At 36.5% G+C, this 60,948-nt stretch overlaps 1 protein-coding gene across 1 annotated transcript; it reads left to right on the forward strand.

Moving 5' to 3' along the window:
* The first annotated feature begins 21,471 nt into the window (after positions 1-21,471).
* On the forward strand, positions 21,472-60,575 carry LOC148940596 (uncharacterized). The gene is made up of 4 exons (XM_089104974.1): positions 21,472-21,615; positions 42,062-42,323; positions 52,535-52,738; positions 58,602-60,575. The coding sequence occupies exons 1-4, from the start codon at positions 21,613-21,615 to the stop codon at positions 59,261-59,263; spliced, it is 1,131 nt and encodes a 376-aa protein (XP_088961100.1). The 5' UTR covers positions 21,472-21,612; the 3' UTR covers positions 59,264-60,575.
* Positions 60,576-60,948: the final 373 nt, after the last annotated feature.

A 60,948-nucleotide genomic window follows, 5' to 3' on the forward strand; every position in this document is an offset into this window, starting at 1 on the left:
TTTTTATTTTTCTATGTTTCGTATAAGTACTTTTGAAATTATTGAAGGTATTATCGATATTTTTTGAAAAGATCCTCATAAGCCTGCTTTTATTCGATACTATTGACGTCTTAGCTCAATAGTTTTTTTTATTTCTGTTTATATTTTCTAGTTTTTGTATAAGGACATTTAAAATTATTGGAGGTATTATCGATATTTATTAAAAAGATCCTCATAAGGTGGGTTTTATTCGATACTATTTGACGTCTTAGTTAAATAGTTTGTTTCGTTTTTTTATGTTTTGTATAAGAACTGTTGAAATTATTGAAGGTATTATCAATGTCTCTTGAAAATATCCTCATAAGAATGATTTTATTCGGAATTATTGACGTTTTAGTTCATTATTTTGTATTATTTCTGTTTTTATTTTTCTATGTTTTGTATAAGGACTTTTGAAATTATTGAAGGCATAATTAATATTTTTTTAAAAGATCCTCACAAGCTTGCTTGTATTCGATACTATTGACGTCTTAGTTCAGTAGTTTATTTATATCTGTTTTTTATTTTTCTGTGTTTTTTATAAGGACTTCAGTTCAATGTAGGTCAATGAGAAAAATAGCGAGCAGTAAAGGTATTCGTCATGATTAGATACCGAATAATTGGCTTTAGTGGCCCAGAAACTGAAACATGAAAAGTTTTATTGAAAAAGTGAAATATTAAACTACTACTACTACTACGAACAACTCACCGCAGCATCAAGCCGCCTGAGACCAACACCGCTACGGACGTTCCGCCTCCACACCAATCTCTGCACAGCCTCTCTTTTTAAACCCTCCCAGAAAGTTGCAATTTCCTTTAATGGGAACTTTAATCTTTCTTTATGACGTCCTCCCACCCCAGACGAGGACGACCTGCTTTCTGTTTAGCCCTAGACGGTTTGCCGAAAAGAATAATTTCTGGCAATCTCTCATCTTTCATCCCCACAACGTGCCCTAGCCACCTCAATCTTTTTCTTATTCTAGCCCTAGATACCGGTATTGTACCACATTTTTCGTACAGCCTATTGTTTGAAATACGGTCAGTAAACCGGGTACCCAGAACAATCCTTAAGCAATTTCTCTGGAAAACATCTAGCAAATCTTCATCCGCTTTTCGGAGCGTCCATGCTTCAGAGCCATATTTGACTACTGTCATCGCTGTAGCTTCTAATATTCTAATCTTGGTTTGCAGACTTATCTTCCTATTCTTCCATACTATTTTTAATTGGTGAAAAAACACCCTGAGCCTTGGCTAGTCTATTTTTAACATCTTCACTGTTAAACATCGTCACTACATATATAGTAATATGTAATATGTAGTGCCTTAATATTTTTTTTATTCCAATATTCACGGCGCCAGGTATTTCAAAGTATCTGATATGCCGCTATTCATTTACCTCTTTCAATGGCCTCGAGGTTTTAAATGTCTATTGAATCTTCTTTTGAAGGTGTCAACAGAGGGATTTGTAGGGATAATATCCCCAGGAAGATCGTTCCAGATAGAAGTGCAACGCCGGATGAAGCTGTTCCTCAAGTACTCGGTTTTCGGCGTATCCTCTTTTAGATAATTGGACCGAACTGTGCGCCTTCGTGTCTGCCTTTTCAGCTGGACAAAGGGGGGGGGGCACAATTCGAAAGAGCTCGTCTGAGGGAGGAATATATAATATTTAGCGTATGTAGTGCTATGTAGTGCCGGAAATTTACCAGAATCAAGGCCTGTTCAATCCGAAATACCAATAGTATGCTCTGTTATTTGTTATTGCCGCAATGGGTGCTTGTAGAGGTGATGCGTTTAACGGTTCAATTTTAACAAATGTTTTGCTTTTCACTCTTTATCAAAAAGCAGTCTTATAAAGAGGTAACTTACTTTCTCATACTGGCCCTCCTCTGTACAGCTAAATTTATCTAAGAAGAGAAAAAATTTCTTTTTTTTCTGAATTTTACCGTAGAAGATGGAAAAAGCTATACTTCAATTCTGAATTTTTCCCCAAGAATAGAAACCGTTCCACTTTTAATTCTGAGTTTTCTCGAAGAAGTGAAGAAAAGTTCAAGTTTTCTTCTGAATGTTCTAAAAGAAACGAAAAAAAGTTACACTTCAATTCTAAATTTTTTCCAAAGAAGAGAAAAGTTTTACTTCAGTTCGGAATTTTCTCAGAGAAGAGAAAAATAATTTTCAAGTTTTGTTCTGAATCTTTCCGTAGAAGAGAGAAAAATTTATACATAGATCCTGAATTTTTCCTCAAGACGATAAAAGATCCCACATTAATTCTGAGTTTTCTTCTGATTTTTTCCCAAAGAAGAGAAAAAGTTCCACTTTAATTCCAAGTTTTCTCAAATATGTGAAGAAAAGTTCAAGTTGTTTACTTTATTTTTTCAAAAAAGAGGAAAAAGTTACAATTCGATTCTTGTTTTCAACGGTTTCGAAGCAAAAGCCAGAAGCTGACCTTAAAACGACTATGCTCAGTGTCCTTTCGACACGGATGGGTGTTACCTGGTGAATTATCAAGTGTTTTCCGGTTTAGAATGAATGGGCCTCATACCACCAGTGACAAAGTTGCCCCAGTTTTAGTGCGATTTGTTAGTAAAGAAGTTGCTCGAAAAGTGTTCTTACAGAAGTCTAAACTAGCTGGGTCTGGAATCTTTGTGTCAGAATCCCTTACAAAGCGACGTCGCGACCTGCTAAATGCCGCAAGGGATCGCTTTGGTGTTAAAAATGTATGGACCGACCGGGGCAACATACTAGTGAAGCTACCTGAGGAACCGTCTGCCCGGAAAATAAGATCCCTTGCTGAATGTGTTTAAATTAATATTTGTGTTGTTTTCTGTCATTTTTTCGTCTCTGTACAGCTTTGTTGCCCTTTTTCTTTCTCTTTCTTTTTCGCGATTTTTTCATTCTTATTATTATTCGCATAAACTGTTTTGGTCTCCCGTTTATTTTATTCTTGCTTTTCCTTTTCTTTTGAGGGATCCGTTTTGTTTCGTTTTTGGTTTTAGTCTTTCTATTATTATTTGCAGAAAAATGTCTTGGTCTCCTATTTTTTATTCCTTACTTTTTTTTTCTTTTTTTCATTTAGAGAGATATGTTATATGTTTGTTTATTTACTTTCGTTGGTTCTTCACTTGATGATTTAATGAGCCGACCTTTTCGTCTAGAAGAGGTTTTATCGACACCAATAGCAAGAGATGTGGAACCGTGTATGAACCAAGTTCGATTTCAACCGTTAAAAAATAGTGCTTATGTCCAAAGATTGAAGTTATACCCCGGGGAAGCCAGTTCGTTGCGTTTATGTGCCTGGAATTGTCACCTCACTACTGGCTATGAAGATGTGTTGCAATTTCTTTCTGATTCTCAAGGAAAAATTAGTTTTATTGGTATATCTGAAAGTTTTTTTAGTCAGGAACACTCTTTCTCGCTGTATTCTTTTCCAGATTATAATTTGGAGGCTAAAAACCGGACGTCACTTCACAGAGGGGAATTGCATGTTTGATTTCAAAGTCATTGACATACCATGTAAGAAATTATATTGATGTTCGGATAGAGGGTAAGTTTCAAAGTTTTAGCATAGATTTAAATTTGGTTAGTAGCAAATTATTGATTAGTATTGTGTATAAGCCACCGAGCACAAGCTGGGAAGATTTTGAGCATGGATTTGACCAACTTACGCGTGCGGTGTCTCGGACAGGTTTAGATTTTATTTGTATGGGTGATTTTAACTTTGATCTGTTATCGCTGAATGGAGTGAATCTTGATTTTTTAATTTGATGGTTGCTAATGATCTTTTTCCCCTAGCTAATATTCCAACACGGGTTATGAGTCATTCAGCTACTCTCATTGACAATATTTTTGTTGGTTCAAAGTGCCTAGGCCACAGCTATGCTGATGTGGTTCTGTACCTTTGTTCTGAACATTTTACAATTCTCGGAACGGTACCTTGTGTCCGCATAAAAAGAAATGAAAGAAAAAAAAAGTGAAGACTCGATCGTTAAAAAAAGAGAACTTACAGAGGTTTGGTGATGAGTTAAGCAGCACTGATCTTAGCGAGATTATGGAGATAAAAGATGACGCTTCTGGGGCATTTGATTGCATGATGGGGATCATACAGCCAATTTATGACAAGACTTGCCCAGTTAAATTTGTGAAACCGCATAATGATCAACCCAGGAAGCCTTGGATAACTACAGAAATTCTTGAAGCGTCAGATTTAAGAAATCAAGTGTATGCAGATTATTTAAATAGTAAGTGTGTCAAGAAATTGGAAGAGTTTAAAATAATACGCAATAAAGTGAACTCAATGAGAAGAAAAGCTAGAAAAGAATATTTTGCTAACCAACTGAGTTTAGATAAGGATAATGCGAGAGGAGCTTGGAAGGTTATAAATGACCTATTGGGAAAGAGGAAAGAAGCTCCACCCAATTCGCTGCTGATTCAAGGAGAAGCAGTGAGTGATGAAACGATTATTACTAATAAATTTGCTGAGTTCTTTTCAAGTATTGGTCAAAATGTGCAGGAGTAAGGGTTAGTGAATTTTTATAATGATTCCTTGGAGGACGAATTTTTGGAGGGAAGAGGAATTGGAAATAAAATTGAATTTCAACCGTGTAGTGGAGATGAAATTCTGAAGGTTGTGAAAACAATCAAATCTAATTCAGCAGGCACAGATGGAATTAATTTGAAGGCTTTTAAATCAGTGATGTGTTATTTAATACAATGTCTCGTCCACATAATCAATATTTCCCTGGAAACTGGGGTATTCCCCGATGCGCTTAAAAGGGCAAAAGTCATCCCTCTCCATAAAGGTGGGTCTAAACTAGATATCAAAAATTATAGACCTATATCAATCCTTCCCCTGTTTTCAAAAATATTTGAAAAAATTGTGCATAAAAGGCTATATGATTACCTTACGAAAACAGGGATGTTAAGTGAAACTCAGTTCGGCTTTAGGAAAGGTCACTCGACGTCGGACGCCATGCATTCTCTCTGTGATATTGTAAATAGATGCTTCGAACGTGGTAAAATCCCTTTGACTGTTTTTATCGATTTTAGAAAGGCGTTTGATACAGTAGATTTTAAAATTTTATTCAAACGTCTACAGTCACTTGGAGTTCGTGGTAATTATCTGAAATGGTTTGATAGTTTTTTAAGCGGAAGATCTATTCAAGTTGTTTTAAATGATGCATTTTCTTCTCCCTATCAAGTTAAGTGTGGTGTACCTCAGGGATTTGTCTTGGGACCACTTCTGTACCTTGTGTATGTTGATTCAACGCGTTTTTACTTACCGGAGTGTTTTATCACGACTTTCGTGGATGATACTGCTTTAACTATGTCTAGTCGAATGATTGATGATCTATTTTTGAAAGTAAATAGGGTTTTAAAGTCATTTTATGTATTTACAAGTTTCAACCTTTTGTCAGTGAATGTTAAAAAAACTAATTTTATGATTTTTAGGAGAGTTGGTAAGCCTCCGAGTGTTGATGGATAGATATTTTTTTAATGGTAAGCCTTTGTCACAGGTGCATGAGGTGCGTTATTTGGGCTTCCAGCTTGATTGTAATTTGTCTTGGAAGCACCATAGTGATCTTGTTGCAGCTAAAGTTGCTAGAGGTCTGGGAATTTTGCGTAGTTTGAAGCATTTTTTACCATTATCGGTTCTTTTATTATTGTATCATAGTATTGTTGCGCCTTATATTTCTTATGGTTGTGTCATTTGGTCTAACAATTTTCATGCAAATTTCAAAAGAGTGCAGGATTTACAAAATAAAACAGTACGTCTTCTTGGGAATTATATAGAAAATGTGAATGATACCGCGTCATGTTTTAAAAAATTAAGAGTGCTTAACATTGGTCAGATTCGCGATTAACAAGCTGCTATTTTTGCCTATAGATGTTGGAATGATGTATGTCCTCCAGTTTTTACAAATTTTTTTCGCGTAAATAGTTCACTCCACAGGTATGCGACTAGAGAGGCGGAAAATTTTACGGTTGAGTATCGAGTCACCACACGTGCAGGTTTTGGAATTCGGTATTTGGCTCCGGCTATTTGGGATGATATCCCAGTTGGCGTTCGGGAAGCTGAACACATTGGGTCGTTTAAAGTAAAAATAAAAAAAACATTTATTGGGAGAGGGGAGGTAATTTATTATTATTGTCATTATTAATGTCTTAGTTTTTTTTTTTTTTCCCCATAGTTTTTGGTATTAATGTTTAATTGAGAGTGTTCAGGTCTTTTTTTTTTTTTTTTTTTTTTTTTTTTTTTTTTTTTAAATGAATTTTGTAAAAGGTTGAGAATTAGAGGATTGCAGCCGTCCTTCATCAGGGTTTTTGAGCCTTCCCCGGGCGGTTGCTCGTATATAGTTTATTTTGTAATTAGTAGTAAATAAAGCAAGTCAAGTCAAGCCAGGGTTGATTCTTAGAATCTTGTTCTACAGCCTAGTTCAGTCTTATGTTTCATATTGTTCTGTTATTTGGATGTCAACTTTTCCCTCGTCTCTGATGCCACTTTCAAAACTTTATGATAAAGTAAGGACTTTTATTGAGGAACTTAACCAATCTTCACTTAAATCCTTGCTTGATTTGAAATCTCTCTAATTTTTTTCTTGTTCCTCTTTCATTTTTTTACAGTTGCACGGCCATCTTCCTGCTGCTCTATGTAATAACATATCTTTTGTTTCTGATCAATCGACTTATCATTTCCGCACTTCCAGCAATTAACAGATTCTTCTTATTTCGTCAGTGAGGTCTGACTTCAATCCTCTGACAACTTGCAACAGGATTTGGAACACGCTCCCTGTGTCTGCACGTAACTCGTCTGGTATATTCAAAACTATGCTAGAGAATTTCTAGCTAGTAATTAAGTTTTTTTCCGGTTTCTCTTGGAGTTGATGTCTCTGGATTGAGTTGGATATGTGTTTGAGTTGATGAAATCATGCGCTACCCCTGCCTAGCTTATCATTTTGGGGATTATTAAGGTGGGTGACTGGATTTTTTTGAATTTTGTTTATATTTATTTGTGTTGGTATTTTTTCCCCCTGTTTTTTCCCGGCCATGGAGCCTTATGGGGGAGATTTTGTTGAAGTAATTTTTTGTTTATGATTTTTATCGTTAGATAAAGAAGTCAGAATTCAGAACTCAAAACTAAATTCCAGAGAGTAATTCAGACTAATTTTTTTTTGTTTTAAATCAATTTTGAAGTTTTTGCCGTAATGTCAGCAATAAGCGTTTTCCGCTATGGGTTCCAATCCCGTGCTTTGGCTCCAAAACCTAAGGCTTAATTCACTACTTGAATCCAAGCTCTACTTGAGCTTGAAAACGAAGCTAAAACCGATTTTGCCTCCCAAAATTTCGCAACGAAATTCCATTTTGTTTTTTCCCCAAAAATTCCTCGAATCTTGAAGACTTGTCCCCGAAAACTCCCCGAATTCTTAAGACTTGTCCCCGATTTTTAAGATTCAAAAGTTGAAACCCTGGTAGCTGCACTGTCGAGCTGGGTTGCCAACTGGACATATTTTATGTCCAAAGGACATATTTCTGTGTGTCGGGACAAGATGACATACTAGGGTAAAAAAGGGACATATTTTAGAAAGTTAGGACATAAAAGGGAAATATTTTGCAAATTTATGACATAAAATAGAATATTTCCTCACTGGATACATATTTTTGTAAAAAAAATGTAATTTTTCACCAAATCAGTATTAAAACTACTTGTCTAGCACTAAATTTACTTAACTACTTATTTTCGACTAATTTTTACAAACGCTAATTTTTTTTACAAACGTTAGTATTTTTCGGAGTTGCTTGCTCTTTCCCGCAGACAACTATCTGCAAATACTCTTGAAATTCTTTACAAGTTTGTATTCTTTCATCTGTAAACGATTTTATTTCTTCTTGCTTTTAAGCTACATCAAGATAATAGGCAAGCAGGCACCTTTTTAGATAATTAAATACAAAAAAAAAACAAGTTATCTGAACTGAAAGTAAAGAGCGATATTAAAACTCAAAATGAAAAGATATTATTTCGTATATGAAAGGGGCTGTCCCCTCCTCAACGCCTCACTCTTTACTCTAAAGGTTTTTATTGTTTTAAAAAATAAAGTTGTGTGACAGAGTCAAACTTTAGCGTAAAGAGCGAGGCGTTGTGGAGGGGACAGCGTAAAGAGCGAGGCGTTGTGGCGTATCAGAGAACCCCACTGTAGAGGCTCCAAGCGCCTATCTATAAAAATGAAATTTTAAAGTGTTTGCCAGAAGAAGCATCACGGATTCGTGTTTATCTGTTGTTGTTGCTTTTTCCAGGGGTGATCATATCGAACCAATAATACTAGAATTTTGCAAGAGGGCTCGTTCAAACGAAAATTAAAAGATCTAGTGTCCTTTTTAGGTGATTAATTAAAAAAACTTTCCGAAAAGTAATTTTTTAAAAGAAAAGTAAAGGCAATTTTAAACTTGGGCTCTGGATATGCAAATAACTTTTTAAATAACAATACAAAATCACCATAAATTATTGGTAACTAATAAAAGAAACCCAAAACGAACAGAAATTAAACAAAGAGTCATAGCAAAAAACATACAGAACGTATTAACGCATATTGAATGACGGATATTAAATCAACCAATAATCAGATTTAATATGAGAGTAAAGTTTTAACCGAAAACACTTGTTTTGATATCGAAGTATAAATTAAATTTTAAACGAACAGAATTTAAATAAAAAAGAAATGAGAACAAAACATACAATATATATTAATTTAAATGAAAAAATAAATGTTAAAACGAGTGAAACTTAAATTGAATATGCAAATCAAGTTTGAATCGAATAAAAATAACTACAAACAAGAGTTTGGGTATCGTCTCACTGCAGAAGCCTAAAACCTACTCCGTCATTGGCGCTTTACTGAAAACAATTCTTTGAAATATTTTCACTTTTGTACCTTTAAGAAATCAAAAATTAACTAAGATTTTAGTGAATAAACATCAGAATATGTATATTAAATTGGAAATGCATCTTTTCTTTCGGTAAACTTATTTGAATTTTTTTTTCAGTAAAGCACAAATTATATTCTGGCTTTTAGAAAGCATAGGGATTTTGAACCCTACTCACATTAATTTATGCTCGTTACTCTAATATTTATTTTAATTTTTGTTCGTTTTGAGTTTCATTTATTTATTGATACTGATTTGGGGTAGTTGTATGCTTGGTAAATTAAATGATAGTCCGGAGGCCGGGTGTTGAAAATGTGAACCATACCACGACGGAATGGGGCTGCTACGAGAATTAGCCTAACCTCCACCCCCTAAATTGACCATGCGGATTCAAAAATACCAATGGCACTTGCTTGCGAGTGGTGGAACACTCCGAAACTTGACATTTTATTATATTTTGGTGTTTCATGCAAGAAAATACATGTTCAACAAAGTTTGAGGTGCAGTTTTCCGCTCAAATAGAAATGCCTAGAAGCCATAGAATGTTTTCATAAAAAACTAACACGACTAGTTAAAAAAAAATGGCACAGTTAAAAAAAAAAATGGCAAAACATTTTGAGTCTTGAACAGTCTTGAAAAGTATAAATAAAATCAAATCGAATATTAGATATATAATGATATTAATTGTTGAAAGATCAATCAGTTCAATTTTTTCTTTTTTTACTGTAATTTTTCTTTTCATTTTCAATGCTGTAAGAACTGGAAAATAATAAATTTGTAATATACGAGTAATTCGTTTTCAGTGAAGCACCAATGACGCAGAAGGCTTTAGGTTTTTACAGTTAAAGAAGGGGGCAGTATCCAAATTTTGCTTGTAGTGAAACTATATTTGTCTTGACCAATCTTGAAAAGAACTAATAAATTAAACTGAATATTTGATGCATAATGATATTAATTGCTAAAAGCTCATCAGTTCAAAATTTTTCTGTAATTTTAATATTTATTTTCAATATTAAGTACAAAAGAAAACATTTGTAATATAATTCGTTTTCAGTAAAGCGCCAATGACGCAGTAGGTTTTAGGCTTCTGCAGTGAGAAGATACCCAAACTCTTCTTTGTTGTTATTTTTATTCGATTCAAACTGTATTTGAATATTAATGTTAAATTTCACTTGTTTTAAGATTTATTTATTAATTTAAATTGACATCTATTGTATGCTTTTTTCTCATTGATTGTTTATTTAATATATTTTTGTTTTAAGTTTCATTTATAATTTGATAGAAAAATATTTGTTTTCGTTTTAAGCTAGATTTTCACATTCAATCTAAGCATTACTCACTTTAAGATCTATTTATTTAAAATGGCCTTTACTTTTCTTTGAAAAACTTATTTTTCGGAAAGTTTTTTTTAATTAATTTTTGTTCGTTTTTGATTGCAAAAAGTTTCAAGTTTTTTTTGTATGGGGGGGGGAGGTGCTTACTGTCCGATTATTCTTGACTTTAAAAAACGGATCTAGAACTTTCAATTTAAATCGAATGAGGCTTTTGTCAAAGTCTATACGATTACCTCTTTGATAAAAACCTTATATATGAACAATAGACAGCTTGCATAACTTGTGGACAGCGATTGACAACAATAAATGGATTGAAAAAATAGCTCTAATAAGGGGGTTTAGACCATTTCACTTGCTGACACAAAGGGATCACGGCTGTTTGGAATTGACCTTAATAGGAATTTGTGTGCCAAAGCAATTTTGCATCTATCACAGAGTATGTATTTTAACCTTATAATTGGATAATTATAATAGATTTCATATGTGTTCTTCCCAAACAAAACCCCTTCCCATAAGTTATAAACCACCCTTAATAAGTTATGCCCCAGGGTATAACTTACAACGCCTACCCCTGGGCCCTGGTGGGCTGTGTCGACACCGGAGTTTTTGTTATCAGAACTTTGAACTATTTTAACAAAATGACTATCTCAAAATTTTTATCTGATGCATTGAGGGCGTGGAGGAGGGAGAGGGGCTAGTTGCCCTTCAATCTCTTTTGACTCTTAAAAATTGAACAAGAACTTTCAATTTCCAATCAAACGAGCCCTCTCTAAAGTTTATACGAGCATCCTTCCATAAGAAATAATATGAAGGATTTGAAGAATCCTTAAATAACAACCCTTGCCCTGAGGGCTTTGGGGGAGTTGTAATCCTCAAAGATCTAATTTCCAGAACTTAAAACTACTTTTAATAAAATGGTTGTCTTAAAATTTTGATTGGATGTGTTTGGGGAAAAGGTGGGCGTAAGAAGGGGGTTAGTTGCCTTCAAATCACTTTCGACTATTACAAAGGGCAGTAGCCCTCAGAAATTCGAATCGAATGAGCCTTTTTTGAAGTTTCTACGACACCGCCTTCTATAAAAACCTTATATGCCCAAAGGGCATAACTTAAAACCCTTGCTCTGAGGGTTGTGGGGAATTGTCCTCCTCAAAAACATATTTTCCATCCGGAAGTCAACTACGCTGAACAAAATGGCTATCTCAAAAGTTTGATTGGATGAGTTTGGAGAAATAATGGGCGTAGGGGTGGGGGGGCTAGTTGCCCTCCAATCACTTTTGACTATTAAAAAGGGCACAATCCCTTTGAATTTCCAATTGAATGAACCTTTTTTGAAGTTTCTACGACAACGCCGACTATAAAAACCTTATATACCCCCAGGGCATACCTTAAAACCCTTGCCCTGAACGTTTTGGGGGAGTGTCGTCCTCAAAAACATATTTTCTATCTTGAAATCAGCGACACTGAACAAAATGGCTATCTCAAAAGTTTGATTGGATGTGTTTTGGGAAATGATGGGCGTAGGGCGGGGAGGGGGGGGCTAGCTGCCCTCCAATCACTTTCGACTATTAAAAATGGAACTAGCCCTTTAATTTCCAATCGAATGAGCCTGTTTTGAAGTTTCTACGACAACGCCTTTTATAAAAACCTTACATGCTCCAAGGGTATAACATAAAACCTTTGCCCTGGGGATTGTGGGGGAGTGTCCTCCTCAAAAATATATTGTCAATCTGGAAATCAACTACGCTGAACAAAAATGGCTATCTAAAAATTTTGATTGGATGTGCTTAGGGGAATGATGGGCGTAGGGAGGGGGGGCTAGTTGTCCTCCAGTCACTTTTGACTATTAAAAAGGGCACTATCCCTTTGAATTTCCGATAGAATGAGCCTTTTTTGAAGTTTCTACGACAACGCCTTCTATAAAAACCTTATATGCCCCCAGGGGGTAACTTAAACCCCTTGTCCTGAAGGTTCTGGGGGAGTGTCCTCCTCAAAAACATATTTTCTATCGGGAAATCAACTACGCAGAACAAAATGGCTATCTGAAAATTGTGATTGGATGTGTTTGGGGAACTGATGGGCGTCGGGGGGGAAGGGGGCCAATCACTTTCGACTATTAAAAAGGGCACTAGCCCTTTAATTTTCAGTCGAATGATTATGTTTTGAAGTTTCTATGACAACGCCTTCTATAATAAACCTTATATGTCCCCAGGGGAAAACTTAAAACCTTACCCTAAGTGTTATGGGGGAGTATCCTCCTCAAAAATATGTTTTCTATCAGGGAATCAACTACGCTGAACAAAATGGCTATCTCAAAATTTTTATTGGATATGTTTGGGGGAATTATGGGCGTGGGGAGGGGCTAGTTGCCCTCCAATCATTTTGGACAATTAAAAAGGGCAATAACCCTCTAATTTCCAATCGAATGAGCCTGTTTTGAAGTTTCTACGACAACGCCTTCTTTAAAAAGCTTATATGCCCCCAGGGCATAACTTAAAACCCTTGCCCTGAGGGTTGTGGGGGAGTGTCCACCTCAAAAATATATTTTCCATCTAGAAATCAACTACGCTGAACAAAATGGCTATCTGAAAACTTTGATTGGATGTGTTTGGGGAAATGATGGGCGTGGGGGGGGGGAGGGGAGGAGGGCTAGTTACACTCCAATCACTTTTCTACTATTAAATAGGGCACTAGCTCTTTAATTTCCAATTGAATGAGCCTGTTTTGAAGTTTCTACGACAACTCCTTCTATAAAAACCTTATATGCCCCCAGGGCATAACTTAAAACCCTTGCCCTTTGGGTTGTGGGGGGGAATCCTCCTGAAAAATATATTTTCTATCTGGAAATCAACTACGCAGAACAAAATGGCTATCTCAAACTTTTGATTGGATGTTTTTGGGAAAATGATGGGCGTGGAGGGGGGGGGAGAGGTGGGCTAGTTACACTCCAATCACTTTCGACTATTAAAAAGGGCACTAGCTCTTTAATTTCCAATTGAATGAGCCTGTTTTGAAGTTTCTACGACAAAGCCTTCTATAAAAACCTTATATGCCCCCAGGGCATAACTTAAAACCCTTGCCTTGAGGGTTGTGGAGGGTATCCTCCTCAAAAATATATTTTCTATCTGGAAATCAATTACGCTGAGCAAAATGGTTATCTTAAAATTTTAATTGGATGTGTTTGGGGAAATGATGGGCATGGGGGGGGGGCTAGGTGCCCTCCAATCACTTTGAACTACTAAACAGGGCACTAAAACTCTTGATTTCAAATCGAATGAGCCCCTTTTGAAGTTTCTATGACGACCCCTTCTATATGAAGTGCCTTTGGGGAAAAAAATAAACAAATGAATAAATCAGAGGCAACGCTGTAGCGTTGCCTATAGTAAAGGCCATACGGCTCCAATGTTTTATTATTTTTTTATTTTTTTTTTCCCAGAGGCACTTCATATGGAAGGGGTTATCGTAGAAACTTCAAAGGAGGATCATTCGATTGGAAATCGAGAGTTCTAGTGCCCTTTTTAATAGTCGAAAATGGTTGGAGGGCAACTAGCCCCCCTCCCACGCCCATCAATCCCCCCAACACATCCAATAAAAATTTTTAGATAACCATTTTGTTCAGCGTAGTTGATTTCCAGAAAGAAAATATATTTTTGAGGAGGATACCCCCCACAATCCTCAGGGCAAGGGTTTTAAGTTATGCCCTGGGGTCATATAAGGTTTTTATAGAAGGCGTTGTTGTAGAAACTTCAAAACAGGCTCATTCAATTGGAAATTAAACAGCTAGTGCCCTTTTTAATAGTCGAAAGTGATTGGAGTGTTACTAGCCCCCTCCCCCCCCACGCCCATCATTTCCCCAAACACATCCAATCAAAATTTTTATAGCTATTTTGTTCAGCGTAGTTGATTTCCAAATAGAAAATATATTTTTGAGGAGGATACCCCCCCCACAGCCCTCAGAGCAAGGGTTTTAAGTTATGCCCTGGGGGCATATAATGTTTTTATAGAAGGCACTGTCGTAGACACTTCAAAACAGGCTCATTCAATTGGAAATTGAAGAGCTAGTGCCCTTTTTAATAGTCGAAAGTGATTCGAGTGTAACTAGCCCCCTCCCCCCATGCTCATCATTTCCCAAAACACATCCAATCAAAATTTTCAGATAGCCGTTTTGTTCAGCGTAGTTGATTTCCAGATAGAAAATATATTTTTGAGGTGGACATTCCCCCACAACCCTCAGGGCATGGGTTTTAAGTTATGCCCTGGGGGCATATAAGGTTTTTATAGAAGGCATTGTTGTAGAAACTTCAAAGAAGACTCATTAGATTGGAAATTAAAGGGCTAGTGCCCTTTTTAATAATCCAAAATGATTGGAGGGCAACTAGCCCCCCTCACACCCATCATTCCCCCAAACACATCCAATGAAAATTTTGAGATAGTCATTTTGTTCAGCGTAGTTGATTCCCAGATAGAAAATATATTTTTGAGGAGGACACTCTCCCACAACCCTCAGGGCAAGGGTTTCAAGTTATGCCCTGGGGACATATAAGGTTTTTATAGAAGGCGTTGTCGTAGAAACTTTAAAACATGCTCATTCGACTGGAAATTAAAGGGCTAGTAACCTTTTTAATAGTCGAAAGTGATTGGAGTGTAACTAGCCCCCGTCCCCCCCACGCCCATCATTTCCCGAAACACATCCAATGAAAATTTTCAGATAGCCATTTTGTTCAGCGTAGTTGATTTCCACATAGAAAATATATTTTTGAGGAGGACACTCCCCCACAACCCTCAGGGTAAGGGTTTTAAGTTATGCCCTGGGGCATATAAGGTTTTTATAGAAGGCGTTGTCGTAGAAACTTCAAAACAGGCTCATTCGATTGGAAATTAAAGGGCTAGTGCCCTTTTTAATAGTCGAAAGTGATTGGAGTGCACCAAGCCCCCCCCCACGCCCATCATTTCCCCAAACACATCCAAAAAAATTCTGAGATAGCTATTTTGTTCAGCGGAGTTCATTTCCAGATAGAAAATATGTTTTTGAGGAGGACACTCCCCCAGAACCTTCAGGGCAAGGGTTTTAAGATATGCCCTTGGGGCATATAAGGTTTTATAGAAGGTGTTGTCGTAGAAACTTCAAAAAAGGTTCATTCGATTGGAAATTCAAAGGGATAGTGCCCTTTTTTATAGTCAAAAGTGATTGGAGGGCAACTAGCCCCCCCTCCCTACGCCCATCATTCCCCTAAACACATCCAATCAAAATTTTGAGATAGCTGTTTTGTTCAGCGTAGTTGATTTCCAGATAGAAAATACGTTTTTGAGGAGGACACTCCCTCACAACCCTCGGGGCAAGGGTTTTAAATTATGCCCTAAGGGCGTATAAGAACGATGTTGACACAATGTACTATTTATTATTTTTTTTTCCTTTAGAGCAGGGCACTGCTTATGGCAGGGGTCGTCATAGAAACTTCAAAAGGGGCTCATTCGATTGGAAATTGAGAGTTCTAGTACCGTTTTTAATAGTTAAATACCCTGGGGGCATTTAGGGATTTTGTAAAAGGCGTTGTCGTAGAAACTTCAAAACAGGCTCACTCGATTGTAAATTAAAGGGCTAGTGCAATTTTTAATAGTCGAAAGTGATTGGAGGGCAGCTAGCCCCCCCCCCTATGCCCATAATGTCCCCAAAGACAAGCAAGCAAACTTTTAAAATAGCCAATTTGTTCAGTGTATCTGATTTCCAGATAGACAATATGTTTTTTACGAGGACTCTTCTCCGAAACCTTCAGGACAAAGGTTTTAAGATATACCCTCGGGGCATATAAGGTTTTTATAGAAGGCGTTGTCGTAGAACCGTCAAAAAAGATTCGTTCGATTGGAAATTCAAAGGGATAGTGCCCTTTTTAATAGTCAAAAGTGATCGGAGGGCAACTAGCCCCCCCCCCTACGTCCATCATTTCCCCAAACGCATCCAATCAAACTTTGGAGATAGCCATTTTGTTCAGTGTAGCTGATGTCCAGGTAGAAAATATGTTTTTGAGGAATACACTCCCCCACAACCCTCGGCAAGAGTCTTAAGTTATGCCCTGGGGGCATATAAGGTTTTTATAGAAGGCGTTGTCATAGAAACTTCAAAACAGGCACAATCCATTCGAAATTCAAAGGGCTAGTGGCCTTTTTAATATTCTAAAGTGATTTGAGGGCTACTAGCCCCCCCCATACCCCTCATTCCCCCCAACACATCCAATCAAAATTTTGAGATAGCCATTTTGTTCAGCGTACTTGATTTCCAGATAGAAAATATGTTTTTGAGGACGAAAACCCCCCAAAACCCTCAGGGCAAGGGTTTTAAGTTATGCCCTGGGGGCATATAAGGTTTTCATAGAAGGCGTTGTCATAGAAACTTCAAAAAAGGCTCATTCGATTAGAAATTCCAAGGGCTAGTTCCCTTTGTAATAGTTAAAAGTGATTTGAGGGCAACTAGCCCCCCTCTCACGCCCACCTTTTCCCCAAACACATCCAATAAAACCTTTAAGGCAGCCCTTTTATTAAACGTAGTTTTAATTCTAGAAATTAGGTCTTTTATGATTACAACTCCCCCAAAGTCCTTAGGGCAAGGGTTGTAATATTAGGATTCTCCGAATCCTTCATATTATTTCTTATGGAAGGATGCTCGTATAAACTTTAGAGAGGGCTCGTTTGATTGGAAATTGAAAGTTCTTGCTCACTTTTTAAGAGTCAAAAGATATTGAATGGCAACTAGCACCTCTCCCTCCTACACGCCCTCAATGAATCAGATAAAAAATTTTAGATGGACATTTTGTTAAAATAGTTCAAAGTTCTGATAACAAAAACTCCGGTGTCGACACAGCCCACCAGGGCCCAAGGGTAAGCGTTGTAAGTTATACCCTGGGGCATAACTTATTAAGGGGGGTTTATAACTTAGTGGAAGGGGTTTTGTATGGGAAGAACACATAGTAAATCTATTATAATTATCCAATTATAAGGTTAAAATACATACTCTGTGATAGATGCAAAACTGCTTTGGCACACAAATTCCTATTAAGGTCAATTCCTAACAGCCGTGATCCCTTTGTGTCAGGAACTGAAATGGTCTAAACTCCCTTATTGGAGCTATTTTTTCAATACATTCATTGTTGTCAATCGCTGTCAACAAGTTATGCAAGCTGTCTATTGTTCATATATAAGGTTTTTATCAAAGAGGTAATCGTATAGACTTTGATAAAAGCCTCATTCGATTTAAATTGAAAGTTCTAGATCCGTTTTTAAAGTCAAGAATAATTGTTCAGTAAGCACCCCCCCCCCCATGCCAAAAAAAACTTGAAACTTTTTTCAATCAAAAACGAACAAAATTTAATTAAAAAAAATTTCCTAAAAAAAAGTTTTTCAAAGAAAATTAAAGGCCATTTTAAACTTAACCTAAGGAGATCTCATATATCGTCTCACTCCAGAAGCCTAAAACCTACTGCGTCATTGGCACTTTACTGAAAACGAATTATATTACAAATGTTTTCTTTTGTACTTAATATTGAAAATAAATATTAAAATTACAGTGGAATTATGAACTGATAAGCTTTTAACAATTAATATCATTATGCATCAAATATTCAGTTTAATTTATTAGCTCTTTTCAATATTGGTCAAGACAAATATAGTTTCACTACAAGATAAATTTGGATACTGCCCCCTTCTTTAACTGTAAAAACCTAAAGCCTTCTGCGTCATTGGTGCTTCACTGAAAACGAATTACTCGTATATTACAATTTTATTATTCTCCAGTTTTTACAGCATTGAAAATGAAAATAAAAATTACATTGAAAAAAAAACTTGAACTGATTGATCTTTCAACAATTAATATCATTATATATCTAATATTAAATATGATTATGTTTATACTTTCGAAGACTGTTCAAGACTCAAAGTTTTGCCATTTTTTTTTAACTGTGCAATTTTTTTAACTAATCGTGTTAGTTTGTTATGAAAACATTCTATGGCTTCTAGGCATTTCTATTTGAGCGGAAAACTGCACCTCAAACTTTGTGGAACATGTATTTTCTTGCATGAAACACCAAAATATAATAAAATGTTAGGTTTCGGAGTGTTCCACCACTCGCAAGCAAGTGCTATTGGTATTTTTGAATCCGCATGGTCAATTTAGGGGGTGGAGGGTAGGCTAATTCTCTTAGCAGCCCCATTCCGTCCTGGTATGGTTCAAATTTTCAACACCTGGCGTCCGGACTATCATATAATCTACCAAGCATACAACTACCCCAAATCAGTATCAACAAATAAATAAAACCCAAAACAAACAAAAATTAAAATAAATATTAGAGTCAAACTCAAAACGAGCATAAATTAATGTGAGTAGGGTTCAAAAACCCTATGCTTTCTAAAAGCCAGAATATAATTTGTACTTTACTGAAAAAAAAAAAATTAAAATGAGTTTACTGAAAAAAAATGTGCATTGCCAATGCTGTAATATGCTGATATTTATTCCCTAAAATCTTAATTAATTTTTGATTTCTTAAAGTTACAAAAGTGAAAATATTTCAAAGAATTGTTTCAGAATTTTCAATATTTCAAAATTTTACTGTAATTGTAATATTTATTTTCAATATTAAGTACAAAAGAAAACATTTGTAATATAATTCATTTTCAGTAAAGCGCCAATGACGCAGTAGGCTTTAGGCTTTTACAGTTAGACGATACCCAAACTCTTGTTTGTAGTTATTTTTATTCGATTCAAACTTGATTTGCATATTCAATTTAAGTTTCACTCGTTTTAAGATTTATTTATTCATATACATTAATATATATTGTATATTTTGTTCGCATTGATTGTTTATTTAATTTCTGTTCGTTTTATGTTTCATTTACACTTCAATAGCAAAATATTTGTTTTCGTTTTAAGCTAGATTTTCATATTCAATCTAAGCATTACTCGCTTTACGATCTATTATCCATTTATATTATTACTTGTTGTATGTTTTTGCTATGATTGTTTATCTGATTTCTGTTCGTTTTGGGTTTCATTTATTCGTTGCTAGTAATTTCCAGTGGTTTCGAGTTTGAATTTTAAAAGGTATGCGTATCTGCGGAGCTTAAGTTTAAAATAGGCTTTAATTCTATTTTAAAAGACAATTTTTCGGTAAGTTTTTTTTTTTTAATTAATAATAATAAAACATTGGAGCCGCATGGCCTTTACTATAGGTAAATCTACAGCGTTGCCTCTGACCAAAAAATTGGAGGACAACTCGCCCCCGTCTCACGCCCTTTTTTCCTGAAAGACGTCTGATCAAAATTTTGAGATAGCCGTTTTGTTCAGTATTGTTGAAAGGTACAATAGATATGTCTTCCGAGATGACATGACCCCTCAGAACCACCAGAGGAAAAGCCCTAAGTTATGAAATTTGCCCATTCTCTACATATAGTATTTGTTATAGGGAAGTATACCGACATTTTTTATCGGAGGAAAGAGATCTTCTGGGGATGGATTTTCTATGGGGAGAATTTCCCATTGGGATGGAAGTTTCTGAGGGGGAACTTTTCACGGGAAATTTTACATGGGGAGAATTTACCAGAATTTGTATACAGAATGTTTGTTCTTTGTATTTTTTCTCATTGTTGGTCCCATTGTACATGTAGAGACACTCTGAGGGAACTCTCAGGGGGAAGTTTTCAGAGGAGTTAGAATTCTCTTTGTCATTTTGTTTGAGGGGAGGGAATTTTCCACGGGAGAAATTTACTTGGGGGAATTATCATCACGAGAAATTATCCATGGAAAATTTCTAGGGGATAAAGTTTCCAGGGGGGGGGTGTTTTCCAAACAGGGATATTCTCCAATGACCTTAAAAAGGATCAGAAACTGAATAAATGCAATTCTGTCTTCATAAAAAAGTATGGTAAGGAGTGAGTATTTTTTAGACAAAACTGAAAGCAAAAAATATTCTGGGAAGGATACGCAGAAGGAATTGTCCGGGAGTAATTTCCCGGCGGAAGAATTTTACATGGGAGGAATCTTATATAAAGGAATTTTTCGTGGGGAAATTTTCTACAGAGGGGATGGATTTCCTGGGATTATCTGAAAAACGATCAGAAATAAATACAAAAGCTAGTTTTTTCAACCGAAAGTAAGAAAAGACATGAAAACTTAAAACGTACAGATATTATTCCGTTTATGACGGGGGCTACTTCTTTTTCAATACCCCCCTCTCTACGCTAATGTTCGACCTGTTGTCTGACTTTTTAAAGAACGACTCTCGAAACACAAAGGCCGTGCCACCCTTCGAGTAAGCCCCCACCCCTCCACCCTTGGTTAAGAGGGATGGAGCCCCCCCCCGCCAGACACGTTTCGTTTTCCCTAGATGCATCCAACAGAAACTTTGAGATAGAAATTTTGTTAAAAATTGTCCAAAGAACATATAACAATGCCCTCAGCGTTTACACAACCCATAAGAGCCCTACAAGGGTTGTAAGTTATGCCCTAGGGGCATATAAGGTTTGTGGAATGGGTAGTCATATAAACTTCAGATGGGGCTCATTTGATTGAATTTTAGTGCCCTTTGTAAGTGTAAAAAGTGATGTGAGGGTAACCCCCCCCCCCGTGCCTATCAGTTCCGAAAACCAGCATCCAATCAGAATTTGTAGACATTCATTTTGTTCAGCATTGTTCAATGGTTCAGTAATTATGCCTTTGGGAATGTCACCCCCCAGATTGAAGGGCAATCTAGCTTAACTAGCTCTCCGCAACGTCGCTTGACTTCTGGATTGTACCTTATGACATGCGCAAGAAATACTCTGATTTGCAAAAAGCTACCAAAAGAAGAGAAAATGCTGACCCTCATACTAGCCAAGCGGAACTCTCGTAGAAAGATGAGCCTTAAGCTCCAACAATTCGTTTTTTACTGTTTACATGTTTTTATGACTTTTGTGCTTTCACACTAGTTCATTTTTTATGGATGAACTAAATGAATATTTTTCGTTTTCATTATATTCAATGTTAGCTGACCACTTTGAAAGAGGTTTACAAGTCGTAAAAAAACTAGTTTCTGAGATTTCAAGATGGACATATTATAGACAAAATATGGACATAATTTGGCTGAAAAGGACACTTTTTTTGGATGCCTCAAAAGACATATTCATTATTATCCGAAAACATGGCAACCCTGCTTTCATGGAGCTTCGAAATTTAAATGGTTTTGCACCTGCTTGTTGATTATGTTGATTAATTGTTGTGAGACCTGGTGGAAATTACAGTTAAAGCTTAGCCTTCTTGGACAACACAATATAAAGAAGATTTGTTTTTGAAATTCAAGTAGATAAAAGAAGTAGGACAGGATGAAAAATGGTTGGTGTTATTAGGCTACAGCACAATTTAAGCTAAGGTTTCTCATAAGCAAGGACATAAATCAGATATAAAAAAGAGTATAGGCTACTGTTTTATTCCTTTTTTTTATTTTAATAATGGATTCATTTTACATTGGGCTCATAAAATGTCTATTTATAAGAAACAGTCACAAAGAATGTAAAAGCCAAGAATAGGCTAGCCTCGCAGTTCTCCAACTGGAGACATGTTAGAACAAAAAGAGACATTTTAGATTGCTAATTTACTGATAATTTGGTAAAACTGTTTATTAATGGAGTATATATGGTAAGTTTTATGTTAGGCTATTCATATTATTGACTTATGAATACAGTAAACATAGCCTAGGCTACCATTTGATACCTTTTTTATGCTCTTTCCAAATATAATAATCATTTTTGTCAGAAATGGATTTTACCCCACCCCCATAATTCAGGTTAGGCTAGGCCTATATATTTGCACATTAGGGGGTAGGGGGAAAGTTTAAACTTACCTCTCATTTACATAAGAAATAAAATTGGTATTTGTTTAGCCTTGTGACACCTGATAAGGAGACATGCTAAGAAAGCAATTCTTTCTTTAAAATATGCATAATTATCATATTTCTTATATTATCCAATGGGAGAATCTTTATCATCAAGCCTTTCCACTAAAAATCCTTCTTTTTCCAGCTTAAAAGGAAATGTTTCCAAAACCCACACTGCTGAGATTCAATGCTTAAGTGGTTTTAAATTTCCACCTAATAATTTCTTTTATATATAGCGTTCATGCCGGTCTTTTTAATACTTTTTTTTTTAAAGAGCAGTGGCGAAGAGCAAATATCAAAATATGAACGCTAAAGACCGGCATGAATGCTATCTATTAAAGAACTTATTAGGCGGCAATTTAAAAAGACTTAAGCATTGAATCAGCAGCGTTGTTTTTGGAAACTTTTTATTTTAAGCTGGAAAAAGAAGGATTTTTAGTGGAAAGACTCAATGATAAAGGTTCTCCCGTTGAATAATATAAGAACTAGGATCATTATACATATTTTAAAGTAAGAATTGTTTTCTTAACATGTCTCCTTATCAGGTGACACAAGGCTAAACAAATACCATAAAATTTACCCCCAACCCCCTAATGTGCAAATATATACCCTGAATTGGTATATGTAAGGGTTAGGGTGAAATTCATTTCTGACAAAATTGATTATTATATTTGGAAAGAGCATAAAAAAAAGGCATCAAGTGGTATGTTTACTTTATTTGTAAGTCAATAATATGAATAGCCTAACAAAAAATTTACAGTATACACCCTCACCTCCCTAATGTGCAAATATACAACACTGTACCCAGGATTTTTTTTTTGGGGGGGGGTTAACCAAAACAACATCAAAGAACACATATAAAGTTTGTTTATATCCATTTTTGTTATGTTTTTTAAAGTCAGACAAACATTTCAGGGGGGGTTCAACCCCCCCCCCTGAATACAAGTTTGCATTAATTAAAATTGTTCCTAATACAAGTTTATCTGATCAACCTGTTTTGCACCCCCCCCCCACTCTAAAATAATCCTGGATCTGCCACTGGGCTTTGTAAATATATACCCAGAATTACATCCTGAATCCAAATATAAAATTAATTTGTATCACAGATAAACCTTACCCCCACCCCTAAATATATCCAAATCAGGGATATATATATTTGCACAACAGGATATATATATATATATATATATATATATATATATATATATATATATATATATATATATATATATATATATATTTAATATATATATATATATTTGAAATTCAGAAACTTCAGAAACTATATTAGAAACTTCAAAAAAGGATTATTCAAAGGGCTAGGGCCCTTTTTAATAATTGAAAGTGATTGGGCAGTAACTAACCCCCCTCTAACGCCCACCTTTTCCCTAAAGATATCCAGTCAAGATTTTTAGATAGCTATTTTATTCAACATGGCTTTAAGTTCTGGAAATTTGGTCTTTGAGGATGACAACCCCCTCACAGCCATCAGGACAAGGGTTCTAAGTTATGCCCTGGGAACATATAAAGTTTTTATAGAACGAAAGTTAGTCAAAAGTAACTGGAAGGAAACTAACACCTCTTCCATACCCACCATTTCCCCAAACACATCCAATCAAAATTTTGAGATATCCATTTTGTTTCATGCAGTTAAAGTTCAGGAAATTATACCTTTGAGCAGGACACTCCCCCCACAGTCTTCAGAGCAAGGGTTTTAAGTTATACCCTGGGAGCATATCAGTTTTTATTGAAATCTTTGTTGTAGAAACTTGAAAAAGGACTCATTTGATTGGAAATTCAAAGGTCTAGTGCCCTTTTTAATAGTCAAAAGTGATTTGAGGGTACCTAACCCCCCTCTCTGGCCAATCATTCCCCCAAACACATCCAATCAAAATTTTGAGATAGCCATTTTGTTCAGTGTAGTTGATTTCCAGATAGAAAATATGTTTTTGAGGAGGACAATCCCCCACAACCCTCAGGGCAAGGTTTTAAGTTATACCCTGGGGGCATATAAGGTTTTTATAGAAGGCGCTGTCTTAGAAACTTAAAAAAAGGCTCATTGGATTGGAAATTCAAAGGGCTAGTGCCCTTTTTAATAGTCGAAATTGATTGGAGGGCAACTAGCCCCCCCCCTCCACGCCCATCATTTCTCCAAACACATCCAATGAAAATTTTTTAAATAGCTATTTTGCTGAGCATTGTTGATTTCATGATAGAAAATATGTTTTTGAGGAGGACACTCCCCCAGAGCCCTCAGGGCAAGGGTTTTAAGTTATGCCCTGTGGGCATATAAGGTTTTTATAGTAGGCATTGTTGTAGAAATTTCAAAAGGGGCTCATTCGATTAAAAATTCAAAGGGCTAGTGCCCTTTTTAATAGTCGAAAGTGATTGGAGGGCAACTAGCCCCCCCCATGTCCATCATTCCCCCAAACACATCCAATCAAAATTTTTAGATAGCCATTTTATTCAACGTATTTGAAAGTTTTGGAAATTAGGTCTTTAAGGATGAAAACCCCTCGCCCCACAAACCTCAGGGCAAGTGTTGTAAGTTATGCCCTGGGATATATAAGGATTTTATAGAAAGCGTTGTTGTAGAAACTTCAAAAAAGGATCTTTCAATTGGAAATTCAAAGGGCTAGTGCCCTTTTTAATAGTTGAAAGTGATTGGATGGTAACTTTTCCATCTCATGGAAAACATTTGGATCTCACATGGAAAACATTTGGATCTCACATGAGATGGAAAACTTTTCCATCTCATGGAAAGTGATTGGATGGTAACATTTAACTCTCATGTAAAGGGCTAGTGCCAAATTTTGAGATAGCCATTTTGTTTCATGCAGTTAAAGTTCAGGAAATTATACCTTTGAGCAGGACACTCCCCCACAAACATTTCAGGGGGGGTTCAACCCCCCCCCCTGAATACAAGTTTGCATTAATTAAAATTGTTCCTAATACAAGTTTATCTGATCAACCTGTTTTGCACCCCCCCCCCCCCACTCTAAAATAATCCTGGATCTGCCACTGGGCTTTGTAAATATATACCCAGAATTACATCCTGAATCCAAATATAAAATTAATTTGTATCACAGATAAACCTTACCCCCACCCCTAAATATATCCAAATCAGGGATATATATATTTGCACAACAGGATATATATATATATATATATATATATATATATATATATATATATATATATATATATATATATATATATATTTAATATATATATATATATTTGAAATTCAGAAACTTCAGAAACTATATTAGAAACTTCAAAAAAGGATTATTCAAGGGGCTAGTGCCCTTTTTAATAGTTGAAAGTGATTGGACTGTAACTAACCCCCCTCTCATGCCCACCTTTTCCCCAAAGATATCCAATCAAAATTTTGAGATAGCCATTTTGTTCAATGTAGTTTAAAGTTCTGGAAATTAGGTCTTTGAGGATGACAACCCCCTCACAGCCCTCAGGACAAAGGTTGTAAGTTATGCCGTGGGGGCATATAAAGTTTTTATAGAACGAAAGTTAGTCAAAAGTAACTGGAAGGCAACTAACACCCCTTCCACGCCCACCATTTCCCCAAACACATCCAGTCAAAATTTTGAGATAGCCATTTTGTTCCACGCAGTTTAAAGCTCAGAAAATTATACCTTTGAACAGGACACTCCCCTCCCAATCGTCAGATCAATGGTTATAAGTTTTGCCCTAGGGGCATATAAGTTTATGTTGAAATTCTTGTCGTAGAAACTTGAAAAAAGGTTCATTCGATTTGAAATTCAAAGGTCTAGTGCCTTTTTAATAGTCGAAAGTGATTTGAGGGCAACTAGCCCCCCTCTCTCGCCCATCATTCCCCCAAACACATCAAATCAAAATTTTTAGATGGTCATTTTTTTCTGCGTAATTGATTTCCAGATGTAATTATGTTTTTGGGGAGGACACTCCCCGACAACCTTCAGGTTAAACGTTTTAAGTTATGCCCTGTGGGCATTTAAGGTTATTGTAGCAGGTGCTGTCGTAGAAACTTCAAAAAAGGCTCATTGGATTGGAAATTCAAAGGGCTAGTGCCCTTTTTAATAGTCGAAAGTAATGGGAGGGACACTAGCCCCCCCCCCATGTCCATCACTTACCCAAACATATCCAATCAAAATTTTGAGAGAGCCATTTTGTTGAGCCTAGTTGATTTCCAGATAGAAAATATGTTTTTGTGGAGGACACTCCCCCAGAGCCCTCAGGGCAAGGGTTTTAAGTTATGCCCTTGGGGCATATAAGGTTTTTATAGAAGGTGTTGTTTTAGAAACTTCAAAAGGGGCTCATTCGATTCTAAATTCAAAGGGCTAGTGCCCTTTTTAATAGTCGAAAGTGATTGGTGGGCAACCAGCCCCCCCCCCATGCCCATCATTCCCCCAAACACATCCAATCAAAATTTTTAGATAGCCATTTAATTCAATGTACTTGAAAGTTTTTGAAATTAGGTCTTTAAGGATGAAAACCCCTCCCCCCACAGCCCTCAGGGCAAGGGTTGTAAGTTTTGCTCTGGGTGCCTATAAAGTTTTTATTGAAAGCGTTGTCATAGAAACTTCAAAAGGGCTCTTTCAATGGGAAATTGAAAGGGCTAGTGCCTTTTTTTAAAGTTGAAAGTGATTGGATAGCGACTAACACTCCTCTCATGCCCACCATTTTCGCAAACAAATTGAATAAATTTTGAGATATCCATTATGTTCAACGTATTTAAAAGTTCTGGAAATTATGTCTTTTAGGGTGATAACCCCCCTCAGAGCCCTCAGTGCAAGGGTTGTAAGTTATGCCCTGGGGCATATAAAGATTTTTATTGAAAGTTTTGTCATAGAAACTTCAAAAGGGCTCATTCAATTGGAATTGAAAGGGCTAGTACCTTTTTTAATAGTTGAAAGTGATTGGATTGTGACTAACGCCCCTCTCATGCCCACTATTTTCCCAAACACGACGAATTAAAATTTTGAGCTTTCAAATTTGTTCAAAGTAGTTGAAAGTTCTGGAAATTAGGTCTTTTACGATTATAACCCCCTCACAGCCTTCAGTGCTCGGGGGTTATGTTATACCCTGGGGGCATATAAAGTTTTTATTGATAGTTATTTCGTAGAAACTTCAAAAGGGCTCATTCAATTGGAAATTGAAAGGGCTAGTGCCTTTTTAATAGTTGAAAGTGATTAGATAGCGACTAACGCTCCTCTCACGCCTTCCATTTTCCAAAACACATCCAATACAATTTTGAGATATCCATTTTGTTCAATGTTGTTGAATGTTCTGGAAATTAGGTCTTTTAGGATGATAACCCCCTCAGGGCCCTGAGTGCAAGGGTTGTAAGTTATGCCCTGGGGGTATATAAGGTTTATATAGAAAGTTTTTGTAAAGAATGGGGAGACTCGAGAACGAGACAAGAAACGGGGACTAAGTAAAGAGGAGGACACTCCCCCACAACCCTCAGAGCAAGGGCTTTAAGTTATGCCCTGGGGGTATATAAGGTTTTTATTGAAATCTTTGTTGTAGAAACTTGAAAAAGGGCTCATTCGATTGGAAATTCAAAGGTCTAGTGCCCTTTTTAATAGTCAAAAGTGATTTGAGGGCAACTAGCCCCCCTCTCTCGCCCATCATTCCCCCAAACACATCCAATCAAAATTTTGAGATAGCCATTTTGTTGAGCGTAGTTGATTTCCAGATAGAAAATATGTTTTTGGGGAGGACACTCCCCCAGAGCCCTCAGGGCAAGGGTTTTAAGTTATGCCCTTGGGGCATATAAGGTTTTTATAGTAGGTGTTGTTTTAGAAATTTCAAAAGGGGCTCATTCGATTATAAATTCAAAGGGCTAGTGCCCTTTTTAATAGTTGAAAGTGATTGGAGGGCAACCAGCCCCCCCCCCATGTCCATCATTCCCCCAAACACATCCAATCAAAATTTTTAGATAGCCATTTTATTCAACGTAGATTAAAGTTTTGGAAATTAGGTCTTTAAGGATGACAACCCCTCCCCCCACAGTCCTCAGGGCAAGGGTTGTAAGTTATGCCCTGGGGGCATATAAAGTTTTTATTGAAGGCGTTGTCATAGAAACTTCAAAAGGGCCCGTTCAATGGGAAATTGAAAGGGCTAGTGCCATTTTTTAAAGTTGAAAGTGATTGGATAGCGACTAACACTCCTCTCACGCCCACTATTTTCCTAAACACAACGAATTAAAATTTTGAGATATACATTTTGTACAAAGTAATTGAAAGTTCTGGAAATTAGGTCTTTTAGGATGATAACCCCCCTCAGAGCCCTCAGCACTAGGGTTGTAAGTTATGACCAGGGGCATATAAAAAATTTTATTGAAAGTTTTGTCATAGAAACTTCAAAAGGGCTCATTCAATTGGAATTGAAAGGGCTAGTGCCTTTTTTAATAGTTGAAAGTGATTGGATAGCGACTAACACCCCTGTCATGCCCACCATTTTCCCAAAAACATTGAATTAAAATTTTGAGATATCAATTTTGTTCAACGTAGTTGAAAGTTCTGGAAATTAGGTCTTTTAGGATGATAACCCCCCTCAGAGCCCTCAGTGCAAGGGTTGTAAATTATGCCCTGGGGGCCTATAAAGTTTTATTGAAAGTTTTGTCATAGAAACTTCAAAAGGGCTCATTCAATTTGAAATTTAACGGGTTAGTGCCTTTTTTAATAGTTGAAAGTGATTGGATAGTGACTAACGCCCCTTTCACGCCTTCCATTTTCCAAAACACATCCAATACAAGTTTGAGATACCTATTTTGTTTAATGTTGTTGAATGTTCTGGAAAATAGGTCTTTTAGGATGATCACCCCCTCAGGGCCCTGAGTGCAAGGGTTGTAAGTTATGCCCTGGGGGTATATAAGGTTTATATAGAAAGTTTTTGTATAAATCATTGGCAGCGCGATCGCGCTACCTAAGTAAAGAATGGGGACACTCGAGAACGAGACAAGAAACGGGGACTAAGTAAAGAGGAGGACACTCCCCCACAACCCTCAGAGCCAGGGCTTTAAATTATGCCCTGGGGGCATATAAGTTTTTATTGAAATCTTTGTTGTAGAAACTTGAAAAAGGGCTCATTCGATTGGAAATTCAAAGGTCTAGTGCCCTTTTTAATAGTCAAAAGTGATTTGAGGGCAACTAGCCCCCTCTCTCGCCCATCATTCCCCCAAACACCTCCAATCAAAATTTTGCGATAGCCATTTTGTTCAGTTTAGTTGATTTCCAGATAGAAAATATTTTTTTGAGGATGACACTCCCCCACAACCCTCAGGGCAAGGGTTTTAAGTTATGCCCTGGGGGCATATAAGGTTTTTATAGACGGCGTTGTCGTAGAAACTTCAAAAAAGGCTAATTCGATTGGAAATTCAAAGGGCTAGTGCCCTTTTTAATAGTCGAAAGTGATTGGAGGGCAACTAACCCCCCCCCCCTCACGCCCATCATTTCCCCAAGCACATCCAATCAAAATTTTGAGATAGCCATTTTGTTCAGCTTAGTTGATTTCTAGATAGAAAATATGTTTTTGAGGAGGACACTCCCCCAGAGCCCTCAGGGCAAGGGTTTTAAGTTATGCCCTGGGGGCATATAAGGTTTTATAGTAGGCGTTGTTGAAGAAATTTCAAAAGAGGCTCATTTGATTAGAAATTCAAAGGGCTAGTGCCCTTTTTAATAGTCGAAAGTGATTGGAGGGCAACTAGCCCCCCCCCATGTACATCATTCCCCCAAACACATCCGATCAAAATTTTTAGATAGCCATTTCATTCAACTTAGTTGAAAGTTCTTGAAATTATGTCTTTTAGGATGAAAACCCCTCCCCCCACAGCCCTCAGGGCAAGGGTTGTAAGTTATGCCCTGGGATATATAAGGATTTTATAGAAGGCGTTGTTGTAGAAACTTAAAAAAAGGATCATTCAATTGGAAATTCAAAGGGGTAGTCCTATTTTTAATAGTTGAAAGTGATTGGAGGGCAACTAACCCCCCTCTCAAGCCCACCTTTTCCCCAAACACATCAAATCAAAATTTTGAGATAGCCATTTTGTTCAATGTAGTTTTAAGTTCTGGAAATGAGGTATTTGAGGTTGACAACCCCCTCATAGCCCTCAGGACAAAGGTTGTAAGTTATGCCCTGGGGGCATATAAAGTTTTTATAGAACGAAAGTTAGTCGAAAGTAACTGGAAGGCAACTAACACCCCATCCATGCCCACCATTTCCCCAAACACATCCAATAAAATTTTGAGATAGCCATTTTGTTCCATGCAGTTAAATTTCAGGAAATTATACCTTTGAGCAGGACACTCCCCCACAGTCTTCAGAGCAAGGGTTTTAAGTTATGCCCTGGGGGCACATAAGTTGTATTGAAATCTTTGTCGTAGAAACTTGAAAAAGGGTTCATTCGATTGGAAATTCAAAGGTCTAGTTCCCTTCTTAATAGTCAAAAGGGATTTGAGGGCAACTAGCCCCCCTCTCTTGCCCATTATACCCCAAACACATCCAATCAAAATTTTGAGATAGCCATTTTGTTCAGTGTAGTTGATTTCCAGATAGAAAATATTTTTTTGAGGAGGACAGTCCCCCACAACCCTCAGGGCAAGGGTTTTAAGTTATGCCCTGGGGGCATATAAGGTTTTTATTGAAGACGTTGTCGTAGAAACTTAAAAAAAGGCTCATTGGAGTGGAAAGTAAAAGGGCTAGTGTCCTTTTTAATAGACAAAATCGATTGGAGGGTAACTAGCCCCCCCCCTCCACGCCCATCATGTCCCCAAACTCATCCAATCCAAATTTTGAGATAGCCATTTTGTTCAGCGTAGTTGATTTCCAGATAGAAAATATGTTTTTGAGGAGGACACTCCCCCAGATCCCTCAGGGCAAGGGTTTTAAGTTATGCCCTGTGGGCATATAAGGTTTTTATATTAGTTGTTGTTGTAGAAATTTCAAAAGAGGCTCATTCGATTCGAAATTCAAAGGGCTAGTGCCCTTTTTAATAGTCGAAAGTGATTGGAGGGCAACTAGCCCCCCTTCCACCATGTCCATCATTCCCCCAAACACATCCAATCAAAATTTTTAGATAGCCATTTAATTCAATGTAGTTGAAAGTTTTGGAAATTAGGTCTTTAAGGATGAAAACCCCTCCCCCCACAGTCCTCAGGGCAAGGGTTGTAAGTTATGCCATGGGGGCATATAAAGTTTTTATTGAAAGCGTTGTCTTAGAAACTTCAAAAGGGCTCGTTCCATTGGAAATTGAAAGGGCTTGTGCATTTTTTAATAGTTGAAAGTGATTGGATAGCGACTAATACCCCTCTTAGCCCACCATTTTCCAAAACACAACGAATTAAAATTTTGAGATATCCATTTTGTTCAACGTAGTTGAAAGTTCTTGAAATTAGGTCTTTTAGGATGATAACCCCCCCCCCCACTGCCCTCAGGGCAAGGGTTGTAAGTTATGCCCTGGGATATATAAGGATTTTATAGAAGGCGTTGTCGTAGAAACTTAAAGAAAGGATCATTCGATTGGAAATTCAAAGTGCTAGTGCCCTTTTTTATAGTCGAAAGTGATTGGATGGTAACTAACCCCCCTCTCATGCCTACCTTTTCACAAAACACATCCAATAAAAATTTTGAGATAGCCATTTTATTCAACGAATTTTAAGTTCTGGAAATTAGGTCTTTCAGGATGACAACCCCCTCATAGCCCTCAGGCCTAGGGTTGTAAGTTATGCCATGGGGGCATATAAAGTTTTTATAGAACGAAAGTTAGTCGAAAGTAACTGGAAGGCAACTAACACCCCATCCATGCCCACCATTTCCCCAAACATATCCAATAAAAATTTTGAGATAGCCATTTTGTTCCATGCAGTTAAATTTCAGGAAATTATACCTTTGAGCAGGACACTCCCCCACAGTCTTCTGAGCAAGGGTTTTAAGTTATGCCCTAGGGGCACATAAGTTGTATTGAAATCTTTGTCGTAGAAACTTGAAAAAGGGCTCATTCGATTGGAAATTCAAAGGTCTAGATCCCTTCTTAATAGTCAAAAGTGATTTGAGGGCAACTAGCCCCCCTCTCTTGCCCATTATTCCCCCAAACACATCCAATCAAAATTTTGAGATAGCCATTTTGTTCAGTGTAGTTGATTTCCAGATAGAAAATATTTTTTTGAGGAGGACAGTCCCCCAGAACCGTCAGAGCAAGGGTTACAAGTTATGCCCTGGGGGCATATAAGGTTTTTATAGAAGACGTTGTCGTAGAAACTTCAAAAAAGGCTCATTGGATTGGAAATTCAAAGGGCTAGTGCCCTTTTTAATAGTCGAAAGCGATTAGAGGGTAACTAGCCCCCCCCCCCATGCCCATCATTTCTCCAAACTCATCCAATCAAAATTTTGAGATAGCCATTTTGTTGAGCGTAGTTGATTTCCAGATAGAAAATATGTTTTTGAGGAGGACACTCCCCCAGAGCCCTCAGGGCAAGGGTTTTAAGTTATGCCCTGGGGGCATATAAGGTTTTTATATTAGTTGTTGTTGTAGAAATTTCAAAAGAGGCTCATTCGATTAGAAATTCAAAGGGCTAGTGCCCTTTTTAATAGTCGAAAGTGATTGGAGGGCAACTAACCCCCCCCCCCCCACCATGTCCATCATTCCCCCAAACACATCCAATCAAAATTTTTAGATAGCCATTTAATTCAATGTAGTTGAAAGTTTTGGAAATTAGGTCTTTAAGGATGACAACCCCTCTCCCCCCCTACAGCCCTTAGGGCAAGGGTAGTAAGCTATGCCCTGGAGGCAGATAAGGTTTTTTATAAAAAGTGTTGTCGTAGAAACTTCAAAAGGGTTCATTCAATTGAAAATTGAAAGGGCTAGTGCCTTTTTTAATAGTTGAAAGTGATTGGATAGCGACTAACACCCCTCTCATGCCCACCATTTTCCCAAACACAATGAATTAAAATTTTGAGATATCCATTTTGTTCAACGTAGTTGAAATTTCTTGAAATTAGGTCTTTTAGGATGATAACCCCCTCAGAGCCCTCAGTGCAAGGGTTGTATGTTATGCCCTGGGGCATATAAAGGTTTTTATTGAAAGTGTTGTCATAGAAACTTCAAAAGGGCTCGTTCAATTGGAAATTGAAAGGGTTAGTGCCTTTTATAATAGTTGAAAGTGATTGGATAGCGACTAACGCCCCTCTCACGCCCTCCATTTTCCAAAACACATCCAATAAAATTTTGAGATATCCTTTTTGTTCAACGTTGTTGAACGTTCTGGAAATTAGGTATTTTAGGATGATAACCCCCTCAGGGCCCTCAGTGCAACGGTTCGTATGTTATGCCCTTGGGTCATATAAGGTTTATATACAAAGTTGTTGTATAAATCCTAGGTAGCGCCATCGTGCTGCCTAAGTAAAGAACGGAGACACTCGAAAACGAGAAAAGAAACGGGGACTAAGTAAAGAGGGGGGCACTCCACCAAAACCATCAGGGCAAGGATTTTAGTTTATGTCTTGGGGGTATATAGGAACGATGTTCGCACAATGTATTATTTATTAATTTTTTTCCTTTAGAGCAGGGCACTTTGTATCGAAGAAGTTGTCGTAGAAACTTCGAAAAGCTCTCATTCAATTGGAAATTGGAGCAGCTTGTGCCCTTTTTAATAGTCGAAATTGATTGGAAGGTGACTAACACCCCTTCCACGCCCACTATTTCCCGACACACATCCAATCAAAATTTTGAGATAGCCATTTTTTTCAGCGTAGTTGATTTCCAAATAGAAAATATGTTCTTGAGGACAGTCCCCCACAGCCCTTAGGGCAAGGGTTGTAAGTTATGCCCTGGGGCCATATAAGGTTTTTTTATAGAAGGCTTTGTCGTAGAAACTTTAAAAAAGGATAATTCGATTGGAAATTCAAAGGGTTAGTGTCCTTTTTAATAGTCGAAAGTGATTAGAGGGTAACTAACCCTCCTCTCACGCCCACCAGGTCCCCAAACATATAATCAAATCTTTTAGATAGCCATTTTTTTCAACGTTGTTTCTATTTCTGGACCTTCTGTCTTTGTGGCTTTCACCCCCCCCCACAGCTCTCAGGGCAAGGGTTGTAAATTATGCTCAGGGGGCATATAGGGTTTTTATATAGCGCGTTGCCGTAGAAACTTCAAAAAGGGCTCATTCAATTGGAAATTGAAATAGCTATTGCCCTTTTTAATAGTGATTGAAAAGCAGCTAACACCCCTTCCACGCCCACCATTTCCCCAAGCACATCCAATAAAGATTTTGAGATACCCATTTTGTTCCACGCAGTTCGAAGTTCAGGAAATTATACCTTTGAGCAGGACATCCCCCCCACATTCTTCAGGGCAAGGGTTTTAAGTTATGCCCTGGGGGTATATAAGGTTTTTATTGAAATATTTGTCGTAGAAACTTGAAAAAGGGCTAATTTGATTGGAGATTCAAAGGGCTAGTGCCCTTTTTAATTACCGAAAGTGATTTGAAGGCAGCTAACCCCCCTCTTACGACCATCTTTTCTCCAAACACATCCAATCAATATTTTAGATAGCCATTTTATTCTACATTGTTGAAAGTTTTGGAAATTAGGTCTTTAAGGATGAGAACCCCCCCCCCCACAGCCCTCAGTGCAAGGGTTGTAAGTTATGCCCTGGGTGCATATAAGGTTTTTATTGAAAGCGTAGAAACTTCAAAATTGCTCATTCAATTGGAAATTTAAAGGGCTACTGCCTTTTTTAATAGTTGAAAGTGATTGGATAGCAACTAAAAACCCTCTCATGCCCACCATTTTCCCAAACACATCCAATCAAAATTTTTAGATATCTAATTTGTTCAACGTAGTTGAAAGTTCTTGAAATTAGGTCTTTTAGGATGATAGTCCCCTCAGAGCCCTCAGTGCAAGGGTTGTAAGTTTTGCCCTGGGGGCGTATAAGGTTTTTATTGAAAGCGTAGAAACTTCAAAATGGCTCATTGAATTGGAAATTGAAAGGGCTAGTGCCATTTTTAATAGTTGAAAGTGATTGGAGAGCCACTACCACCCCTCTCACACCCACCTTTTCCCCAAACACATCCAATCCAAATTTTGTGATAGCCATTTTATTTAACGCAGTTGATCGTTTTATAAATCTAATTAGGGGAGTTGACAACTCCCCGAACAGGCCTTAGCATTAGGAATATAGAGCATGCAATGGGGCATAAGAAATTTATACTAGAATTGTTGCCGTTCTAGGTAGGGCTAATTTGATAGGAAATCGAAAGACTAAGTGCCCTTTTTAATAGTCAAAAGTGATTGGAAGGCTTGACATTTTTATAGTAAAGATGGAAGTGGGTATAATCTACTATTTTTTGTTGTTGTTGTTGTTTAGGCCAGGGCACTTTGTATCAAAGGAGTTGTCGTGGGAACTTCGAAAAGGGTTCCTTTGATTGAAAATAGAAAGGGCTGATGCCCTTTTTAATAGTCGAAAGTGATTTGAGGGCAACTAATCCCCCTTCCACTCCTACCTTCCCACGCCAACCCTCCAATTTCTGCTCTTAAAATTTAACCAAATCAAGATAGCATAAGTGTATCCAAGCTATCAAAGAAGGTAAAGAGATTTGTTTGCGAATGGTATTAAGTTTGCTATTTCAGGCCAACTAGAGGAGGTGCGAAACTAAATTAAACACTACCATTTGTGCCCCGATTTTTAAAAGGGTATATGTTGTTCAAAATTGCTGAAAATTTTTCAACAGCATAGAAATAGCAGGCCAAACTATAAAGTCTTAAAAAACGAAAAGATTTAAAGTATTATTTTCTTTTTCCCTGAAAAGACCATGTCCTTATAAAACGAACAGATTTTAATATAAAAAAACTTTTTCCACAAAATAAGTTTTTCAAAGAAAAGTAAAGAACTCCATTAAACAAAAAATGAGCAAAAATAAAATCAAATAACCTACGGTGCCTGAAACTACCACAAATCAGCATCGATAAATAAATGAAACCCAAAACGAACAGAATTTACAATAATTAACCAACGTTTTGAGTCAAACTCAAAACGAGCAGAAATTAATATAAGTTGGGTGCAAAACCCCTATGCCTGCCCAAGGCCAGAACAAAATTTGCACTACTTTGGCAAAATTTAAAAGGATCATGTCAACTGAAGTATTGAGATCTAGCAACTTATTGACATAATCATAAGTATATATAAGATTTGTCTCAACCAAGCAACCAGATCTGAAGCAATTTTGGCTGTTTGTGAACACTTTGATGTCAAATAAATGTTTTGTGATTGTGGTATTCACAATTCCTTCAAGAATTTTACCAACTGTTGAGGTAATGATAGTGGGTCAGTAATTGGTGACATTATTCCTACTTCAACCCTTGTGGAAAGGGGGAATGTTTGCATTTTGCCAATCTTGAGGAACTAATTTGGTATCCCGAGACTTTTGGAACAGTTTTGTGAAGGGAGGGGTAAGCACCAAATGGGCCTCTTTTAAGGTCTGGGTATGAACTCCATCAGGACCAATAAACTTATTTGGATTTAATCTTTTGAGCTTTAGTTTTATGTCCACAGGTTTAATGGTCATAACTTGCATAGGCTTCTCAGTGTTGTAATCCAGCAATTCTGGAAAGGGAGCATTATCTGGAGGTGTGGAAACTGACCTTAACTGCTTATTCAGTACTTCAACTATATCTAAAGGATTGGTTATAGTATTCTTACTAACTGAGATTTCTGTTACTGAATGCCTACCTGGCTTTTGAATTGAGGCATATTTGCAAAACTTCTTTGGATTAGTTTTTGAAGCTGATGCTAAGGACTCCTCATACTTGCTTGTAAGTTCTTTTGTAAGGTGCCAGACTTCATTTCACATCAGTTTAAAATTATTATAATTTGCCTGTGTTGGAATATCCTTGTACTTTCTCCAGAGTTTCTTTTTCTTTTGGATTGATGGCATAATTTCTTGTATCATGTAAGGAAGTGTGCTTGGTCTTTTTTTTCCAAGTGGTTGTTGTATATTTTGCTATTATATTAGTTTTTAAACATAGCCTAACTAAGTGCTATATTAAACCATTAGGGATTGAGCTGACCTGTCAAAAATACAAGCAAAACTATAAAAATATCACCATAAGGTGGACCTGGGGTTTTATGTACATTCTTTCAAATAAATATAGCCTAGTATTTCATTTTTGCTAGATCTCATTTCGGCTGTCCTCTGACAAAACCTAGTATCTACATCTGAGTAAGTTCCGAGAAAAACGCAAAAATGTTTTTTTGCTCTTTGCATTTTTATCGTCTTTATTTAAAAAATAAAGTGATGATGCTCATTGTATGATACTGCTGATTGTTTTCACTGATAAAGTATAGTTTGCAGCTACTAGATTTTGGTGTAAATGTTGATTTCTAGTATGTATATACTAGGTATGACACAAAAACAATGGTGAGCTTCTGTGTAGATACTAGGTAATATCAACAAAACTAAGCATCAGAGAATAATTTTGTTTGCACCATTGGATTCCTTGTGGTCTAACTAGGTGGGATCCACTCTTAACTGAAATTCGAATTTTTTGTAGATACTAGGTTTTGTCAGAGGACAGCCGATTTGCCAAACTGAAATTATAGAGGAGAGAATACCTGGTGCACCAGAGACATTTGTTATTGATTTCTGTGTAATTATTCAGGCATTTACAGTGTTTGTAGTATTTTGGAAATTAACAAGATGAGAATTGGATTTTTTTTTTATGTGTTTGTCTTTTTTTTATATGTTGTGTTTTGTTTAACTTATTTTTTTTCTCCTGTTGATAAAGGCTCCTGGACATGGAGTTGCCACTGTTTTATTTATATTATACTCATTTTTCTCTATTAAATTTGTAAATAGAAAAGCAGCATGGTCTAAGAAGTTATTTGAAATCTAAAAGTGTCTCTCTTTTTCTTCTGGCATGTCTCTTTCTGAAGAGTTGCAAGACTTCTCCCCCCTAATAAATAATTATAAATAAAGAAAGCCAAATTAAAAATCAGTAAGTGGCAAATTTGCTGTGTAGACCATATCTGAAGAAATTATGTGCTAAGAAGATAAAAGTAGGCCTAAGACCGTTAGATTATTTATTTTATGCTATTTACTAACATTATGGTTGCTTTTCTGATAATGTACCCCCTCCCCCTCTGATGGCCCTATATATATAGCCCTAGGATATATAAAAAGCTGAAAGAAATTGCTGAAACCATAAAATTTAACTTCATAATATGTAACTTGTTTCTATGAATTTTACATCAGTAATGTTCTACGTTTTTAGATCATTTATAATCCGTTTGCTGGCAAGTGGTATTTAAGGTAATAATTTTTTGATGCAACCATTGTACTTTAGAAGTTACAGTAGGCTACCTTAAATTACTCTGCCAGCTATACAAAGTGATGGTGACCTCCTGCAGTTCTTGCTGGTGTTGGTGTGTCAACTTCAGTCAATGATTTAGTCCCAATTCAGCTTCCAGTCCAATCTTCGTCAACTTAAACTTTGAATTAGGAAGATTGGTTTCTCTGTTAGCTCAATCTGAAATGGCAAAGCTCTAACGGCACAATTTGCTGTGTAGACCATATCTGAAGAAATTATGTGCTAAGAAGATAAAAGTAGGCCTAAGACCATTAGATTATTTATTTTATGCTATTTACTAACATTATGGTTGCTTTTCTGATAATGTACCCCCTCCCCCTCTCATGGCCCTATATATATAGCCCTAGGATATATAAAAAGCTAAAAGAAATTGCTGAAACCATAAAATTTAACTTCATAATATGTAACTTGTTTCTATGAATTTTACATCAGTAATGTTCTAGGTTTTTAGATCATTTATAATCCTTTTTCTGGCAAGTGATATTTAAGGTAATAATATTTTGATGCAACCATTGTACTTTAGAAGTTACACTAGGTTACCTTAAATTACTCTGCCAGCTATACAAAGTGATGGTGACCTCCTGCAGTTCTTGCTGGTGTTGGTGTGTCAACTTCAGTCAATGATTTAGTCCCAATTCAGCTTCCAGTCCAATCTTTGTCAACTTAAACTTTGAATTAGGAAGATTGGTTTCTCTGTTAGCTCAATCTGAAATGGCAAAGCTCTAACACCACAATTTGCTGTGTAGACCATATCTGAAGAAATTATGTGCTAAGAAGTCAAAAGTAGGCCTAAGACCATTAGATTATTTATTTTATGCTATTTACTAACATTATGGTTGCTTTTCTGATAATGTACCCCCTCCCCCTCTGATGGCCCTATATATATAGCCCTAGGATATATAAAAAGCTAAAAGAAATTGCTGAAACCATAAAATTTAACTTCATAATATGTAACTTGTTTCTATGAATTTTACATCAGTAATGTTCTACGTTTTTAGATCATTTATAATCCTTTTGCTGGCAAGTGATATTTAAGGTAATAATATTTTGATGCAACCATTGTACTTTAGAAGTTACACTAGGTTACCTTAAATTACTCTGCCAGCTATACAAAGTGATGGTGACCTCCTGCAGTTCTTGCTGGTGTTGGTGTGTCAACTTCAGTCAATGATTTAGCCCCAATTCAGCTTCCAGTCCAATCTTTGTCAACTTAAACTTTGAATTAGGCTAGATTGGTTTCTCTGTTAGCTCAATCTGAAATGGCAAAGCTCTAGCAGCACAAATGCTCCCCCATTCTTTTCTTTGGAACCAGGGTAGCTGGAGTTTTTTTTTCTTTTTTTTTTGCAATGACCTGTAGTATAGCTCAAGAGAGAAGGAGTAAATAAATCCTTCACTGTCCTGGAATTTAGTGGCTTTTGAGTCATGATTACATTGCCCCCTTCTTTGTCAATATGTCAGGGTAGGCTACTGCAGGGCTTGTAGTTGATGTTCATACAGTGTATGATGCAGGCTAGAGACAAATTTTGTTGCTAAAACTCTCTAGGACCCTGCATCCTTTTTTACTACAGGAATGTTACGACTGTTCTAAACTCAAAGTTAAAGCAGACAAGGGCTTTACACAGTTTTTTTAACATACAAAGTTTATCATGATGAATGTGTGCTTAATAAGTTCAAGGGCTTGGTTAATTCTATCCACCTTGACTTGTATGTAGCTATGAAGCTCATTATCATTTATAACTCCAAGTTCCTTCTGTTGAGATAGTGCTTCTCCTGAGTCATTTCCTTCTTGAAGATTGGTTTGTTGTGTGCTTGCTTCTGGTCTTGGGGTAGCTCTTTCCTTACACTTGACAAGCAAAAGATGGAAGTAACAATATTAGATGTATACTGTGCAGTTCCTTGAAGAAGCATTGGACAAAGATTATTAGGGCCAGCTACTTTTTTTGCATGCAGTCTTTTAAAAACATCACCAGGAATAAAGGAAACAGGTTGCATCTTTGGGGTTACTTCAATGGTAGGAATATTGAGAGGAAGAATATCTACTGTTAAGGTAGTAAAGTTTCTATAGAAATATTGATTCAGACAATTCTCAATCCCATTAGTATTAATGATAGTGCTACTATGAGGTTTCCTTGTCCTAGGTACAGATGATTGGTTCATAGTTGGGTCTTAGACACATTAAATAACAAAAAAGTTCTCTCAACTGAAAGTAATGAGCAAAACTAAAACTTGAAACAACCAAAAATTATTCTTAACATGAGGGGCATTGCCCCCTCATGTTAAGTATTAGAACTTATATTAGGCTTCTTATTTTAGTCAAGTTGTCCTTGTGTTTCAGGTTTTCTCAAAAAAGGATTGGGACAAAAACTCTAAGTTTGGTATAAAGAGGAGGTATTTAGGTGAGGCAACCCCTTCATATATGAAATAACATGGCATTTTATATGGAAGAAGTTTGAAAAAGCTTATTTGTTTTTATTTTGTTCCTGTTTATCTAATAATACTAGGAAATCCAGCTTCCCTCTATGGAAAATTCCCTCACAGAAAATCTATTGAGATGAAGTTCCTTCAATGAAAAATACCCCAGAAAATTTCTTGTTGACAACTCTGCATGAAAAAGTCTCCTTAGCGTACTTTCATTTGGGAAAAAAGCTTTAATTTCTGATTGCTTTTCAAATTATGTTAAAAATCAACTCTCAATGGGAAATTTTTGATGGAAATGCCCCTGCCTGGAGTGGAAAGTTGCTCCCACAGAGCCCCCCCCCCACACACACACAGAAAATCCTCCAAGCAATTTCAATATGAAAATTTGCTTCAGAACATCTCAACATGTTAAGCTTTGTCAGCAAAGTCAAATAAGACAAATAAGAAGAATTCTCTATAGGAATTCAGGCAAATTCCCCAAGTGTAAAATATCCCTGGAAACTTCCCTTCTAGTGGAAGATTCTCAATATGGAAATTTTTTTCATTTATTTATATCCTTTCTTTTCTTTGTTTCATATGTCATGTATAGCCAGTGTGGTCTTAGAATGTATAAACTTTTGTATGTAACTCTGGGCTATATCTAGCCCCATTCAGAGGAGGCTGGGCTGCAATTGTGATACAATTTTACTTATGAAATTTCACGCTACAAGCATATCCTTTAAATAATGGAAATGCTGCATGTGCTGTAAGTAGTATGACACTTCTAATGATGGGATGCAACTGGATGGCTAATTAATAATAATCTGTGTAGTAACCTGTTGCATATGAGCTGCATGCAGATCTTTTGTCATACAAGTATAGCTCTTGAGAAACTTATTTGTTGTTCTAGTCATATATATCCCCAAACGGAAAGAGCTGAAAAAACTGTCAACATGAATAGTTAGAAATGAGGCATCTCACACAGTTCATATCCATATTTTTAACCAAAAATATTTTAAAGTGTATTATTGGTTTAGTTCTATAAAATGTAATATGTGATCTTTGAGCAACATTGCTGTTTTACTCTTGCAGACATTACACCCAACAACATTGACACTTTATGCCTATTTTGCCTATTTACAGGCTCCATTCCGGGGAAATTCATTGGAAAAGAAGACGATTGATGCAACAAAATATTGTATGACCGATGAGTTACTCGCTGACTATACAGCATTGTCATGTATTGCTCCTGGATTTATGAAAGTTAAAATTGCTGGAATTGTAACGTGTGTCCCTCGGGAGCAAAGCGAGTTTAAGAAAGCTTGGTCTAGACTTGTCATTATAACAGATCCCTCTCTTGAAGTGGTTGATGAAAACGGACGAGAAGCTATTAGGGAAATGAAAGGTGAGATAGCAGCCAATTGTATCAAATATTTAACTAAACTACGTGAAATAAAAGTACTCAAAGAAATTCGAAATTTTTTTATACCAAGAGAGTGAAAACAAGCTAGTGGTTTGATGTTTTTCTTTTATTATTCTTATTTTTGCTGAACATTGTTACTGGTTATACAGTAACATTTTTTCTGGTATATCTGTTACTGTCTTGGTAGAAAAAGAAAACAAAAGAAATCGCTTTGAATGAAGAAGTGAAGCCCAAGCTGCACTGATGATAATGCAGTTGACATCATACCATTATTTGAAATGGACCTGGTTCAGAAGAGACTTCAAAATTGTAACCCTAAGAAATCCAGCCGTGTATTTAAGACCCTAGGAGTAAAATTTATCTAGGATTGCTCCTATTTAACTGATGTTCTACTGTTATTTTGTTGATAGTATCTTTTCATATATATTTGGATGTGCTCCGATGTGCTAGTGACATCAATTATTTTAACCCTGTTTCTAATGCACCAATTTTTCCAATTTCTTGGAAAATATTCTTAAACGATTTTCTTTGAAGCCGCATGTGCCCAAGTATGTTTTGCTTCAAACTAGAATAGTTCTGACTCTTTGCTCTTTACTGTTGACTCAGAAAGTTTGACTGGTACTTTCCTGAAAGTGTTTTAGAATGCAACAAAATAAAGTAATAACAAGTGCTTTATTTATTGTTTTTCAAAATCTTTGTAACGAAAATTGTGGTTTTCAGAAGTAACGTTATAGTGTTGCCTATAGTAAAGACCATACGGCTCCACTGTTTTATTATTATTTGTTTATTATTTTTTATGCCAGAGGCACTTCATATGGAAGGGGTCGTCGTATTAACTGCACAGGGGCTCATTCGATTGCAAATCGAGCGTTCTATTGCCCTTTTAAAGAGTTATAAGGGATCGGAGGCCAACTAGCCCCCCCCACGCCCTTTTTTCCCAGATGCATCCGATAACAATTTTGGATAGCCATCTTGTTAAAAATAGTACAATGATCACATAACAAAAACTCCGGTGTCGACACAACCCCCCAGGGCCCGTGGCAGGCGTTGTGAGTTATGCCCGGGGGCATATATGGTTCTTATGGAATGAATTCTCTTATAAGCTTCAAAGAGGGTTCATTTGATTGCAAATTGAAAGTTCTAGTCATTTTTTAAGAGTCAAAAGAGATCAGAGGGAACCTAGCCCCTCCCCCTCCACGCCCTTTATTCCTTAAACCCATCCGATAAGAAGTTTGAGATTGCCGTTTTATTTTAAAAATAGTTCAAAGACCATATAATGAAAAATCCAGGATTGACACAGCCCCCCAGGGCCCGAGGGCAGCCGTTGTAAGTTATGCCCTGAGGGAATATGTGGTTTTTATGGAAGGGATGCTCGTAAAAACTTCAGAGGGGGCTCACTTGATTGGAGATTGAAAGTTCTAGTTCAATTTTTGAGAGTCAAAAGAGATTGAAGGGCAACTAGCCCCCCCCATCACCCCCTTTTTTCCCCAAACGCGTCCGTTAAAAATTTTGAGATAGACATGTTGTTAAAAATTGTTCAAAGGTCAGATAACAAAAACTCAGGTGTCGATACAACCCCCTGAGCCCGGGTGCAGGTGTTGTAAGTTATGCCCTGGGGCATATATGGTTCTTATGAAAGGGATTCTTGTATAAACTTCGTAGAGGGCTCATTTGATTGGAAATTGAAAATTCGACTTCACTTTTAAGAGCCAAAAGAGATCGGGGGGGGGGCAACTAGCCCCCCTCTCCTTCACGCCCTGTTATCCTCAAACCCATCCGATAAGAACTTTGAGGGAGCCATTTTTTCAAAATGGTTCAAAGATCATATAACCGAGGGCAACTAGCCCCCCCCCCCCACGCCTTCTTTTTCGGAACCCGTCTGATGATAATTTTTAAATAAACAGTTTTTTAAGAATCGTTCGGAAGTCAGATAAGAAAAGATCTTATGTTAGAACAACCCCCCAGTGCCCGGGGGAAGTCGTTCTAAGTTATGTCTTAAAGACATATATGATTCTTATGAAAGGGATGCTTGTATAAACGTTCACTTTTTAAGAGTCGAGAGATTAAGGGCAATTAGCCCCCCCCCCCACACCTGTTTTCCCCAAACCTATCCGCTACAAATTTTGAGATTGCTGTTGGTGTGGTAAGGTACGGGTGTCACCACTTATTGGTGCAAAAATGGTGCTACACCATTTACTGGAGGAAAAACCTCCCGGCGGTATCAAATTTTATAATGGGATCCCCGCGCTTACCACAACGGTTTTGTAAATATAGGGTTTATTAGCACCCAATTAACAGTATGCCCTGCCCCCAGGGTATGATAACGTGATCGAGCGGTCAAATGGCCACTTTAAGGCCAAGAGTGTACCCGACCCGGATCACCAGTAAAAATCTCTAACTATCTCCTTGGTAGTAACGAACCTCCCTGTCAATATAATAATGACGGTATCTCGTAGCTGTGTTCCTACCCTGTCTGGGTTCCTGGAAAATTAGTACACAGTTGTAGAAAGTATCTTACTTGTAATCTTCCAAAGGTCACATACAACAAAGAGATTAGGCTTCCCCAAAAGGGGTCTAAATGCAGACTAATTGAAAAATTCATTCTGTACAACAACTTTTCTATGAGGTGGACCTTCGCGTGGCCTAGCGAATCCTCTCGAACCCTATTCTGATTTTTCTTGACTTTATATTTCAATGGCTCAAACCAGGTGGTCCAAAATAGAATTTAATTTAAAGCCTACTTACTGCAAATGAATCTACCTTAGCAACCAAAATTCAAATTCGGATTAAACATTATCTTATAGGCAAATATAACTATAGAAAAGAAAATGCGTCATTTATCTGAAAAGAAAAGAAACAGGGGCGGAATCCCAACACCACGCCCTGTAAGATAAATGACCACCCACGCGCCACGCTGGTCCACCCATACAAATATAACACTTAACTTCAAAATCACCAAACTTGTCTATCTTCTGTTCTTCTTTCTTTTGTACATCTCCACTGCAGCTAACCGTTGGCTTATGGCTTCGCGACTATACCATCCCCTTGGTTTGTACCATTGCCATTCCGTATTTCTGTCCAACTGTAGAGATCTCTTCATCAAGTTTTGGATTTCGAAGAAGGAAGAATCCACGCGATTTGTGGAACTTAATCTTGCACAGCAAAATAAAAAATTTCTTGCTCTCACGAAATTTACACTTGAGAGGAGCAGAGAATCAGTTTCTGGCACATTCGATGATGCCAGTCATCCTGAAAAATTGGCTGTACTAGCCTCTCAATTTCCATCTGTGGAAACAACCCCACATCTCAATTAAACTGTAATTTGCCCCTTGGCATAATTTTAAATAATCTCAGGCCAAAAATACAAAGGCCTCTGAATAAGATAGGGGTACAGGGAAGTAAGCAAAGAATTTCAGCGAACCATTATCCACTTCCCTCCGGGCTCTCTCCCTGGGATGTTCAAATGAAGAATGTGTGTTAATGCTACTCGAAGATGAAATTTGGATACATATCCCACTGAATACAATTTGTCGGAAATAATTGTCGGTTCCAATGAAGAGTAAAAACTATGAATAGGGTTACTGGAAAAAGGTTTGGGTGAAATGTGAAGTGACTGGGAGAGAGTATCCCCCAAGGGCTCTAGATCAGAGAGGCAAAACCTCGGTAAAGGGATCACAACTTGTCCGCCAGTTGTGCATTGAGAAAAATGGCTATCTTTCGCGACTTCCCGTAGGGGATCTTCCCAAATAGATTCCTCCCCCTCATAAAGGATCAAAATCTCTTTTGAGTTGATAGTACTAATCTCAGATTCCTTCCCAAGTTTTTCCAATCCAACCCGACATTCAATATCTCCCAACTTTTCCCCAGCTCTGTGTAGGTCGCTCATCTCTGTTTTGTAAGATAAGATAAGATAAGATTTATTCTTCATGAAATACACATATAATATTACATGTTATTAATCCCTCAAAGGCTCATTGGCCTGTACAAAGAGGGACGACATATGAATTACATACTCAGAGATAAAAAACAAAAGAAAATTTAAAATGATCACTTACTCACATATGAAGGAGAAGAAAAGAAAATATAGATAAACTGGAAACTATAGAAAAAATTAGAATAAATAAAATAAATTTATTAATTATATTAAATAGACTCAAAAAAAAAAAAAAAAAAAAAAAAAAAAAAATTATATTATTATTACTATAAGCGAATCCCTATCGTCGAAACAGAATTATGTGTATTGTCAGGTAAAACTAACATCATAATAGCTGTTACGATATTATTCATAACTCTTATCCAAAATATTAAAAAATCAAAACTTAAGCCATGTACAGCCCTTTTAGCTTGTATTTAAAACTATATAAATTCCAATTCAATCAACTCTGCTTATTTTTGAGGCTAGGTAGCAAAATTGAGGTTTATGGGTTATTTCAGTCATAAGGCTTATAATTATTGGACTGTAATAAAATGGTGCGAAAGCAATAAAATTTAACCCGTCTTCATGAATGCTACTCCTTAGTGAACTATACAAGTTTCAGCAATAAATATTGATAGTCATACCTGAGGTCAGGGAGTAATAGCGCAGAGAAGACCACCATAAAACAAAACTAAACATTCAGGGGACATCAACTCCACAAAAAAAAAAAAAAAAAAAAAAAAAAAAAAAAAAAAATTATTCAGTTTGATTCTTAACTAAATGGTCCTTAAGAATCCTCTTGAAAGTGCCAAACGAGTGGCATTTCTTTACTGAAGAAGGCAGGGAGTTCCAAACCTGATGACAAGCGATGAGCGGATTGAAATCTGACCGCACAGTGGGAGTAGGAGGAATGCAGATATTATGTGACGAACGAAGGTTATATGGAGCTGAATCAGAAATAAACTGAGGAGTTTTTTCATCTTGCTTTGTTCCTCATGGGTCTTGGACCTCTTTATCCCCCCTATTATTTATGTTATCAAGGCACGGCCCATCCAACTTTTTATTTCTCGCCACTGCAGGCTGAATCTCCAAATTTTGTCTCTTTCTTGCATTTATTTGTTCTTTTTCACTTTTCTCAATTTTTTCCATGGTGCAAAATAATGAATCATCGTTAAATCTGATTTGGACTCCATTGTCCACCATCTTTGACTGCATTACTTCATTGTAGCTCCGTTTAATATTTCTTTTCTCCCTTTTAGTTTTCTTTACTTTTACCACCGCAACAAATAGTTCGTTATCAAATGGGAACTGAATTCTGACATTTGGTTTTTCATATTGTACTAAAATTTCTCGAACTTAACGAGGAAAAGCGCTTAAAATAAATTTCGTCTCCTTTTTCTCTGGTAAAATCAGCGCTTCATTTAGGCAAACATTTTTCGGCGTCTCACGGTCGTTAAAAGTGTTCTCAAGTTTTCCATTTTCTGGAAATTTTCCCGAAACATCATTTTCGCGCGTCTTATTTTGACTATTATGTTGTCTTTTTACTTCCGCATCCCATTTTTGTGGATTATCAACATTTTGAACACGAGTATCAAGGATTTCGTTTTTCGACAGGGCGGCGCAGTCTCCCAATTTGTTTTATGGGCCGGTCCACCTCCCCGCCTTGTTAACGAAGTTGCGTATTTTCTCGTTACAGCATTTACTGTCTGATAATATCTCACTCATTGACCTTCCCTTATGGGCTTCACAAGCTTTAGTACGGGTTTCCATACGAGCCTGATGATATATTTCATTGGCTTGTCTATCTTTTTCAATGTGATCCATCTCATCCTGTAATTTTTTTATATACTATAGGTGCTTTTTTCTCTAATTTTTTATGGGCCTCTCTGGCTTTTCTTTCTTCCTCTTCTCTCTCCTCTCTAGCTATCCTCTCTTTCTTTTCTATCTCTCTCTCTCTCTTTCTTTCATTAAATTTACTATATATTGTGTCATATCTACATGACTGCTTTTTCGTGAGCCCCTACTGGATCTCTATTCAACACTGCTCCTTCTATTTGGACTATATTGATTCCGTCTGTTATTATTTCTTCCTAATTCATTTTCTGAATTCATTTGTTCCATATCTGTACTATCTCTAACCCGCAACTCCCCTTCATTTGGCACAGCCTCTGAGGGGTGAGTTCGTCTTGTTTTTTTACACATTATTTCTTCCTTGTTTATTTCGTACCCCCTCATTTTACCGCGTATACTCTTTTCCGAATATATTATCTCTTAAACAATTAGTCAGTCTTGGCAACTTCAACAATTGGCACACGCAAAAATTATAATACGCGATCACTATTGTGAATTATCAGCTCCGTGTAATGAGATTCAACAATTTTTCAAATAACCGGAATATCTAGACTTTATTAGGGAATAACGACTTCTTCCACAGCAAGTAGTTTTACGCGAGTAAAATATATCTCTGAAAAAACGAATTAACAGGGTTTGGACGAGAAAGCAAACTGAAAAACCGTGCGAATATTCCACTAGTGAATTGGACTAGTGAAGCTGGACTAAAATTCAAACATTCTGAACTACCCTGTAAAACAAATCACCTATCCTCCCTGGATACTCGCACTCCAAATATTATCTCCTCCTAGGCGGATTACTCAATAGGACAGGTGCCTCCCACCTTCCTTGTTCAATGTGCGTACAAACTGACAAATCCTCCTAAATTGCCGTCTTCAATACTCTTATAACCTTCGTCACTGAAGATTATATCTAAGACCGCAAGTTCACTCAAATAATACCCCATTTTTCAACGTTTTCTTATCTGTCCTTAAACCCTGTAATACTTTTCAATACGGAGATTCCCCCTCTGTAAACTCAACTCAATTAATTTCACGTTATTCTTTTTTATTTTTGTCTAACAAGGCACAGCCCATTATAGACCTTCATAATTCTATTAATGATTCCGTATTTTTTTCTATTTATGTGTAATCACAATAGGCTACTCTGTAGGCTAAATTAACTTGTCACTTCGAAAACGTGGAATTCTTTTACTATCAGTGCTGTTGATAGCTCCTTTTCTTGCTGCCACAAGTGTTGGTTTGGTAAGTTACGGGTGTCACCACTGATTGGTGCAAAATGGTGCTACACCACTTACTGGAGGGAAAAGCCCCCGGCAGCGCCAAATTTTATAATGGGATGCCCGCGCCTACCACACCGGTTCTGTAAATATAGGGTTTATTATCACCCAATTTACAGTATGCCCTGTCCCTGCGTATGATAACGTGATCGAGCGATCAAATGGCCACTTTAAGGCCAAGAGTGTACCCGACCCGGGTCACCACTAAAAAATCACTAGCTATCTCCTTGGAGGTAACGAACCCGCCTGTCAATATAATAATGACGGTATCTCGTAGCTCTGTCCCTACCCTTTCTGGGTTCCTGGAAAACACAGTTGTAGAAAATATCTTACTTGTAATCTTCCAAAGTTCGCATATAACAAAAAGAATAGGCTTCCCCAAACGGGGTCTAAATGCACACTAACTGAAAAATTCATTCTGTACAACAACTTTTCATAGGGGTTGACCAATCCTCTCAATCCCCATTCAAAATCCATTCCGCTTTTTCTTAACTTTACCTTTCAGTGGCTCAGACTAGGAAGTCCAAAATAGAATTTAGTTCAAAGCTTACTAATTGCAAAAGAATCTAACTTAGCAACCAGAATTCAACCTAGGATTAAAAAATTATCTTATAGGCAAATGTAATTACTGAAAAGAAAATGGGTCATTTATCTGAAAAGAAAAGAAACAGGGGTGGAACCACAATAATTGCATTTTTTTTAAATTGTTCAAAAATTGGATAGCAAAAACTGTGGTGTCGACACAACCCCCTAGGGCCAGGGGTGTAGGCTTTGTTAATGTTGTCCTAGGGGTGAATATGGTTTTTATGAAAGGGATGCTCGCATAAACTTCAGAGGGGGCTTCATTTGATTGGAAATTGAAATTTCTAGTTAACTTTTCAAGAGTCAAAAGATATCTGAGGACAACTATCCCCCCCCCCACACACCCTTTTGTCCCCAAACCCATCCCATAAAAATTTGGATAGAGCCATTTCGTTAAAAATAGTTCAAAGGTCAGATAAGAAAAAATTCTGCGTCGATGCAACCCCCCAGGACCCGGGGGCAGGCGTTGTAAGTAATGCTCTGGGGGCACATATGGCTCTTATGGAAGGGATGCTCGTATAAACTTTGGAGAGGGCTGATTTGATTGGAAATTGAAAGTTCTCGTTCCCTTTTTAAGAGTCAAAAGAGATCGGGGGCAACAAGCCCCCCCCCTCCCTCCCTTCACGCCCTGTTTTCCTCAAACCTATCCGATAAGAACTTTGAGAGAGCCATTTTTTCGAAATGTTTCAAAAATCATATAACGAAAACTCCGGGGTCGACACAATCCTTCAGGGCCCGGGGTAGGCGTTGTAAGTTATGCCTCGCGGGCATATATAGCTGTTAAGCCCAGCGGGTATATGCATAAATGAATAAGTAAATCTTAAAGCAAGTTATGCTGAAATTGAATATGCAAATCAAGCTTAAAACGAAAAAAAATATTTTGCTATTGAAGTATAAATGAAATCCAAAATGAATACAAATTAAACAAAGAATCAATGCAAGCAAACATATAATAGATACTAATATAAATGAATAAATAAATCTTAAAACGAGTGATACTTAAATTGAAAATGCAAATCAAGCTTGAAACGAACACAATTCACTGCAAACAAGAGTTTGGGCATCGCCTCCTTCTCTCACTGTAAAAGTCTAATACCTACTGCGTCATGGCGCTTTACTGAAAACTATATGTGTCTTCAACAGTCTTGGAAAATATAAACAAAATCAAATTGAATATTTGATATATAATGATATTAATTTTGTTAAAGATCCATCAGTTCAAGATTTTATTTCACTGTAATTTTATTTTCATTTGAATGCTGTAAGAACTGGAAAAGAAAATATTTGTAACATAATTCGTTTTCAGTGAAGCGCCAATGACGCAGTAGGCTTTAGGTTTTTACAGTTAAGGAAAGGGACAATTTTAATAGTCTTGAACAATTTTACGAAGAACTAATAAATTAAACTGAATATTTGATGTAGAATGATAAATTGCTGAAAGCTCATCAGTTCAAAATTTTACTGTAATTTTAATGTCTATTTTCAATATTAAATACAAAAGAAAATCTTTGTAATACAATTCGTTTTCAGTAAAGTGCCAGTGACGCAGTAGGTTTTAGACTTGTAAAGTGAGAGAAGGAGGCGATACCCAAACTCTTCTTTATTGTGATTTTTGTTCGTTTCAAGCTTGATTTGCATATTCAATTTAATTTTCACTCGTTTTAAGATTTATTTATTCATTTATATTAGTATCTATTGTATGTTTGTTTGCATTAATTGTTTATTTAATTTCTGTTCGTTTTGGGTTTCATTTATACTTCAATAGCAAAGTTTTTTTTTTCGTTTTAAGCTTGATTTGCATATTCAATTTAAGCATTACTCGCTTTAAGATTTGTTTATTCATTTATATTATTACTTTTTGTATGCTTTTTGCTATGATTGTTTATTTAATTTCTGTTCGTTTTGGGTTTCATTTTTTCTTTAATAGTAATTTCTGATCGTTTTGAGTTTGAATTTTAACAGTGATTTTTATCTGCTGATCTTAACTTTAAAATGGCCTTTACTTTTCTTTGAAAAACTTCTTTTTGTAAAGTATTTTTTAATTAATCTTTTAGAAAAGACAAATAAATGACCCCGTTCATTATTGAAACATTAGTACTTGTGTTTGAGAGTCACAATATTTATTCACTTTTATTGTATATTTATTATTTTAAGTGAATATTTATAATTTTTTTATTTATTACTATTATTTTATTCATTTGTATTTGTATCTTCAAAAGTCGTGGTTAAATTGAATACTGATGGTCTATGCTTGTTGTTGACTGGGTTATAAAAAAAAAAAAATTTACTGAGAAAAAAAACCAGTTTACCTATTGTCCTTCTGACTGGATAGAATGCCCCCCCTCAAACCCTATACAAAGTAAATTTCGAAAAATGAAATTTTCTTCAAATCTGGATTTAAACGAGGTTTTCGTAGTGCTGGTGTTCATTTTTCTAAAGAAAAATCGCAGCTATCGGCCCTTGGGTAATATCCTGGCTGTGCCCATGATGAATATGAACTTTCATTTCTTATTTTTGTCCACTCATTATTGTATCACCTCTATCTGACTTTGAAATTGATTTCAGCTCACTTATTTAGCAATGAAAAAGACGCCTACCCTGAGATCCACAGAGGAGATATTGTATTTATGAAACAAGTTCAGTGTGAAATTTCCCCCTTTGGTCCCCTTCCAAGACCCGTTGATGTCCGAATCTTTTCATCTAATGATTTTACTGTTGTATGTTTTCATCCTGAGATGGATATAGCTGATTCACATCCGAGGCCATCAGGTATGCAAAATTTTATATTCGATCTTATCGTCTGGTCGTGTAGACACATCTTAAAGTGAAAAAAAAAACACCGAAAAGAAAAAAAGAAGTCAGTCAGATGAAGAGTAAGTAGCACCTTAGCACTTTTGCTAATTAGCACTTTTTGGTCGATGATTATGAATAATAATTATAAAAGACAGTATTGAATATGTCGAATTTCATATGTTGAACGACTTTTAATAATTTACAACGCGATTTTTGATACGTGACAATGCGGATAGATGTTTTACGTTAAAAAAGATAATACTTTGCCTGGGATCTTTTCAGCAAAGTTCTGACATTGTTTTTGGCTGCCATATTCAACTTGGTATCAAACTACATATCTGCCAAATTAACGCTTATGTTGCCTGTAAAACGTTCTATTTTGTGACCAGCCTACAGCTATGAATTGCATCGAAAAGAAAATATCAAGGCCGCACCCAGAGGGGGGGGGTCGGGGGGTTTGAACCCCCCCCCCCGATATGTTTGTCTGACTCGTAAAAACGTAAAAAAAATGGATATAAATAAATTTTTTATGGGTTTTTTGAGGTTTTTTTGTGTAAACCCTCCCCCCACCCAGAATTTTTTTTTTTTTGTAAAAACCCCTCCGAAAAAAAATCCTGGGTACGGCCTTGGAAAATATACTGCTTTAATTTGATTCATTAGTTTTATTTACCAAACGATTTTTTTACTTGACGATTTGCAACAGATTTTCAGGGTATTTCTCAATTGAAGAAAAGAAATGAAAAGCAAACATCGAAGGTGTAATTCGGTAGAAGAATAAAGTTGAATTTCAGCTATCGAATGATAGCAAATTGTTTTCATTTAAGCAAAATATAATAAGAGAATAGCAAAATATTAATGAAATAACAAAATTTGATGCAACGATCTAGAAGTTGGGACCCCATGGGGTAATTATTGTTCGGATTTTCGTTGTGACAATTTTTTTTAAGCAGGTTTTCACTTTTAGCACCCAACTAGTGGCGGAGAAAAAAAAGAAGAAGACGAAGAATAAAATAGACACTTCAGTGCTTCCCATGCAAAAAAAGTGATTTTACTCGTTCTTTAAGGTGGAGGAATGTAATTATCCTGTATAGTGTTCTTGACCATGGTGATTCCAATGGTACGGTTGTCTGTTGATTATTCAAATTGTACGTCTAATTATTGGTGAAGTGCAAGAAGCAACATTAGTGGAAGTTTACTTTCTTATAAAAAGTTTAAAATTCTTTGCAGCATTACAAAAGAAAAATTGCAGTAATAATATCACGAATTTCTGTAAGTTTCACATCAATTTCACGTTAGCTACATCTTAAATTCTTTTAATGCCCTTTAATTTTCTAAAATCTGTTTATATTTCATGTAGGAAAATATTTCATAAATAATTGAATGTTATATCAGCAACCCCTCAAACATGCCAAGGATAATACAGGCATGGACACTTTATTGGACAGAATTATAGATCTTTTAAGGCAAAGTTTAAGAGAGGTGCGGAGTAAAACCCATATTTAATGGTATATTTTAACAAAAACCCACGTTTAATTCTATAGTTTCTTTGCCTACTTTGGACAGAAATTTTTTGTTAAGTTTATGTTGTATATTTTTTTAAACCAAAAATCGAACAAAGTTTAATTAAAATAAAAAAAAGTGTTTCTTATGAAACTAAAGAGCCGAGTTGAAACTAAAGACGGACAAAAATTACTGCCTCGCAGTTTATGCAGCATATTTTTGAAACAAATAAACTGAGTCGTGAAATTTCTCTATATTAGTGGAATTCTGAAAAACAAGTGTTTTACTGAGAACTAAGCTGGATTGAGTTTTTAGAGTTTCAAAATTAGGTAAATTTTTACCAAATCATATTATTGAGTTAGGAATAAAGTGAATACACTATTCGATGCCTTTTTTTATGCTGATTACGAATATAATAATCATTTCTATCGGAAGTAAATTTTAGCCCCCCCCCCCTATATATGCCAATTCAGGGTATATATTTCTCAATTAGGGGGGGGGGTAAAGTTTAAACTTACCTCACATTTACTTCAGAAATAAAATTTTCCCCCACCGCCCCTAATGTAGAAATATACACCTTGAATTGGCATATATAGAGGCATATATAAATGGTATATTCACTTTATTTGAAACTCAATAATATGATTTGGTAAAAATTTACGCAAAATTGGATGGTAAATGTATTGATTTCATGACCTGAAAAAAAAAAACTCAAGAGAGCCTTGTAAATTAGTCTTTTACTGTCTGCAGATTTTTCTGTTTATCTTTTTTCTGTTTTTTGTCGGTTTATCTTTTCAGTAAATGTTAGTTTTCAAATATAGGAAAATATCATTAGCAAGTTTAGCTGAAATATTTTTTTCGAAAATATGTTGTATAAGCTAAGCTGTTGCAATTTTTGTTCGTTTTAAGTTTCAACTTCACTCTTTACCTTCATCATAAAACTTTTTTTAAAATTAAACTTACATAAAAAGATGACAATCACTGCAAGGACAACAAGAAATTGAAATCCGTCTGATGACAGATCAAAACACGATGACGCTTTTTGAAATGACAGAAGTAATAACATCTTTTCCGACGACAGAGAAAAAAATGGCAAATTTGTAATGACAGAACAAAACGATGACCCTTAGTTTGAGGTTATAAGCCACTGTATGCAAAGATGCGACCTTTGTACATTTTCCCGAGCATATTTTTTTTTTCTTGCTCTGTTCCAGAGGTGATCGTATTGAATCAGTGGTCCTAGAATATTGGAAGTGGGAACATTCTAAAGGAAAATGAAAGTTATGTGACCCTTTTCAATTAGCAAACGAGATCGAGTCACTGCAGAGTATAAATTCTGAGGTATCCAATTGACTTAGAGTTGTCGATTAACTCTACTCAGCTTCCTAGTTTCACAGGATAGGTGCGTACACAGGAATTTAGACGGGGGGGGGGAGGGGTATTAAAGGAAAAAGTTTATTGATTGTGTTGAGTAATAAGGAGCCAGAAATTCAGAAAAAAATAGGAATCCAGAAGGCCCCGATCCCGGGGCCTACCCTATCTCTGCACATTTCTGTCAAAGGGAATAATATTGGGCTTTGGGGTATTTGTTCCTAAAAATGCAAATTATTTTTAAGCTTCACTTAACTGGGTTAGACCTTCCGAGGCTCCGTAAAACTGTTTACTGAAGTGTGTGTGTGTGGGGAGGGGGTCTGAAGACTCAAAGTACATTTTTAGGCTTGAGTTTACTCACTTCCTTTGAACACTGAGATGAAGAAGGTGGGTTTGGCCCTTACAATATTTTTTCCAGCGATTCAAATCCTTAGATTAAGGCAATATTTTGATCCTAGGCCTAAACATCCATCAGAACAGCCCTTACAGCTGAGTACATTTCTTTTTATTTCTGAGACTTGATAAGAGCCAATGGTCTTTCACCATGGAAGAAGAGTAAACGGGAAAAGATTTGATGAGTATTTTCCATTGTTTGGAACTTTAGACATCTTAGGCTAATTTAGTTTATGTAAGAATATTTTTCTGGTTGTGTAAAACTAAAGGATTGGGGGACGCTCGATGCTAAAGTTACAGATTGAAAAATTCAGGTCTATTTGCAGTGGTGCTGAAGCACCGGAATATGAAAGGCGGCCAATTAATGTTTGACATGTTCTGGCGAGGTAGGCAGCGTAGTAGTGCTGCCTAAGTAAAGAAAGTAGTGGCTACATTAATTTTTTCAGGGTATTTTGTATGGAAGGAATTACCGTAGAAACTTTGGATTTGGCTCATTCGATTGAACTTAATGATTTCCAGTGCCCAAATTCCATGTTCATTTAGCTGCCGCAAATTTTGAGTTAGCCATTTTGCTCACCATAATTTAAAGGTCCAATTATGCTTCCGGGTATGATATGACCCTCACAGCCCCTGGGGTCAGGGTTGTAAATAATGCAAGTGCCCCATTGTTTATATACAGTTTTTATTACTCGGAAAAGGCGGCATGTTTGATCCTGGGTGTATAAAGTTGTAATAGAATGTTGACATTTCAAAGAATCGGTGGTGGATCCAGGGGGGTGAGGGGGCGCCCCCCCCCCTATCGTAGTCTAAAATAGTGTAATTTACTTAGTTAACTCAAGTTTGCGTTAACTGAACTTGCTCCCAAAGCAAGTTTATCGGATCAACCTAAATTGAGCCCCCCCTAAATTTTTATCGGATCAACCTATTTTGCGCTCCCCCCTCCCCCTAAAAAAGTCTTGGATTCGCCCTTGCAAGGAATGTTGAACTAAATCAAAAGAAGCTATATGCATCCAGGTTGTCAAAAGAACTATCTTTTGTATCTCAGGAATGGCTAAGAGTATCAAACTGAAACTTGATGGGAATGTTAAGATTGATGTTGAATTGAATCAAAGACACAATATCCATCCAGGCTGTTAAAAGTGCGTATCTGCAATATTTAAGAAGGGCTAAGGGTTTTAAGTTGAAACTTTCTAGGAATATTGAGAAGGTCGTTTAACTAAATAAAAAAAATACTATATACATTCAGCTTGTCAAAAGAGTGGCAGCAAAAAAAAAAAACATATTTCAAGTATTTTCTCTTTTTTAATGTTAGTTAACAAACCCAAAATTATAGAATCTTCCAGGAATGAACCTCATTATATACTAAACAATAAGTGTGCTTTCATTAGTTCTTTTGATTAATCCTGGGTATCGTGATGATCCTCTTTCTTTTTTATTGTTGTTTATGTTTCGTCTAATAAAAACTAAACTATTCAAAATAAAAAATCGTTTTCAATAAAATGCAAATGACACTCAAGTCGTTTAGAGGTTTTAAGAAAGGGATAGGTAGCATCACTGAGATTTCAAACCTTGATTAGCTTTAAGATATAGCTGTTTTTTGCTGATTTTAGGAGAAATAAAAATAATCCTTCAAATAAAAAGTGTTTTCAGTAGGCCTAAAACGCAAATGAAGCTTCTGCTTTTAGAAGGCTTAGAGGTCGTTATTGTTATGACAACACTGCCCTTTGACAACTTTATGGTATCTTTGAAAATTACTGCGCTTCGATCTAAGGAATAAATTTCTAGTCTATGTAATGGTTTACTTTACCCTAAGTTTTATTGACCCCCATTAATCGTCTTTAGGGTAAAATATTTAGAAACTAAGCTTCATTGGAGCTTTTATTTAGCCAATAAATTTTCAATATATTTCAAAATTATGAATTTGAATTTAAAAAAATGTCGTGGATTGCTAGTCTTGGGGTCGTTGTTTTGTCAAAATAATTTCTTACGGGTGGTGATGGAAAATTACCAATTGTAAATTTTGCATTTAGATTCGAACCCTAAGATTAAAAGGTATAAGAAATTTTTTGAAAATGAAAGGGCTTGGAATTAAAAAAAAAGCTATTCTCCATCTCTATTTTCGTTTATTTCCCTTTGAACCAATGTTGCAGACGTGAATCTCCTTCTCATAACCCCCTGCGAGTAGGAACCGTGTGCTCTAACTTGTTTTGTTTCACCTACTCCCAAAAACCTTGAAAGCAGGTGCTTTCATTAATTTAATTATTAAGCTAAATATTCAGTTATTATAGGAATTCACTATTAAAATTAATTTTTCCGTCTGCAACCAGGTTTTCCTTGCTCGCTCGAGAAATGTAACATAATTTTGAGAGTAGAATGTTATAAGATTAGAACTCAGGTCAATCAAAGCTGAAATATCTAGACTGAGTCCACCCAGATGAGATTTATGAGAGTGCACATTGTTTGAAAGTAATAGAAGATACGTTTTTTCAGGCTGTGTTTTGTACACATATCAGCTAAAACTTGGTAAGTTTTAGTTGGCACATTGTTTGAACGTAATAGAAGATACATTTTTCAGGCCGTGTTTTGTACACACATCAACTAAAACTTGGTAACTTTATCTACAATTGGTCACGAAAGAAGAAGGAGAAACTTCCCCTACTTTTTTGTCAGATTCCCGCAGTTGAAACTATAACTCAAGGACAGAGCATGGATTATGGCCACGCAGCATCTGCCACATTTACAAACATTCCTGCGCTTGTCACAACCAATGGAGAAGGCTGCCGTCGTCCTTATATTTTTTACCTTTATTCATTAAGTTCTGAGTGGTGTGACATAAATAATACAAAAGTGAACAAAACTGTTTTAACTGATGGGGGAATAATTCTACCGAGAGATATTGATCTGGCTTATTCAGTAAAAGAAAAGAATTTACAGATGGTTACTAATTTGAACTTTTTCATACCTGAGAATTTGAAAGAAGCTTTCAATATATCTGTGGAACCAGGCCATTATTATAAATTTTCAAATGTATATATAAGCGATCGCTTCAATGCATATTATTTAAGTTTTGATCTTCCACCTGTGCTTAATCTTATGAAAAATTCTAAAGTGCAAGAAATAAATAGAAATCATCATATGGCCGATCTTATCAGAGAACGTTTGAAAGAGTTGCCTAAAGTGATTGAATCCTACGAAAAATTCTGGAAATGTGCTTATTTGAAGGTGGAGGATTTATAGAGTTCAATGCCATCCTTATCTGCAGATTTATTAGTAGTTTTGAGCAAAAAGGGCCTTGGTTGCCTTGGACACCCCCCCCCCCCTCCTTCCCATGACAGTGTCTCACATTGATCTTGATGATTCTTCTCTCTCACAAATCTTTTCTTTTTGTTATAGTGAAAATTTCATCCATCAGTCAATTTTATACGTACTGGTCTTAGTCTGAAAATTTGTTTTTATTTGCCAGAGATGCTCGTCTGTTAGTCGAAAACTTGGAAAATCTTGCCACATCTGTTGACGACGCTGCTAATCAAGCTCTTAACATATTCTCTAGCGCTTATATTCTGAAAATCTATGATAAGATTATAAAGAAAATTCCTTGCAAACCCGCTTCATCCCCGTAAATTTTGAAAACTTTATAGTCTATCAACATTTTTGTTTACAGAGGGAGGCTTTGTATAGACTGGGATGGAGGAGGCTTGTGTGTAGCTGTGTTGGCCTCAGGCGGTTTGGTGCTGTGGTGAGTTGTTAGTAGTAGTAGTAGAAGCATTGAATATTATAAATTTTTTAATAACGAATACTAAATTATTGAAAACAGCACTGTCGGCCCGGAAGTATTACGGTATCTGCCAATTTTTCATGCGGAAATATTCTGGCGGAATTATCCAGGGGCTATTTTCCGTGTGTTTTGATTTCTGGGAAATAATTTCCACGGGAGGGGGGCATTTCTACAGTGATCAAGAAACCGACGAGGGAATAAAGTCTTATTCAAATGAAAGATTGCTAAAGCGAACTTTTTAGGCTGAAGTGTCCGCAAGCAATTTTACAGGGAGGGGGGGATTATCAGCGAGGATGGAGCCGTCCGGAGGGAATTTGACAGGGGGAGGATTTATTTTACGTTCGATAAAATTTCAACGAAGTAGATTTCCGTGAAAGGGATTGTTGCCCCTTCCATATATGGAGGATTGCCACCTTCTTAATACCATGCTCTTTACGCTAAAGTTTGACTGTTCGTCCCAATTTTTTAATAGCGGTTACTGAAAAACGAGAGCCGTTTAGGTAGGAAATGGTTAAGGTAGGAAATGAGGTTAGCAGCTGGTTTTGTATTAAATCAGTACTTTAGCAGGTCCTGAGTGTGTTCTATCCCGCGTTATATGGCTTATTTTGATGGACTTTGTCTTAAGGAGTACAGGAACGGCAATGGGAGACCACGGAATCAAATGGGGAGGAATAAGTTTGAAAATTAACGTTAAGAAGACTAAGTCACTAAGGCTAAGATTTAGTGAAGATGAAAAGGTGACGTTGGGTAATGAAAAGATTGATCAGTTGGGCAGTTTCAATTGCATTGGTAGGATTATTAGTAAACACGGTGGGAGGAGTGAAGATGTTAAAAGAAGAATAGCCAAGGCTCAGGGTGTTTTTTCACCGTTAAAAAAAAGTTTGGAAGAATAGGAAGATAAGTCTGAAAACTAAGATTAGAATATTAGAATCTACAGTGATAACAGTGGTCAAATATGGCTCTTAAGCATAGACGCTCCGAAAAGCGGATGAAGATTTGCTAGATGTTTTCCAGAGAAATTGCTTAAGAATTGTTCTGGGTACCCGGCTTACTGTCTGTATTTCAAACAACAGGGTATACGAAAAATGCGGTTCAATACAGCTCTCTAGGGCTATAATGAAAGAAAGATGGAGATGGCTAGGGCATG

The sequence above is a fragment of the Artemia sp. Qi Xiang Cuo genome, chromosome 19 (genome assembly GCF_049724085.1).
Source record: "Artemia sp. Qi Xiang Cuo chromosome 19, ASM4972408v1, whole genome shotgun sequence".
Lineage (NCBI taxonomy): Eukaryota > Metazoa > Arthropoda > Branchiopoda > Anostraca > Artemiidae > Artemia > Artemia sp. Qi Xiang Cuo.

Excerpts from the sequence above, each read along its gene's own strand:
- LOC148940596 (XM_089104974.1), top strand. Across the intron at positions 42,324-52,534 it reads AGCTATTAGGGAAATGAAAG|CTCACTTATTTAGCAATGAA; the intron begins GTGAGATAGCAG and ends AATTGATTTCAG. Across the intron at positions 52,739-58,601 it reads TTCACATCCGAGGCCATCAG|GCCGTGTTTTGTACACACAT; the intron begins GTATGCAAAATT and ends TACATTTTTCAG.